At 32.5% G+C, this 72,089-nt stretch overlaps 2 protein-coding genes across 3 annotated transcripts; both read left to right on the top strand.

Annotated features, from left to right (window-relative positions):
- The first annotated feature begins 9,083 nt into the window (after nt 1-9,083).
- Nucleotides 9,084-10,743, top strand: LOC132253341 (uncharacterized). Its single transcript, XM_059735124.1, has 3 exons — nt 9,084-9,149; nt 9,692-10,265; nt 10,348-10,743. Exons 1-3 carry the CDS (start codon nt 9,084-9,086, stop codon nt 10,536-10,538), a joined length of 831 nt encoding a protein of 276 aa, XP_059591107.1. The 3' UTR covers nt 10,539-10,743.
- Nucleotides 10,744-32,936: 22,193 nt separating this feature from the next.
- Nucleotides 32,937-46,303, top strand: LOC104877647 (uncharacterized). 2 transcript variants are annotated; one of them, XM_019216952.2, is made up of 4 exons: nt 32,937-33,044; nt 44,834-44,881; nt 44,968-45,392; nt 45,482-46,303. In XM_019216952.2, exons 1-4 carry the CDS (start codon nt 32,978-32,980, stop codon nt 46,163-46,165), a joined length of 1,224 nt encoding a protein of 407 aa, XP_019072497.2. In that variant the 5' UTR covers nt 32,937-32,977; the 3' UTR covers nt 46,166-46,303. The 2 variants fall into 2 exon arrangements, with proteins under 2 accessions (XP_019072497.2, XP_059591337.1); XM_059735354.1 differs by lacking the exon at nt 32,937-33,044 and adding an exon at nt 43,254-43,736 and having other exon boundaries at nt 45,482-46,279.
- Nucleotides 46,304-72,089: the final 25,786 nt, after the last annotated feature.

Raw genomic sequence — 72,089 nt, 5'->3', positions numbered from 1 at the left:
ATCCATAATCCGTTGATCCAATCCAGGCAAATCAACCAGTTTCAGAGGAGGTGTTGTACTAGTTCGTAGCTTCAAATATATTTCATCTCGGTTCTTGCCTGAAGCACCCTTACTCAGCTTGTCCTGGAGAGAATGTCGAAGAGCACTTGTAGAAACTTGTTGAGATTTGTTGGCAATTTGTAAGATGATCGACTTGCTGCTTAGGAAACAATCCTTTTGTAAATCAATACATATTAGAGCCCGAGTAGCACCATTTTCTCCAATAGGCAAAACAAGATGTCCAATCAAATTGTTCAAAATTGCAGATTTACCAGCACCGACATTTCCAAGAGCAACAACGTTAAGAAAAGTTGAACCCCTATGAGAAGAACTGGAACTCGAATTCTCATCCACATCTTCATCCGCCAGCAGTGCCGCGGCCTAGCACATAGACCCTAACAGCTGCATGAGCTCATCGATCGCCTCCATGAGATGAACCAAACAATCCAACAATCAAACGATCAAACCTTGGGTGAATTCGGAACCGAGATCGAGGAGATCGAAGCAAAAACTAGAACATACAAAATCAAAACCCTAGGTTGAAAATTCTCACGAAGAAAAAAAAAATAAAAAATAGCAAAAATCGGAGATCTGCGTGGATCGAGGTGCGGGAGATTGGGAGACTTTGAGATTCAGAGAATCAAGAGGTTCTGGGAGAAAAAAAGAGTTGAAATGTGAATGAAGAAGTCCCCTTAACTAAAGGGAATTTCAAAGCATCCGACTCCCACAAACCTGAATCTTGAGAAGAATTTAAAGAAGATCCATTGGAGAGTCTTTTGGGCTCTTGGTGTTTTCCACTCCATAACCACCAAGAAATATGGGTTAATGACACAGACATACTCTTACTCAGATATTGATTTGAATAAGAACAGAATGAATTTTGGGGCTAAAAATTTATGAATAATTAAGATGTGGCTAAGACCAGATAATCGGAAACAAATGCGTTTTGATGAGTAGTTTTTGCCTTAAAGGTCAAAACCTAGAAGATTGCTTCTCAAAATCAAAAACCTAATTTCTCTTTCTACCACTCAACAGGAACCATCAATCTAGAGAGAGATTTTTCCCGAATGGAGCTGGATTGTTCTACATTTTTCAAAGCCCTTTTTTTTAGGTAAATAAAATAAAATAAAATAAGCATTTTAAAAAAGAAATGAAAATAAAATAAAAAATAAAAACATAAAGTAAATAAACAAATAATAATAATAATAATAATACTAATAATAATAATATCTTTATGAAAATCAATTCATGGAATATATTTATAACTTTTATAATGTCAATTTTCCATAATTAATTTTCTTCTTTCCTAATGTCTAAATTTGTATGAGTTAACTTAAAAAATAAAATTTTGAAACCTGATATTATGCCGAAGAATTGATAAATCAAAATTCCAAATATCTTAATTTTCAAGCTTACACAAATTTATTAATTATTTTTAAATCAAATACAAGTTACTTACTAATTTAAAAATAATGAAAAACAGTTTATGAAAAAAATATTATATTAATACAAACTCAAAAAAAAAAAAAAAAATCATTAACATCAATGAATAAAAAAAATACTTTATTAGTATTGATTTTATTTATATCCAATTATAAAAAAACCATAATGTAGCAAATTTTATTTCACTAAAATTAGTGCATAAAAAATTATGTACACAAATTTATTTCAGTGCTATTGATATAGACTAAAAAATGATTTAATCAATTTGATAAAAAAAATGAAAATTGATATTAACATTACTAAAAAAATTTATTAAATATTAACTTCCTTAATCAAAATTGATTGTTGTCACTTCAATTTATAATACTTAGTAAGTAAATTAGATATACACATATCAAACAAATTATTATCATTATTGCTTTTATTTAAGTACCTTGAATACATTGACTCATAAATTATTTGTCAAGATTCTACTATATAAGTCATGAAAGAATTCAACAAATTTTATATATGTCATTATTGGTTTAAACAAGTTGTATATGTCATAGTTGTTCATTAAAATAGGCAACATTGACACATTTCACCTTAAGTCAAGATAATAATATGTCAACAATGACCTTTTTTCTTGTAGTGGTTGAAGGTATGTATCAAGTATATTTTACCTACTATTTTTTAAAAAGGTGATTACCCTTTTTCTTAAGAGGTATATCAATTTATAGGATGTATAAGAGGATTTTTAGGTTATTACCTTTATAGTTAGGATCATCAGAAGATATTTGTTAACACAAATGTCAATTTTGTTTTATGAAAACTATATTATAAGGAATAAGGCAAAAAATGATAATGATTGGAAGATATATTAGAAGATAGTCCCACATTGCATATGATACTATGGATCTAGAGGGTTTAAGGCATACCATTCCTATGATTTTGAGTACAACAGTGCCTTATCATAATGGGAAGTTTATATGTCATAGATTATGATGAAGCATTGAGTAGTGTTTATGCTCACTTAAGGTAATGAGCTATGAAGAGGTAGTTAGAATCTTTGCATTTTAACATAGTTTGAGTTCCTATAGAAGCACTTAAAGGGATAAAACTCATAGGTGTAAGATGGTCTACAAGAGTAGATGGAAAGCTTGAGTTTTATGTGGCTAAGACTATAGCTAAAGGTTATAGTTTGAAACTTTGTTTCAACTGTGGAAAACCTTTTCAATAGTGATCATACTCAAATCTATCAGATTACTCTTATCTATTGCATTGTGTCTCATTTATGAGATATAGCAACCAAACATTTTCATAGCAATGGGCCTTGTGTGTACATGAAAGCATAGGGGAGCATGGTAATGCTCTAAGATCTTGTAGGTAGATGATAATCTACTCATTGGATATGATGTAAGGATATTTTCATCTGTCAAGATCTAGTTGTTTACTCAGTTCTAGATAAAAATCTAGATGAAGGCATAATATATTCATAGGGTTAAGGTCCTTTAGCATTGTAGGAATATGAAAAATTGTGCCATGTCATCTACATTAATGAGCATTTGGTCAAGTATATGATGTAAAACTCTAAGAAAGGTTTGTTACTCTTTGGATTTGGAGTTATCTTTCTTAAGATCAATGTCCTTGGACATATGTGGAGAGAGATCGCATTAAGATGGTATCTAATGCCTTTGCAATGGATAGCCTTAAGCATACAATGATATGTGCTAGACCAGATATTTGCTTTGTTATAGGAATAATGAGTAGATATTAGTTCATTTCTTCATTAGGCGAATGTCAAACATATACTCTAGTATCCATAGAGAATGAAGGATTATATGTTTGTGAGTCCTTGTATCGAGAAATTGGACTTTCATTCTGATGAGGACTCTTGCATGTCTACCTCTTGGATTGTGTACACTCTAAGTGGTTTTTGTTACTTCTATGGCAACAAAGGAAGCCTTTGGCTTATGGGTATTTCCATTGGTTGTATTGTTTAAGATACTATTATCTAGGATGGTGGCATAGTCCAAAGAACTAAAGTACCACTATAAGAGGGAACATATAAAAAGCAAGTGATACCTTGCTGTGGGATAGTATAGAAAGGTGACGTGACTGTAGAGTAGATTTTTTCTACAATACATAGTATACTTTTGGGGCTAGTAGGAGTTTGTTGGAATTGAACCCCTAAAAGCAAGATACGATGTAATAAAATTAAACTTAACTAAGTAAGACATGATGTAACAAAGTTAGATTTAACTATCCCCTTGTTATCCCTCTAGTGTATTGACACTGATTTGAACATTCAACCCATGTTTCTTACATTGTACATGATTTGGGTGCATTAGGAGTTGCACAGATGTATAAGTCATGGATTCCTTCTAAGTAGATAAGTTGTCCATAGTTGGATCATGGATTTGGGCAATTCAGTAGAGACTATAGTGCACTACCTCCTAATTGGAGGGATGACTGGTCTTGGTCGTTGGGATGAGTTTCCTATGATGAATATACTAATGTATGTGATACACACTAGATAGGACCTATGTGAATCATGACGCAAGACTATAAATTATCATGATTCACTAAGCTACTCTACTGCATAGACTCTCAACTTTAGAGGATATTGAATTTGTGCCAAAATTAATAGAAGACTTTAACCTATGAGTGAAACCCTAAAGCGGTCATATATCCCTATGAATTGGGTCACTGTTGATGGAGGTTGATGACAATAGGTATTCTCAATAGAGGCACCATGATATCTCATTAGATTGAGACAATATGTCCCATTGGGTGATCCAGAGGGCATGTGATCATGAAATCAGTGGTCATAGTAATTCCTTCAGTGGAATTTGACATATGCCCCTTAAAGGTAGAGTATGTCATTTGATCACATAATAAGTGTGATTTTTAACTAAAGGATTTGAGGGGTAATCTTGATAGGTGACAACACTACCTTATTAGATTACGGACACCGGTTCATAGGGAGTTTGCATGCAATAGATAGTAGATCATAAACCCAAGTACTTGGTGTCTTGTTGTAATATACATAGGATATTAAAGTGTAGTTGACTCTCTATAGTGGGATGTTGAATCAATTTCAGAATTTGATTCTAAGGGAGCCAATACTCCTATGGATCCCAATGGTCCTTACTTTGAGCTCATATTCCTTAATGACACGATTTATAAGGGTTAGATGGGTTAAAATTAAAAGATTAAAATATTTAAAAGTTGGTGAAGGTACAAAGAATGTGAGAATGGGATGAAAATTTTGTTTTTTCATTTCTTATACCCTCACATTTTATGCACCCTCTTCACATTCTTTATACCCTTCTCACATTTTTTGTACCCTTTAATTTTTTTGAAAATTTTAATTTTATGTTTTTTTTTTTTCACTTCACTTGACAATAATATTGTGTAAAAAGACTAAATACACTTGAAATTGAAACAAATAATGTTTAAAAAAAATTATATATTAAAATAGTACAAAATTGGTGGGGTATGAAAAATGTGAGGGTATGAGAATTTTGTTGAAATTGAAGCAAATAATATTTGAAAAAAAATTTAAATATTCAAAAATTGGTGAAAATACAAAGAATGTGAGGAGAGTACAAGAAATGTGAAGAGGGTATGAATTTTTTTTTTTTTTTTTCATTTCTTGTACCCTTATATTTCTCATACCCTCTTCACATTTCTCACACCCTCCTCACATTTGTTGTACCCTCTAAATTGTTTTAATTTTTTTAAATTGACTTGATAATAATATATTGTAAAAAGACTAATTACACTTGAAATTGAAGCAAATAATGTTCAAAAATTTTGAAAGATTAAAATATTAAAAAATTTGTAGGGGTACGAAGAAAGTGAGGAGGGTATGAGATTTTTTTTTTTTCTTTTTTTCATTTCTTGTACCCTCACATTTCTCATACCCTTTTTTACATTCCTCACACCCTCCTCTCTCATATTTTTTGTACCCTCTAAATTTTTTTAATTTTAAGTTTTTCTTCACATCACTTGATGATAATATTGGGTAAAAATCTTTATTACACTTGAAATTGAAGCAAATAATGTTCGAAAAAATTGAAAGATTAAAAAATTTAAAAATTACAATAGGTACGAAGAATTTGAGGAGGGTACAAGAAATGTGAGGCTCTTCACATTCTTCGTACCCTCTAAATTTTTTGAAATTTTTAATTTTGAATTTCTTTTTTACTTCATTTGAAAATAATATTGTGTAAAAACGCTAATTACACTTGCAATTGAAGTAAATAATGTTTGGAACAATTAAAAGATTAAAATATTCAAATGGTTTGGGGCATGAAGAATGTGAGGAGAGTACAAAAAATATGACAATCCTCACCTTCTTCGTATCCTTGTATTCTTTGTGATCTCTAATTTTTTTTTGAAATTTTTATTTTTTATATTTTTTTTCCCATTTTAAATAACAATAATATTGTGTAAAGATTATCATTGTTTTTGGAATGTGGAATTTATGGAAATAATCTCCAAAAAAAATCAAAGATTGAAATACTAAAAGGTTATCATGCAATTATGAACTAATAGCCTTGTATCCTTTTCTATATTTTACAAAAAAAATTATCATTTTTGTAAAATTTTATCATTTTACAAAAATATTTCAACAGATTTTATATAATTGGTTATTGCAAACGATCATAGCAATGTGTGGTGCACATGATTAATTCCCTCGGCAACCATGCTAAACCTGGAGAATTGGTTTTTTTAATTTCCTTGTCATGTTTCTTAATTTTATTGGCCTAAAAGGTGGGTATGATACCTTAGAGTAATTTTTGGTAACCAATGGCTCAATAATATTATGCCCAAGAGTGCGGATTTACATTTGGCTCCATGAATGTTTATCATTCTAAGTGAAATCTAAGTCTATGTTCAATTTGCCCAAAGAAAGAATATAAATCTTTTTTACTAAAAACTATTAGCCCAAAATTTTATTTATCAATTAAAATTTGAGATAAAAATAAAGTTTTAATTATCCATTGAAGCTTTATTTTTTAATCAAAATCTTAATTAATAATTATAATTTTATTTTTGAATTAAAAATTTAATTATTAATTATTAATTAAAATTTTATTTTTATCAGAGGATGATAGGACACTCTGGGGAAAAAGGACCTAAAAGATATATTTTTATGGGAGGCGCCTTGGTGACCCAAAATTCTTTTCACTTTCATGCTACAGGCACCCACATTAATCCTTAAGCAACCCCATAAAATCTGGTCCCTTTCAAGAAGGACACGTACAGATTGATAGATCAATCACCCTTCTCGCATTCAAGTTAATGGTACCTTCTCTTTTGCTGCGCTGCATTCACTCCAGAAAGGTTTGCCAACCTACATCGTCCTCTCCACTTTATTTTCATTTATTGTCATAATTTAATAAATATATAAATGTATTATATCAAATACTAAAAAATAATAACTTTTTTATATTACACAAATTTTAAAATATAATTTATTTTTTATATATAAAAAATAAAAAATATATCCAAACAAAGCTTAAAGTATAAATAATACATCACATGGTATATATTATACATATTATTGAAGAAAAAAAATGTTAATTGCATCACTTGTGAGAAATTTTTTATATTTGATACATGTTTACTATTGTTTATCATGTCTACTCCTTACCCAATACTCAACTAAATAAAGTTGACTTGGAAGACTATATCATTGCACCTCTTATGCTTCAATGGTTCCTGTATCTTTTGAAGACAGTGGGAAAAAGGGCTGCTGTTGTTTCTCTTTGGATGAGAGTATCTTCTCTGCCTTGATATAGTTAAATATAATCTTCCATCTGCGAGGTAAGTTAATTTTGACCTTTGTCAACTGCAGATTTTGTTTAGGTTTTCTGTTACACATTAGAATAACTTCGCTAAACATGGCAATACTATAGAACGATAAGGAATTTGTTGTAATGGCTTCTTCTTCTTCACTACGTCCTAGAAATGACAACAGCGCAAACAGTCCTAAAAACAGTAACATCGACATTGCTGAGCATGATGAGGAGTTTACTGCAGTGGCTTCCTCTTCATTACCATCTCGGTAATTGATGACAGCCCAAACAATCCTAACCGTAGTAGCATCAATATGGCGCAGAATGCTGATGAATATGCTCCAGTCTCTTCCCCTTCATCTTTGCAAAGGATTAGCAGCTCCGGTAAGATGCTAAAAACCATGTTCATGTCCATTTCCGCTTGAGGTCCTTCTGCAACTTTTATTTGGATCATTTGATATTTGGAAGTTATTTGGAAATTAAATTTTTAGGATTTTAGATTTTGTTCCGCTACTCTGAACAGGTATTTGGTAATTGGTAACATCCAATTACAATATGATTGTTTGGGTCAGATTATACTTTAAGCCTTCGGGTTTGAGGTGTGAAATGACCGTCACGCCCTTGGAGTGGGTCTTGGGGCGTGACATGGGACACTAGTCAACAATAAGAATACAACTATGAGACGCATGCATTTTTTGATGCCATTTCCATGTGGAAGTGATGCCAACCAATTCAAGAAGTGTTTTCGTGTGAGGTTGGGTAGGCTATGAATTTTTGTTAAGAATAGAATCATTAGTTTCGATCTCTTTCGTTTTTAGTTCAACCTCTTCTAGTTTTAGAAGTTGGGTGTTTGAATTTTTATGGCTAAAATGGACTTTGAAGACTACCTAGGTTGCTTTCATGCATGTAGGTCGTTTTCCATCATGGATCAGTTGATCAATTTCAAAGAAAACGAGTTTAAAAAGTTTCACCAATGTTAGGTTAGAAGATTAGGATGAGAATGTTGTTTCATTCTTCTTTGATGGATTATCCTTTGAAACAAACTATTTTTTTAATCTAAATTGTAGAGGCCGACTTTATAACATCGAATCATATGAGGCCCTTGATTCCCTTGGATACATGGTAGAAAATTAATATTTTCGGGAACCAAACATAGCTTTAATCTTTAAATGGAAGCTCACTAGGTTTGGCTCCGGCGACCGCTTCTGTATGTCCTGGACTTTAGCTCTTCCAATTTCTGATCCAACAGATCCTGCATGGATGCATGCACTCCCAGCAATGAGACGAGACTTTTTTGGTGCAAGGCTAGGGCTTTCCTACTACTTCTGTTTCCTGGCTTTTTGCTTGAGGGAATTCTTATTGGATGAAATTAAACGCACTGGCTAGCTAGTCTTTGTTTGCTGCGATTGTGGGCTGGTATTTGACTTGGATGGAATGTGGTTGACCTAGTTGAATTCTAATATATTCATTTTTTTTTTCTATCGGTTTGATCTTTTGGGTCAATGCAGTTGAAGATTCTGCATGCACTATTCATTCAACCAGGATTCATTCTCCTTTTTGTTACACACAATATTATTATTTTGGTATTCATATATCAAGTAAAGTTTTTTTTTTTTTTTAATTTTGTCTATGTCTTAAATTTGGAAATTTATCCGTCTATAATGAAAGAGTCGAATAAACCAAAGTTTCATGTTCGGAATTTGTTGTGATGACTTCTTCTTCTTCACTACGTCCTAAAAACAGTAACATCGACATTGCTGAGGATGATGAGGAGTGTACTGCAATGGCTTCCTCTTCATTACCATCTCGGTAATGATGACAGCCCAAACAATGCTTCAGTCTCTTCCCCTTCATCTTTGCAAAGAACTAGCAGCTCCGGTAAGATTCTAAAAACCATGTTCATGCCCAAGTCCTTATGCAACTTTTGGGCATAATTAGTTTACAAGTAGAACTGTTTTACAACCTGCTGTTAAAAAAACAAATGAAACTAAATTAAATTTTAATTCGTGTAGTTTATTGGAGGTTCAAACTATTATTGAAAGATATAAAGATGTTGATTAGAGGTAAACAAAGAAGTCCAAGAAAATAATTAGCAAAGGCAATATATCAAGCAAAATGATTTTCCCATATTTGGTTATATCGAAAAAAATATTTAAGAAAATCAAATATAATTAAAATTAGTTATAAATTTATGAAATTTTAAATTATTTAATTTTTATATTGAATAGTTAAAATAAGTGAAATGAGTAACATATAAAAATAATTAATTTATTGATTTTAGATATATTTTATTTCACTTTTTCTCACCTTCTAGCTATTTTTTTCAATTTACTTTCTTTTCCTTGTAATTTTTGTCAAATTTTCTAAGAACCAAACATAACTTAAATGATTTATTTTTAAAAAAGTAATTTTAGTATTAGGATGTTGTGAACGTTGAAGAAATATACATATCAGGGAAATCTAGGCTGACCTATACATCTTTTGGTTTTGTGACTGCAGAATTCTATGATGCAGATATAATCTATTACTCGGAACTGTACAAAGCTGTGGTCAATGGTGACTGGGAAAGTGCTTCAGAATTATTGGGGCGTGAGCCACAATTATTGGACGCCCCGATCGGAATAGATAATTCAACAATGCTTCACATAGCAGTTGAGTTAGGAGAGGCCAGAATGGGTTTCGTGGAGCAGTTGGTTGACTTTATGCCAATAGATAAACTGGCTCTGAAGGATTCTGATGGCGCCACTGCCCTTTTCAACGCTGTAAGGGCTGACAATATAAAAGCAGTCAAGTTGTTAGTGAACAAAAGCCCAAGCTTGCTCAATACCTGCAACCAAGGCAATTTAGTGCCTCTTCACAGCGCTCTTAGGTATGGTCATAAAGAGCTGACTTTATATTTATTAAGCGTCACCAGAGATGATGTAGATCCAAGTCCTTTCGCAGACAAGCCTGGAGTCATACTTCTGCACAGAGCACTAATGGTGGGGTTTCATGGTGAGCTATATTTACCATCCCCTATCTATTTTCTTGATATGAATTACCGTCGGGTTCCCATGTACAATTTTGTAATATGCAGATGTAGCACTGTATCTGGTTAAACGTTTTCCTGACCTTGCCACATGCAATTTCGGTGATGCTAAAGATTCTTATGATGATAAAGATTCTGATGATGTTAAAACCCCTTTGACGGTATTGGCTAAAAGGCCTTGGGCTTTCCGAAGTGGAAATCGCTTCGAGTTATGGGAACTCATAATATATCACTGTTAGTTTCTTTACTCGCTTGACTCTTTTAATTTTCTTTGTGTTTTTCGCTGCATCTCCCTTGCTTTTGTTTATAGAGAAAAGAATAATTAATTTTCATGGCTTTGGATGACATGAAAATGTAAGAAAAATATTACAGAAAAAGGCAGGAGGAATTCTAAAATTTTTTCTCCACTTTCCTCAGAAAAGTTGGAAACAATTTGGGAATAAAAATGCATTTCTTAGGTATATTTAATTTTATATCATTTAATTTTTTCATAGTAAAATAAACAGTAGGGAAAAAAATTATATTTTTGCATATATATATATATATATATATATATATATTTTATTTCTATTTCTTAATTTCTATCAAAATTCATCCCAACCAAATATAAGCTTAATGAATTCTACCAAAATATATGAATATCCCTAATTTTGTTGAATAAAAATTAAATATAAGGCACACAATTGCATGTTATTATTTATTTGATTTTATGTTATATAATAGGTCATTTTGTGTTATAAATGGATAGTAAGACTCTGATACACCACAAAGCCCATGGAATAAGAGCATAATTAAGAATAAGTTTGGCACATGAGAAATAAGAAAGGCAGATGGACATCAATTTTCAAGATTGGTCTTTAGTTGGGATGAAGATGAGATTGAAAATATTAACAAGGATTTCCACCATCTACCTGCAATGACAGTTTTATTTCTCAGCATACATATATGCATACATGCATACATACATACATACGTACATACATATATATATATATATATATTAGTGAATGATATTGATTAAAGGGTAATGCCCAATGGTCATGTGGTGTAGGTGTAGAACCTTTTGTCTAGGTTCGAAACCCCCCCTACATCAAACCATGTTCACTTTTGAAGTTTGATTGATTTTGACTGAGTAGGCAGTTTGACCGAGCCAGCCACATGTTGACTAGACTAAAAAAATTGGTAAAAAAACCCATAAATACCCCGAAAAATGATTAAAAAAAAATTGGTTGATTGAAATTTCTCCACTATGTGTTGCTTTAGTGCCAATCAAAATTCGATATTTTGTTAACATATTGTCGATTTATCATGATTTTTTTGTCGTTCGTAGAAAGAATGAGGGAACTAATAGATGAATGAGTGTCAATCCAAAAGGCTAATTTCTTGGATTTTAGAATACTTACTTGGCATAGAGGTTGTGGTCACTTTTATACAAGGCCTTTGAGGGAGTAGTTGGAGTTTCCGTATATCAAGGCATAGACTTTGTTAAGGTCACATGAGTATGGTCTAAGTTAGCATTTATTGTTCATTCATGCTTGTTGGCGAGTGATCAATCATTTAGCACTTGTGCAAGGGGTTCAGATATAAGCATAATCATACCTAGGGTTTTGGTTACCTATTCTCTTGCTAACACGTGGCCTTCTTCTACCAAGCACCCCTATATTTTTCCCTCATTTTTCTTTGACAACAGTTCGTAAGGGATGAGGAAGATTTAAAAATGCCATACATCATTATGATAATTTGTTATGCAAGGAGCATTTTGAGATTCTTAGAGTGTTACGCATTAATGGGTAGTTAAGTCTCGCCCTCTTCATGCCTCTTTGTGGTTCTTCACTAAATAGTACTTTGAGGCTTATTCTTACACCTATTTTCCTCTTCTTGGGTTTTTTGAGCAAGTATGGGTTTCAATTTTTATGGCAAAGAACAAGGACTTCTTAGTCAAGTGCTCCAAGGATTTTTAGACCTGATAGAGTTATGCTAAGGGGCCTATTCTTATGTTGAGTGGGTTGTTTTTCTTAGACTAACTTTATGAGTTCTCAAAAGGAGATGATGTCTTGATTGCCCACATCCAGGCTAACATTCATTTCTCTTTTCTTCCACTATTTGTTAGCTTTATGATTTTTCTAGGGTTTTTCTCATTAGAGTTAACCTTACCATCGTCACATTCTTGGTTTGTACTATTATCCTCAACATGTTAGAGGGACAATATGTCAATTTAGGAAAGGTACTCTTTCCTTGTTCAATAAAGTTGCACAAGGGTAAAAATGATGATTTTATGCCAAACTTTAATGATAGAGATTTAGTGTTGAAACTCCTTGACTCCAACAAGGCTTAGGAAAAAAGGGTTTACTAATGGTCTTTAGTGATTAGGAAGGTTTAGAGCACAAGGATATCCATTTTCGAGTCCCTTGTGGCTTTTAAGGCCTAAATTGCATGATTACTTTCTTTCTTTGATTCTTCTTTTTTTTTCTCCTTTCAATTTACCTACCCTCTTTTACTTTATTGTTAGGAGATCATTCCACCACACAATATCTCCTCAAATTTTACTCTAGAAGGAATTTTTAAACAAAACAATCTTCCTTTGATTATCTATAACTTTTTCGAGTTTCATAGCTACTTAGAGAAAGAAGAGTGTGTCTTAAAAATGTCTTCATCTAGCGTGTCAAAACTGTTAAGATAGAGCCTTTAAAAGCATGATATGATCTAACAAAATGAGGTTTCTTCAATATATTTATATTATGATTTCAATTTCTAATTTTCTATCCTTGATTGCATTATTACTTATAAGACCATTCAAACTTACATCATTTGCATTGTACATGACTTAGGTATGTTAAGAGTGCATAAAAGATTCATGTCATGGGTTCCTTATAGGTTAATGAGTTACTCAGAGTAAGTTTGGGGACTTAGGCAATCCATTTAAAGTTTTAGTGCACTATTTCCTAATTTGAGGGATGACTTATCTTGGTTATTGAGTTAGGTTTCCCTTGATGAGTTCACTAGTGTGTATACAAATTGGACAAGACTTACAATGAATCATGACATTGTCTACCAAGTAGTTATGACTTTAAGAAGTTACTATGTTACATAGACTTTCAATCATAAGAGAATATTAAGGTAGTGTTAAGGTCTTTAAAGGGTTCAACATGTGGATAAGACTCTAAGGTGGTCACAAATTCCCTATAGATTGGGTCACTATTAATTAAAGCAAGTGACACTAAACATTTTCAACAAAGGCATTATGATATCTCATGAGATTAATATGGTGTCTCCTATTAGGTGATCCTAATAACTTGTGATTATGAAATTTGTTGCCACAACAATTGCTTAAGTGGGATTGAAGATATGTTCTTTATGAACTAGTGTATGTCAATTAATCACAAAATAGGAGGATGTGAGACTCAAGGATTGTATAAGTAATCCTATAGAGGTAATTTTCTAAGGTTGATAGTTATTAACTCTTTAGATTATGGACATTAGCTCATAAGGAACCCATCTGCAGCGGACAGTAGGTCACAAGCTTAAGAAATTAATTAAATTAGATTTAATCAATTTTATCTCAATATAATATCATAGGACATTGGAATGTAGTTGATTTTCTTTAGTGGAATGCTGAGTCAACTTTAGAATTGGATTATCAGGGGGCTTATATTTTCCTATGGGTTCTAGTGATCCCTGCTCAAGTTCATAATTTTTATTGACATAAAGATTTGAGGAAATTGGGTTTAATTAATCATATGTGTGCATAAGGGCATTTTGGTAAAAATAAAAGTTGCACAAAAACTTATGACTATTTATCACTACAAGAAAATTGACTTTCAACGATAAAATATTTTGTCATTGAAAGTCTAAATTTTGCCTACAAAAACATTCCCCAATGAAAATTCTTTCGTGCCTTGTTCATCGCCCTAGATCCGTCACTAAAAGTTCCATGACAAAAATCTTATTTTGTCGCCTAAAGTTTTCCTTGAAATAAAATTTTGTTACTAGAAGTGTTTTCCAACGAAATATTTCATCGACAAAACTAAGAATTTTTGTCACGAAAAAAATCAAATTTGTCCCAAAAGTCGGTGATAGCCTACCGTCTTTGTTTAACTTGGCCACACCCCAGGCCTTCACCATTCACCCACAGTGCTAGCTCACCCATCAATCATGTGACCAGGCTCTGATACCACTTATTGATCGAGGTGCTCTATACTTCCTAGTGGGTCACCCATCCTAAGATTTCTTTTGCTGCAACATGCTTAACCACGGAGTATCTTATGACAAGACCCCCATTTGTTCTGAAAACTAATTGGTGATTAGAATGGAGATCTTATATTATTTAAGCTTACTCTCCATAGTCCATTAGGGTGGTTGTTAGCCCCCCCATAAGGCCAACACTATTTATTTATTAAATAAGGTATGCAAGTCGACATGAATTTGACTTGAACTCAATTATACTCAACCCTAAATCATGAAAGGGTGTTAAATTCAAGTCATATTGACAAGTCATATCAAATTTTGTCACCTCTAAACAAACCTAATGTTGAATGAGAACAAATTAGAGGACTATAGTTTATTAATAGCTAGAATAAATTCAATTCCAGACTTATGGATTAAAGTGATAAATTTGAAATATAAAATAAAAGTACAATTGGAAGACAATGTTAGGAGAATGCCAAAGTGTAATACTCATATTGACATTAATAAAATAATGATCAAAATGAAATTAGGATTCTACATCATTTTTTTTCTTTCCCTTTCTCATCTATTCCAAACAAAAATATCAAACATAATGAAACACTATAAATATAAATCATATAATAATTTATGATATATTTTAATTATTTTTATAACTATATTTGTTTTAAATATTTGATTAAAAATGCATACAAGTATAAAAACTCCTTTACAAGTTATTTGCGGTATAATTTAAGACTTTATTCTTAATAACTAATCAATTTTGATAAATTAGTAATTAATAATTTAAAAAAATAAATATAAAATTGATCAATAAAAAATAAAATAACCAATTATTAATAAAGATGTGATTGAAAACTTTTTAAAAAACTTTATATTTATATAGAATTTCACATGTGCTATATATATTGTACATTTTTTATTTTGTAAATATGAAAATAGAGCTAGGCATATAGTACTTGCAATATATTATATCATATAATATTTAACTTATACTTATTTATTTATTAATAATATATGATATCTTCATACACATAAATAATATTTGGAATTTTATGTAGGTAGAATGTTTTTATAGACACTAGACAATTTATTTGAGAAATTTAATTCTAACCAATTATTTAAAAACTAAGTAATAATTAAAAAAAATCTATTAATTTAAACTAGGTAACTAAATGTTAGTAGAAATTTACTTCTTGAGTGGATAAGGTATGATTTTGAATGAGAACAAATTAGAGGACTATAACTTATTCATAGCTAACATAAATTTAATACTACATTGGACTTGTATGGATAACTTTTACCTAATATAATAAAAATCATTTAGTAATATTTATGTATGTGTAGCACCATATAATAATATTGAAATTTAAATAAATTTATATCATAGGATGTAATCTTACATATCTTGGATTATCTATTGTTATTATTTATATATATATATATATATATATATATATAAATAACATGTTACACTATAAATATTAATTGCTTAAATAATTTACATTTTTTTATTTCATAACAATACTATTATTACATAATAGAACATTTAAATTTAAATAAATCTACATTCTAGTATTTAATTTTATGGATCCTTAATTTTTATTATTATTTATATAAATAAAATATTATAGTATAAATATTAAGTGTCAACAAATATATATTATATTATTTCATAGTATAAATCATCTACTTATTTATTAATATTCTTTATTAATATCACAATTTAATAACATGATTTGATGAAAAAATTACTCAATTTGTTAGGAAATAATATAATTATCGACGAAACCATTTTGTAAGCAAAAATAGATAAAAAGTTGTAACTTTTAGTGAGGAAATTATTTTCATCACCAAAAATTATAATTAGTGATAAATATTTTCGTAGGGAAATAGTTTATTTTCGTCACAAAAGTGTTTGCGCCAAAAACAAAACGCCAAATTTTCCTGTCACATCTTTCAATGACAAAAATTTCAAATTTGTTAGGAAAAGTTTGTAGAAAATTGGCATTATTGACAACATCTAAAATTTCATCGGTAAATGTTACTTTTAGCGACAAAAGTAGAATTCACCACTAAATTTTTGTCACGAAAAGTACATTTTCTTGTAGTGTATTTTAAGTTTTTTTTATTAAGCCACTTAATTAATTGAAGCTCATTAGAACTATTTAATTCATTAGTACCTAGTTGACTAGGTTAAGTGACCTTAGCCTATGGTGGGCCTAAGTCACATTAGCTTACAAAAGAAGTTATATAAACTCTCTTAGGGTTTAAGGTTAGATTGATGAGGGTTTGAGGTCAAGTTATCAATCTATCTATCCATCTATTCATTCATTGCTCTTCTAGAGAAAACATTAAGTACTCTCTTTCTCAAGGTGTGTAGTCACTTTACACTTGTTCCAAGGATTAAAGACAAAGTCATCGGTAGAAGCACCAAGTTTTTTTAGATCCCTGTAATAACTAGAGTATGATCTAGGAACATCTAGATGTAAAGGTATGCCTTTTAACACCTATATCTAAATATTTGAAATGTATATGCTTCTGTTGTTCTTAGATCTAGTTGCTCTAGGATCTTAGAGCACCCACTCTATGATTCCATCCTAACAAAACCTACTTACAGCCTTGTTTGATCATGCTTATGGGCTCATGCTTTCTCACCTCCTATGTTAGATATCTTTTTTCATTTCATAAAATTGTTCAAACAAAAGTATAGGTGAGTTGTAGGTAGCCAAACGTGCCTTTCTCATGTATCGGTCCCTCATGCTCTCTTATCAGGAATCTAGAAAATCGCTTTTATTTTTTAAGTCCTCCGATCTACTTAACTCTATTAAATCCATGGAGGTTTCAATTATAGATCTCATCTATTCCTTTTCATGTTCCCCTAATTGTTTTTTCTCCTATTTTGATATGTCCCCCATTCTTTAAAGGACCCTCTCCTACCTTCCTATTTCTAGCAAATTGATTATAGTGGAATCATAATAATAGGACAAAACTATTAGTTAGGCTCTTATCCACCATTTTGCATACAGGAATCTTCCTTTGAGAAGACAGAAGCTTAGGGGCTTTGTGGGTTAATTATCTTTCTTTAATGCTCCATAAGCTACTCTTTGGTTGGTTGGTATGTTGATCTATGAGATTTTTTCCATGCTTTCCCTCTTTCTTGACTCAAATGTTGTGAGTAGCTTTTCTTTTTCCCCCCTTTTGGCTACCCTTTATTTGGTCGTAGTGTGCGTCTTTGCCCTCTATTTGGTTGCTTGTTCAAGAGGTGAAACATGAACCATATTAAGTTGGTGCTAGCAAGTTTAAAGGAACTAAGTGGTAGGGAGCTAGGGGTGCAATTTGATTGAGTGAACATCCTGATGGTGGGTCTCTTCGTATTATGGGTTACATCACAAGCACTTAAGGACCACACTATGAGTGAGCAACATATATATAGGAAGGTCATAGAAGAGCTTTGATTGAAGCAAGAGGAAGTGTGGGTCCTAAAGGGAAAGCTAAAGGAGGTTAGTAGTGGGAGCACAACATTTGTCAATAGTAAAAAAATTTGTATTCAAATTTTATTGGAAAAGTTTATGGAGATGGAAAACCTAAAGGTCGAATGCATTATTTATTTCAAGGCCCATGTAGTTTAAGTGTTCAAGTGTTCACAAATTTTGCACATCAAGTTTGCTCCATCAGGGGAGGATATTGCTAGGCATGAAGTCCATCTTAAAGAGATAATCCAAATGTTAAAGGAAAATGCCTCAAAAGACACCAACCCAATTTTGGAGCCTTTAATCAAGCCATCTAGGCCAAGAATAGTGTCTAACCTGCTTTAAAAGGATCCTCGAAGATAACTCTAATTTTATTACAAGTTATGGGAGATTCTGAAGTCCTCTGCATTAGATCGGAGGAGTAATTAATACGTTGTTTATTTGGAGTTTGGCCTGCACACCCTTAAACACTTGTTTGCCATTGTGTCATGGTTTGTTTATGGCTTTTGTGCCTCTATTACATTAGATGGCCTTTATGACCTTTTTATGCTTTACATTTTGCTATTTTTATCTTTGATGTTGTTACTTTGTTATGCTAAAAGGAAGGGTGCCCATTAGGTTTAGGTGCCTATTTAGTTTAGATGCCTATTAAAAGGTAGAAACCCTACTAGAGACAAGGTTCTTATTAAAAGATAGGATGTCTACTAGGGAATAAGACAACTGTTAAGGGCAAAATTCCCATTGAGGATAAAATGACTATTAAAAGGCAAGATACCCATTAAGGAAGAGATTCTCGTTGAAAGGTAAGGCACCCATTAGAGTAATATGCTTGTTAAAAGGAAATATGCCCACTAGGGGTTAGATGATTTTTCTTCCAAAGGTTTCTCTTTATTTAAAGATAATAAATTTTGGTTTTTATTAGGTGGCACATGTTCCATGGTCATGGTATAAACTTTCCTTCAAGAACATCCCACTAATATGCATTGTGTCCCCATTCTTTTAATTAGGAATCGTCCTTTCCACAGGGAGGATAATTTTTCATCTTCTTAGCTTTCATGGAAAGTCCTTCTCAAAACTCAATCTTTTTCATGCAAGGGTCTTGTTTTTATTCCATTATGATTTTGGTTATCTTGCTCTAGTAGATAATCATCTTTATGGGTGTCACTTGCTTTCTTTCTTCAACTAGATCAAAATCTTGTTTTCTAGCAACAAGCACTTCTTTGCTACTCATTTAGGTACACAAGGTTGGCATTCTAATCATAGTTAAAATGATCACCTCTATCCTATATGTGAGAAAGTAAGGTGCTTCTCGGGTAGACGTTCTTTGAGTGGTTTTGTAAGATCAAAGTATAGTGAAAAGTTGCTTCACTCACATTCGCTTAGATTTTTCCAACTTTTTGCTTAAGTTCATGCACTATTACCTTATTATTGGCCTTTGCTGGTTGGATGCCTTAAGGGTACCACAAAATATGGTAACAATTCTCAATTCTCATTTCCTTATATAAATCTTAGAAGTTTTGGGTGGTTAATTGGAATCCATTGTTTGATACTATGACCCATGGTATCCCAAAGAAATGAATAATAGGTCATTGTAGATAATTTCATTATATCGAGCATCTTCCTCATCTATGCAACATAGGTAGGGTCCATCATAGGAGCTGGCACAATTCATGATAGTATACGACCTTACAACTTTTTTTTAGAGCCCCTGTGCTTCATTTTCCCCTTTATAATTGCTTCCTCTCGAGGAGGTACTAAAGGATAGGGATTTTTTAGAAGCATGTTATTGAAGATCCAATAATGAACCTCAACAATAAAGTGGGATGTTTCCACTATTGGTTATGTAACGTATACTTGAGGTTCCCGTAGGTGAGCTAGTACTTGTGTGGCTAGGGTATATACTTGTTGGTTAGCTTCTTTAGGGATAAGGCTAAGGTGGAACCTCTATAGGTCACATATAGTGGCTTAAATAATATTTTAGCAAGGTCATAATTGAGGTTTCCAAGCCTCATCATGTCTTGTGATCTTTTCGATAATAAGTTACAAATAGTTATATAATTGTATGCAGAAAACCCCCACCTCTTTTGCCAAAGGTAAGCTAGCTAGTAGGACCTTGTATTCCAATTCCTTATTAGTTGTCAAATACTCTAACTACATTGATAGGTTGATTTCAAACCCTATCGGGAGAGCATAGTAGTGTATCCCAATTGCTAAGCCCTTTACAATGGAGGCTCCATACACTCATAATGCCAAAGTCATTTGAATCGATCATTTCACTATCTATAACTCCCCTAAACCTTTTCATAATACTAGTAAACTTTATCATGAATTTAACAAGAGATTACAATTTGAATGCAACACATGGGCATAACATATATCGAATTTGCTAGGCTAGTTCTATTTTGTATTTCACCATTTTTTGAAATCAAAAAAATGATTTTATAAATAAGAGAGAGAGAGGAAGAAGAAAGAAAGAAAGGGAGAAAGAGTTTAAAAGGCAAAAAAAAAAAAAGTAACCCTAGGATTAGAGGTTTGTTAGGATTTTTACTCTCAAGTACAACTCACCACTAAGGCTCTGAACCTATGATATTGGCTTTAACATTAGGCTAAGGGTTTTTACCCAAAAAGATTGCTTCTTGAAATAAACAAGAACCACCTGAATAAGTTTCCTCTCTAATTGCCCTCTTTTGGATCCATGCAACTAGATGATTTAGATAGTTTTTATTTTTTTATTTTTTTATTTCATGTTAGTAGGCTTATGCTTAGTTAAAAGAATCATTTAAACAATGCTTAAGCATGCTCCCAAGGTTGCTTGACTTGTGATCGTCACAACCGATGCAACATAGACTTTTATCCCCATGGTTACTCCTTTTAGTCATTGTAACTACTAACAAAGATCAAATTCTTTGTAGCTATGCACAACTAAACCAATAGAGAGTTGAACTAAGATATCGAAGACCTCAACTCCTCTCACCTCTTAAAGTGTTAAAAGTTATCTAAGCATGTTAAAAATTAAGGAAATCAATAGAAATATAAATCTATAAGCTAAAACTAAAAAATTGAAAAGTAAGATCAATTGAAAAAACTAGAAAATTCATTAAATTGGAAATAAGGGAAATTTTATAAAGAAAAGAAAAGATTACAAATGAAAATTGAAAACTAAAACTGCATCAAGTTAGTCTTATTTGTATGAGGAAGAAAAAATATATAATTCTCTATTATCTATTTCTACTTATTTACAATCCTAGTTTTATGGGCAAAAAAATTTCCCCTTGTTCCAACTACTCCAACACCAAAATTTAGTCCTATGTCAATGTAGTCAATTGATCATGATTCTTAATGTATTAGCTTGGGGTTGGTAGCTACACCTCATTTTTTGTGTTGTCGACATTACGTAGGTTTTGGTACTACAATTGAAGACTTTGATGCATGCATGACTGTGCTACTTTTGTGAGTACACTAATAATTAGAAGAATGATTAAGTACACAACTCTTGTGGAGATATGAATGGTATGTAAGGTTAGAATACCCCTAAGAGTGCATTCTATTATTGAAAAAAGATTGCACATTTTAGATCTTGAGTAGTTGCACCTCTGGCCATCCTACCGACTCAAGTGAAAAGGTATGCAACTGCTAGGCTTAGAGCACTTAAGAGAGGTGCAAATTAAGGTGTTTGAGTGGGTGCACAACTTGGTCTTTAGGGTGTACATGGGAGGTGTACTATGGATTTACACTAAAAAAGAGGCATGTTATTAAGTCTTGTGCACCTAAGAGGTGAGGTATTTGTGTTTGCTCTATACTTACACATTTTTGTCCATGCAAGTTCCCAAAAAGGCTATGTTATACCAAAAATACCTTAAAGCCTACAAAATGCTCACAAAATTCATCAAATATAGTTGTTTAAGGTATTGTCAAACAATGCATTAGGTTAATTCTGAGTACCTCACACATTAAAGTGAGATATTTAGAGCCATTAAAGTGTTGAGTTTGAGTTAGAAAACGCAAAAAGTAAGAGAGCTCAAATGAAACAAAATAAATACATTAAAAGAAAATTTTCAAATCAGCCCTTACTTAGGTGTGACTAGATCTTCGCATACAAAAGGTTCCTTAAGTTTAGTAGTTTTTACTATTGTTTCTCCCTTCCTCTATCTTTTGATTTTTCAAACTAACACCCCTTAGTCTTAGGAATAGCAAGTTCCTAGGGCATAAGTTTGAGACAAATTGTTTTCCTTAATATACTTTCACTTCCCTTCCTCCACTCGCCCTTTTTGTTTTTTGAAAAATTAAAAGTTCATTCATCAAAGAATGTAGACTTTGTCACCTTCTTGTTGCTTATGTAATGGATTTCAATATATGACTCCCAGACCAGTTGGTATAAGGCACTAGGTGATAAAGCACCCTTGGGGAATTACCACCAAGCTTCAAGTAATAAATGGATTCCTTTAGTTGCTCTTCATTGCGTCCTCCTATAGGATGTTGGTGATAGCAAATCTTATCATAACACTTTATCTACAATGAGTTTGTTCTATTTCTCAAGTTGCCACCAGTTCTTCTCCTGAGAAGTATGAGTACCCTAACACTATAGTGCATGGTGTGTGAGACTAGATTAAAGAGAAACTTTTAGGAAAACTCATTTCTTTTTGGTTCCTCTAAGTTCACTATGGTACTTCATTACTTAGATGATGATTTTTAATAAGTCATTTAAGTAGATTAATTCCAGATGTGAGCTTGAATTAAAATATTTAAAACTAAGCTTATTTTACTTGATTTGATTGTTAAAAGAAAAAGGTAAAGAAAACAAAAATGATGCAAAAATTAGGTAAAGAAGTTATATTTATCAGGGGCTCTTGAAAAATTGTATAGTCTTGAGATTTTGAGTTCCTTGGGGGTATTTTTGTTTATCCTGTTCAACCTCTGACTATTACTTAATTGAATTCTTCACTAAGGGTGAGATTGACCGACAAAGTTCAATATCACCCATTGTTAGCTTCAAATGCTCATTATATGATGTTATTATCCTAAAGATTAAGCAATAATAATTGAAGACGTGGTCAACGCTATTAACCTTAACGTGATTCTTTTTTTGTTTGAATGTTCATTCTACTAAATGCTCTGTTGGGTTGTTCTAGTATTATGGCTACTATAGTGACTGGTTTAGTCACCTTTACTTCAATAAATTGGCTTGATTGTTCATTTTTAGCTCTCTTCATTGTCTCATTTAGGCTCAGTGTTTTGGTTTTTACCATTCTTCAGAGTTTTCATATTGCACTATTGTGTGTGTTCTTGTTTGAGCACATGCAAACAGTATTAAAATTACTTCCTTTATATAAAACTTAGAAAGCTGCTCGATTTCCTACCTACACCATAATTGATACATTGATGGTGGGATAGACAAAAGTCTCTAAGAAATTATAGGAAATTATGGTTTTGTTTAAGAAGATATTTTTCTTCCAAAAAGTTTGCATAAGAGAATAAAGATTTTTTACTAGGGACAACACGCTTGGATAATAATACAAAAGAATAAGTTGGCATCCCATGGGAAATGATTGCACTCTTATGATGTGTAATTTAAATTGTGCACACATAAGCTATGCAATATAAAAGGTTGCTCAAAGGTATGTAATTTTTAGTTGCGCTCTTTTGAGTGTACCATTTAAATTATTCTCTTAGGGTATGGAATTTAAGTCATGCTTTCAAGGTGTACAATTTGAGTTGTGCTTTATAGATGCACAATTTAAGTCATCATACAAGTTGGGCAATGCACCTCAAAGGTATGGAATTCCTATATTTCCAACACTTTTGTGCGCCTTCCTAGTGCTAACAATTTACACGTACTTTGAATCATGATGAAACCAATAGAGTGTGGAGAAATTTATACTTGAGTTCTTATGAGATGATATAGGTCACCCAAATGCATTGAGTGTACTGAGAATGTAATATTACAGGCTTCACAATGATGGTGCTACTACACACTCAAGTTGCAAGAGCAACATAAATAAAAATAATGAAGAAAAGAAAAGTGAAAGCTTTTTACAAATTGTTGGCTAGCTTCTAAAAATTGAAGCTCAATATTTTTAGTTTGCAACGAGAAGGAAAACTGAGGAAGAATAAAGCTAGTGTGAGAATGTAATACATTGTTTCATTCCTTCTTTGTTTCTTACTCTTTATAGTTTTCTTTTTCTATTTTTGAAATTTTTTTTTTAAAATGAAGCTTACAAACTTATTTGCAACCTATTGGAAATTCTCTTCTTCAACTAATTCTTATTCAACAAATTCATTTCAATCTACTATGTACATAGTTTCCTTTTCCTCAACTTCAGCGACTTCCTCCTCTTATAGCATCCAAAGATCATCTTCTTCAAAAATCTTGTTCCAAGAGAAAATGATAAATTGAGAGATGGGATGAGAGACTATATGTTGTTGGGGTTGGTTTTCAAGTTCCAGAAGATGTACTCGAGGGACTAAGGGGTTCCAAACCCTTGATTTTTCAGCAAGCAAATTTAAATGTTTAAGTGTTTCTTGTGGTTTCTCCTATATAAATTAACCATCACTCATGTTTTCAACAAATTGTTTCATTTAGGGAGATGGTCTCTTTTAAAAAGCAGAAGCAATCCTTAAGTTTTCAAAACTATGGTAAGGAAGTTGAGCAACAAAGCTTTAAACTGATCCCAACAATTATGCAAGGTCTCCTTCTTTACAAAACAAAAAATAAATAAAAAAATATTAAAAATATTTTGTAAAGTAGCCCAAGAACTTATACTATAGAGTCTTGGGTTATACCTCTAATGCTTAGCCTTTTTCTTTAATGAAAAAAAAAAAAAAACCTTGAGTTTCAAATGATCTAGATTTCATGAAGGTTCTACCAAAATAGACCATAGCTCTTCAAATTATTTTAAATAAGTATAAGGATTTTCATCATCCCTTCCATAAGATAAAGATACCAATTGGATCATTACAAGCTCAATGTTTATTTGAAAATATTCAAAAGGAAATATCAATTAAAAGAAAGCATTGACTTGGGTTGTAGGTAACCCTTATGGTCCTGGCTAGCTAGTTATTTGGGTTAAAATCCCCATTCATCATACTTCTATTAGTACTACCAATGCTTGAATTTGGAAAATAGATATAAGGTGGTTATGGTCTAATGTGTTGAGGAAAATGATAACTATGGTTTGGTTGATTACTTAGTGTCTTTTTTCTAAAATCATTTCCCTAATAAAGAACATGCTTGTAATGTTAGATTTAACAATTGAAAGTGAAAACTAAGCAAAAAAAATAAAGAAAAAAAAATCTAAATAAAACAAATTAAGTAAAAATAAATAAAAATCCAACTAAAAGATAGGTAGGGAATGGGTGAAATATACTTGCTAAGCTTTTAAAACAACAAACATATACCCAAAAATACCTCTAGAGTAGTCAATGTTGAAAAGTCCCTGGCAACAACACTAATTTTTTGTTTGTCATTCTCTAGTTCCTTTTTTTACCAAAATTTAAAAATATATTTAATAGTCAAGTTTTACAAAGAGGAATTAAACTAGATCATTAATTAAAACTCTCAACTCTTGAACCAAAAAAAAAAAAACTAATAGTTGTATAGCCGTTAGGTTGCCTCCACAAGGAATTATAAATTGGTAGCAACTGAGGTAATAGCTTTAGGGGTGTGAATGTTAGCTAAAAGATTAGAAAAATGATTTTATAAATAAAAGACACACACACAAAAAGTTTTAAAGATAGAAAATTAAAGAAAAGAAAACCCAAAAACAAGAGATTTATTAGGATCACCATTTTCAAATACAACTTACCAACGAGGTTGTGAACTTATGCTTTCAAGTTTAGGATTAATCCAAGGATCTATACCACAAAAGGTTCTTGCTTGAAATGAACAATAACCGTCTTAATAAGGTTCATCTCCCTCTAACTGCTCTTTTTTTTTTATCCTTGCAACCAAATGATTTAGATGAGGTTCTTTTCATGTCAATAAGCCTATACTTAGTTGAAAAAATTATTAAAACAATGCCAAAATATGCTCCCAAGGCTACTTAAATTACAACCCCCACAACCAGTGTAACATAGACTTTTCTGCCCATGGTTACTCCTTTTGGTCATCGTAACTACCGATAGATATCAAATTCTTTATAACTAATGCATAAATAAATGAGTAGAGAGCTAAACTTATTGATGGGAGACCTAAGCTCCTCTCACCTCTTAGAGTGTCAAAGGTTATATAAGTATGTTAAAAATTAAGGAAGTAACTGAAAATGTAAATTTGTAAGTTGAAAATGAAAAATTGAAATGTAAGATTAATAAAAAAGATTGTAAAATCCATTAAACTAGAAATTAGGGAAAGTTTATAAAGAAATAAAAATATCACAATGGAAAACTAAAAACTAAAACTACATTAAGTTACTCCTATTCCTACGAGAAGAAAAACTTATCTACTATTTCGCTTTCTATAATTTGCTTCTACTTATATATTTACAATCCTCCATTTATAGGTAAAAAATACTCTCTCCATTCCAACTACTCCAACACCAACCCATCTGGACTTGTCTCTTGCCTATATTGAGGGTCAGATCCTTGGTCAGTGTAGTCAACCCACCATCATTCTTGATATGTTAGCTTATGGTTGGGAGTTGCACTTTTTTCTCTATGCAATCAACATCGAGTAGGTTTTGGTAATAGAATTGAAGACTTTATAAATAACATGCTACTTTGGGAGGACATAGCTATTGTAGAGGTAAGAATGGTTTGTAATTTAGATGACATCAAGGGGGTGTACTACTACACATCCTGCTGACTTAAGCAAAGGGGTGCACAACATTTTGGCTTAGAGCACTTAAGAGGTTTATAGATTGAGTTGCTTGAGTAGGATGCAAAATTTGGTCCAATACATTAGAGAGCTCTTATGTGTTTGGTCTTCAATACATACATGGGAGGTGCATTATATGTTAGGATAAAGTCCTCAAAAGCATGACATGATGTAATAAACTCTAGGATTTTATTATTTGTTTAATAAAGTTCTAGTTCACTTTTATATATCCTATTTCCATGCATTATACCTTGTAAGCACTCTAACCTACATCTTTTGCATTATACATGACTTAGGTGCATTAGGAGTTACAAGGAAGATCTAAATTAATCACAGTTCCTTGCAAATAGATGACTTATTCATAGCCAATTCGTGAGTCTAGGCAACCCATTAAAGGTTGTAAGGCATCACCTCCTAATTAGATGGATGACTTGTTCTAACTATCGGGATGGGTTTCCCATGGTGTGTGCATTAGTGTGTGTGGTTACACATTAGACAAGACCTGCAATGAGTCATGACTTAAGGCTATCAAGTAGTCATGACTTCACTAAACTACTTCATTGTGTTGTCTCTCAACCTTGAGAGGATATTAAGTTTGTTCTAAAGTTAGTAGTAGATTTAACCTACCAGTGAGATCATAAGCTGATCATATATTTCCTATAGATTGGGTCACTATTGATGAAAGCTATTAGCAATATGAATTCTTGATAAAAGCACCATGATATCTCTTAGTATTGAGATAGAGTGTCCTTTTGGGTGATCCTAAGGAAGTGTGTTCATGGAAACTATAGCCATAGTAGTTCCTTAAGTGGAAGTTGACATAGACTCTTTAAGAGGTAATACATGTCAATTGAACACAAAATAAGAGGATCTATAACTCAAGGATAGTAGAGGTAGTTTTGAAAGGATGATAGTTTTCACCTTGTTGGACTATGGTCGCCAGTTCATGGGAAGACTAAACGCAATGGATAGTAGGTCACGGACATTAACACATGGTGTCTTGTTGTTATTTACATAGGATATTATAGTTTAGTTGATTTTTTTTTGTAGTAAGATGTTGAATCAACTTCAAAATTGGATTTTGAGGGAGCTAGTACTCTTATGGGTCCCAATGGTCCTTGCTCTAAGATCATATACCTTATTGGCATGGGTTATGAGGGTCGAATTAGCTATAGGTTCACTTTTGTGCATAAGGGAGTTTTGGTAATTACGCAAGATTGCATCGTGGTAAGTGAACAAGGTCTCTAGATTGGGTTAATTAATTAATTAGTAGGCCCTATTGGGTTGATGAATCAATTAGAACCTGTTTTGGGTTAAGATTAAGTGACCCAAGCCTATAGTGGGCTCAAATCACTTAAGCCTAGTGGGAAAACCTTATAAATAGCCCCTTAGGGCTTAGGGTTTCCATAACTTTTTCTAGAAAGGCTTCTTCCATCTCTAGAAAGAGAATCATAGCCTCTACCCTTCCTTCTATCCCTACCAAAAGTGTGTCAAGATTAAGGTTCAAGTTATAAGGCGAAAGGCTCGGGGTTTACAAGAGTTCTTGGGACTCCATTCTTCATCTTCTTTGCGTAGAATCGATTCAAGAACATTCAAATCTCAGGTACATTTTTCATTAGCATATTCTAAATCCGTATAAAGTTTAAAAATGCAAATTTTCTACTATGCATAGGATTTAGAAAAGCCTAGGATAGTTTTGTATGTTTCTAACCTAATCCGAGCTTAGGAAACAAAGAGATCTAGGATTTTCCCATCACTATGTGGCTCTACGCTAAAAACAAAGTGCATGATTGAGTCTTGCACACTTTTTAGGTGTGCAATATGTGTTTCCTTCCTACTTAGGCATTTTTGTCTCCATGAGTTCCCAACAAGGTTCTATTGCACCAAAAACACCTTAAAGCCTGTAGAATGCTCATAGAATGCATCAAACATAATATTCTAAGGTATTATCAACAAAACAAAACATTGGGTTAATTTTTTAGTGCCTCAAAACACCAAAGTAGGCTCTTTAGAGCCATTAAAGTGTTAAGTTTGAGTTTTCATCACTTGGTCCTTACCTTAATAACATGCACTTGGAAATAACATTGAAGTTTTAGTGTGGTGATCTAAAAGGTAAGCACCAACTTTTCAATATTTATATATACTCTCACGTTTCCACACCTAAGAGGGCTTTTTAGACATAGTACATTGGTTGCTCCTCTTTTCCTTCTTTTTGAGCAAATATTCCACTTATAGTTGCTAATGAGACCTTATAAGACCTTATAAGACCTTCTTATCCGAAGGTTTATCCAAAATGGGGGGTAGCATCATGTAATGCTTTAGTCATTCGCAAGCTTATTTGCACTTTTTGGTTCCTTTAGTCCATTTTCCATTCTTGCTGATGTCGAAGAAAGGATGACATTTATTCATTATCCAATATATGAATCTATTTCAAGCACCAATCTTGTTAGTGAGCTCTTGGACTTCTCTAACAATTTTAGTCATTGATATCTCCAAAGTTGCTTTTATTTGGTCTAGGTTAATTTCTATTCATTTGTATGTAACCAAGCACTTAAGGAACTTTCCACACCCTACATTAAAGGTGTACTTCATTGATTTAGTTTCATTTAGTACTTTCAAAGAGTTTGAAATGTTCTTAGGAAGTCAATCAAGTACTTGTTCCTTTTCTTATATGTTACTAACATGTTATTAATGTGGACTTTCATGTTGACTTCTATTTATAGTTAAAAGACCTAGATGATCGAACATTTGTAGGTAGCCTTAATTTTTTTGGGCCAAAGAGCATGGTTTGATAGCAATATGTTACTAATCCGATAATAAAGGCTATTTTTTCTTTGTTGCTTGCTTATTTGGTTCTACTTGGAATACACATCCATGAACATAATCAACTTATAATCAAAGGTGGCATCGACTAACTAATCTATTCAAGGTGAGGAATAGCTATCCTTAAGGAAATCCTTATTTAAATTGGTATAGTCTAGGCATACCTTCCACTTTCCCGTCTTCTTAGGTATGATGATTTTTATTCACTAACCAACTAGGACAAATTACCTCTCTTATAAATCTAGTATCTAAGAAACTGGATACCTTTTCTTTCACAATCTAGTGTCTTTAAGGAGCTAACCACCTAGGTTTATGTTGAGTTAGTGATATGCAACTTGGGGGTTGATACCCACCATGTCCTACTGTTTCCAAGCGAAGATGGGTTCTTTTCCAGTAACCATCTTAAGACATCATTTTTTGCATGAGCCAAGAGGAACTTCCTGGGTTTAGGGCCTTTAAAGTAATGACTCCCTAGGTTCTCTAACTGCCTTTTAGGGTCATCTGTTAATTGTTATTAGATTTATGATTTATGAACTTCTTATGGGTCCCGATTGATGCACTTCCTAACCGCTTTAAGGGCTATGGTGTATCACTCATGCTACCACCTAGTCCTAATATACTTCTCATATTCCTTATAGTGTTACGAATTTAATGATGTGATGGTAGGTGAAGAGTATGCCTTTTAGGTTGTATATCCAAGGTCATCCCATAATGGTATTATAGGGAAAATGATATCCATAACAAAGAATTGTGTCATTATATGGCAGCAACCAACTAAAACTATTAGAGTGACTTCCCTAGTTAACCCACGCAAGACTTTATCTAGTCCTACCAATTACCCTAGAGTCGACACTAGTTTTCCTTTATCCATATTCATTTGTTTGTATATGGGCTAATATATTTAGTAAGTTAGCTAAACTCCTTAGGTCAACTAAGAATAGATGCATGTCTTAGTCAATAATCCTTAAACTAATAACCAATAAATCTTGTGCAGGGCTTGGAGTCCTCTTAAGTCTTTGTTAAAGATGCATATGGCATATAGGCAAGTGGTAGTTACTTCATAGAAGGTTGTGTGGACTTTTACTTGAATCACCATTTGCTTCTATAATATCCTGATACCCTACCTAGTTACTCAAATCTAGTGAATGATCCCTCATGGATGGTAGCTATAACCACCTTGGGTTGGTCAAGGCTTTTCTTCTATCTTGTTAAGTTCATGTACTAGGAGGCAAACATCACCTTAAGGTTTCCATATCAGGAATAAACCATAACAGAAGTTGATAAAGCCAATAGAAAGTTAGTCCTTGGAGGCTGGAGAGGAAGATCTTGAATAAAAGTCTATCATTTCCCTTTTTTGGGATCATTATATGCTAGAAATGCATGAGTAGTCTAGGGGGTCTTAAGTTCCATTGAAAGAAATTGAATTTGGAAGGGAAAATCCTCATGTGGCAACCTTCTCCTGAAGGGCCCTAGGCTTAATCTCCTTATTCACCAAGGTTATACATCTAATGGTAGCTATGGTGGCAAGAAGCCCTAAGGCATTGAGGCCTTTGGTAAGTTAGTATGATTAAGGTCCCCTCCACCCTCCTTCCCTAATTTAATCTATATGTCGGTCTAATTGCTTTGATAACTATTATTCACTGACTTGAATCTTATTGGTGCAAACCAATGAGAGCTGTTGATTAAGATCACACTGGTACTCTTACACCCTTACCCTAAAGGCAACATTCTCTTGAGTGAGTTAGTTGCTTATTTTAGTAAGCTCCTCCATATGTTGAAAGGTTTGCTCTCACTCCTTTCTCCACCTCATATTTGTCATGATTACCTTTTCCTACCAAGAGTCCATTGCATGAGGTTCTTCTATTGCCCAACCGCCACTATGGGTTTAAACATGGCTTCAAGGCTTTTAATGCATTCCCATAGATGACACCATTTTTCCAACTCCTAGTTCACATTCTTACTTCAATGGATCATTAGGACCCTACAATCATAAGGAACCTAAAAGTGAGCACTCTAGGCTCCTTATGGTCATAAAGCCTTTGAAGGTCAAGTTAGTAAGAAGGATGAGGAAACTGCTAGATAAATAAGCATCAACTCAAAGGTTAACTTTCTTGATTTTTGGAATACTTACCTGGCATAGAGGATGTGGCCACTTTTAAACTTTGGAGCAATTAAGGTTTTCCCATATGGAGGCATGAGCCTTGGCACGAGTGCATGACTATGGTTTAATTCAACATTTATTTCTCATTAGTGCACTTAGGTGAGAGATTGATCATTCAACACTTGTGCAAGCTTTCTGGTTACTTTTTCTTTGACTAATGTGTGGTCTTCTCTTGTAGAGCAACCACACACTCACTTTTTTATTCTATCAAATAAACATAACTAGAGGATTTTATTTCTTACGATCTACTATACCTCAAACAAACATGTACCAAAGTAGTAATTTTAAGTCACTTATTTAATTTTTAACTAATTACTTTATTTACTCTTTTTATTTGACAATGGTTTTAGCATTCATAGACAAACAAATGATATAAAACACTAATTTATAACTTCAAAATTCTCTTAACTTCCATTATATATATTTTTTTAAGTACAACTATTACTTAAAAATATTAATCTAAAGAAATTCCTACAATGAAGGAAGTATATAGGGTAAAATCTTATAAAATAATGTTATTGGGACCAAGAAAAATTATTATCTTAGATTTATCGATAAATGAATATTCATTAATTTATAAAGAGTATTATGTTATTAGTATACAATATTGGTACATGTATGACTTATAAATTTAAAAATAATTCATATGGTAAAAAGATAATACATAGAAACCTAAGAGACTAAAAAAAAAGGATCGTTATTGATTGTAAAAGATAGAAAGACTCCTAAAAAAATAGGTATGACATCAAAACTTAATGTTGTAAAAGATAAAGATATTTTAAATATGTGATGATTCCAAAACAAGTGAATTTAGAAAAATAAAAGTTATAAAAAGTTACCTAATATTGTATTATGAATTTCTTTTTAATATATATATATAATTTAGTACACTAGCCTGAGTTAAGACCAGAAGGTTCTGTTATTCAAATAAGGTTATTAATTTATCAAGCACTCATTTATTGAGCTTTTACTATACAGACTATTATTTTGTGTTAGTAGAGCTTACAAAGTTTCATTGAAAGGGGCTTTATGAGTATTGGGAAGATCATGAAAAATTTTATTTTTATTATATTCATTATAATAACTATTATATTATTATGTTTTTTTCCATTTAAGTCCTATAGTCATATTAGATGAAGCATAATTTTCCTTCACTTTTCTTGATATTTTTGTCCTTAAGGTGCTCCTGTGAAATTAAACTATTTTCTTAGTCAACCTAATAGAGGAAGCATGGAGAATCAAGTTGGTAGATGTGACCTATCCACACAAATGTGCTATTGGACTCAATTTTTCAAAGGTAAGCACTTCATTTATTTAGTTTGTCAAATTCTACTAAATGTAACAATACAACTCATAATTACTCAAAAACTTAGTTATATAGGTACACAAAATAAATTATCTATCTATATATATATATATACACACACACACACACACATATATATAAAGAAAACCTAATTAAATTGCAAAGAGTGGAAACAACCAAGGTTGAAAATGAGAGATTTAGTATGTAAACTTATTAGGTTCAATTGAAAGATTTAGCATGCCAACTTATTCAAGAATTAATTTTATTAAATGCTTTCCCTAACATTGAAAACCGTTATCCCTATTTTGGTAAAAAGCTTTGAACTCCACAATCAAAGATTATTAACCAAGGAGAATACAACAAGAATTAAGATATCTAATAAGCATCTAGTAAATCTAAACCTAAATAGCAAGCTTTAAAAAATTATAATTGCTAAAGACTAAAGTAAAAATATTTAACAATTGCGACAATCTAAATTGAAAACATGGGAAAGGACTAGAATTGGAATTGCAAAACATGAACAACTCTTATAGATTCTCCCCAAATCTGAATGTGAACCTCCTCTCACAAGAGGAATCTTAACTGATAAGTATGCAACTTACTCTCAAGCTCTTAGTTGATAAAGTCCTACTGAGAGTATCTCATGAAATAGAAACTCCATTGTCTCCCACTCATGCATACTAGGCAAAACAATGTCATGCATCTCTCAACTATATCATTATCATCCATGTTCATATTGACTAATGGATTGTACAACTATGGAACACATTGATAAGAAAGGTGGAGTATTAAAATAAATTTCATCTCAACTTGTATAATTCATCCCAAAAGGTTTCTTGTTATACCTTAAACACATTTATTCACATTGAATTAAGCATCATTAATCCCTTTAGAAAAATATTTCAAAATACACCATACTTATAACTTATGAATGAAAATTGCAAGAGCATAAAAGTTATACTATATAATGACCTATATAAGATTAATACACATGACAAGGAAGGAGGAATCTATTCATTCATTCTTATTTGATTGCCAAGAAGATATAGTATGAAAATGCATGCTACCATGGAGATCTTCATTATGAGTGTACCTTAGTTCTTCTATATCATACAAATCTTAGTTCAGTTGCATCAAGCAAAGAACTTAAGTTTTGCATATGCTTGCTAAATCAAGCACTACATTAATGTCATTTGGCAATTAACTCCATTACAAGTAAAGTATGGACTATAGGACTATTTATACTTGGTCTCTTTCACTACTAACATATAAGTCATATTGGACACAACAAGGATCAATGACCTAGCACACTATCTAAGTGGTTCAGACTCATTATGTTTCAACTTTGCTCACTGTGCAAAGTAATGAAAGTGCATGCCAATAAAGTAAAGCAAATAACATGCCACCATCAAACAAGATTGAACAATGAATAAATCCTAGGTATAATGGTTAATTGAAATATACAATATGGAATCATAATCTACATGATCCAATGCTCTCAACTTAACTCCTATGTAATCATGATCTACATAATCCAATGTTCTCAACCTGACCCTAATAAACATATTTACGTATTAACTTAGTCAATGGAGGGATGGGGGGTTCAGTCTGTAACCATGAAACGTGTAGAAATATGTTCCTATGCAACCATGTCTTATAACAACTAATATTTAAGATTGATGTGTTTGGTTCAACTATGATAGTTGGGGCTCTTTGGCATAGGCTAAAGCTTCCTTGCTATCACAATAAATAGTAGTATGCTCAAAAGCACATGAAACATTATAAAACATATGTAAGAACATTGTAAACTAGTCACTTTCCTAAACGATAAGTAATGTACTCCTAACTCCATGATAGACAATGTCATAAATGATTGTTTTCTACTTCTCCAATATATGCTAACATCATGGAGCATATATAAAATTATAATTATATGTGGATTTGGGTTCATTTAGGATGCTACCCCAATTAGCATTGTTACAGCCAATCAAGTGCAAATTCAATCCTCAATAACAATTATACACCCTATGGTGCCTCTGAGGTAAGAAAGCATCCAATTCACTACTTTCTTGTAAGCAAGGTTTGGATCTAACCGGAACCTACTAACCTAATTATGTAATAAATATTAGTTCATGTTCATATCATTGGGTACTTTAAGCAACTAACAATGCTAGCATATATAGGAACCTTGAGTGATCTTTTTCTTTTCATCCAAAGTCTTAGACACATGTTAAAGCTTAAGGTTTTAACTCTCTCTATATGTGTGCTAATAGGTTTTCAATTTTACATCTAGAATTTTTTCAAGAATATTTGTTGTGTATGATTTGTAAGACAAACGAAAAATTCTACTTTATTGATTGCTTAGGATCATAACTTTGAGCACATAGTTTGCTTTAAACATGTTGTTCATTTTAAAATTTGATGACCACCACACTTTAGAGGCAATGACGATCTCATTGTCATCCCTAACTAACATGTCATTTGTATAGAAAAAAATAAAAATAAAGAATATACCTTTACTCCATTTAATAAACATGTAGTAGTGTTCTTAGACCATCATAAACCAATTAGTGTAATATACCATTGTTTAGAAGATTATTTTAGGCTATAAACAGACCTTCGTAGTTGTTAACTTTACCCTTCTATTTAGTTGCCATAAAACAAGTCAATTGATCTACATAGATCTTCTCATTCATTTCTCCATTAAGAAAAGTGATTTGAATGTTTATTTGGTATAATTCCAAATCCAAAGGCATGATAATGGTTTGAATGAGGAGAGTTGAGGCAAACCTTAGTACTCATAAGAAGTTTTTTATTATTCTGTTTATTATTTTACTTTACACTCTCATTTTGGTTGTATCATTTTTTCTATATTTACCTCTTGTATAATCACTTGTGTCACCTTCTGTATTTACCAAAATTCTCTTATGCACACATATGAATAAAGAACCCAACTATCCCTCAAATAATATGTCACCAAGGAATATGAGTTCAAGTGGGAACCATCGGGATGCATAAAAAAGTACTAGCTCCCTCAAAATCCAATTTTAAAGTTGACTCAACATCTAACTATAAAGAGTCAACTACACTTTAGTATCCTATGATATTAGATCGAGATAGAAGACTTGAGGCTATGACCTACTAACAATTGCATGCAAGCTTCCTATGAATTGGTATCCATAATTTAACGAGATGAATGTTATCAACCTTTCAAGACTACCTTTATAATCCTTTAATCTTAAATCCTCCTATTATTTTATTAACTGCCATACTATATCTGTCTAAGTGCATATGTCAAATTTCACTTAAGGAATTATTGTGGCCATAGTTTTCATGGTCACATGTCCTTAGGATCACCCAAGGGAACATAATGTCTCAAACCCTTAAGATATCATGATGCCTATTTTGAGAATACCTGTTCGTCCCAATTAATAGTAACCCAATCCATAGAGAATATGTGACCACTTTAGGGTCTCTCTCATAGGTCAAAGTCATTGAAGACCTTAGCACTAGATCAATATTCTCTCAAAGTTGAGAGCTCATGCAACAAAGTTGTTTGGTGAAGTCATGACTACCTAATAACTAATGTCTGACTTACCATAAGTCCTATCTAATGTGTAGCCTATTGGGATTAAGCCCTTGAAAGCATGACATGATGTAAGATATAGAGATTCTTTTATAAATTTATTTATTTTTGCTTCTTGGTTTCTTATTATTATCCCATTTGCATTAATTGGTTATTTGAACATACACACCCCACATCACTTACACTATACATGACTTGGGTGCATTAAGAGTTTCATAGAAGATCCAAAGTTATGGGTTCCTTACAAAGTGATAAGTTGTCCATGGTTGGTTCATGGATTTAGGAAATTCATTTAAGATTGTAGTGCACTACCTCCTAATAAGAGGGATGACTTCTCTTGATAGCCAGGATGGTTTTCCCATGGTGAGTGCACTAGTGCATATGATTTGCACTAGACTCGACCTATAGTGAGTCAAGACATAAGGCTATCAATTGTCATGATACACCATGCTACTATACGGTAAGGACTCTCAACCTTGAGAGGATATTAAGTTAGTGTCAAAGCCAACATGAGGTTTTGACTTATGAGTGAGACTCTAAAGTGGCCATATATCCTTATGGATTAGATCACTGTTGATGGAGGCTAGTGGCAAAAAATATTCTCAATGGAGGCACCATGATATCTTATAGATTGAGAAAATATGTCCTATTGGGTGATCCAAAGGACATGTGATCTAGAAGACTATGGCCATAATAATTCCTTTAATGGAAATTTGACATATACTCCTTCAAGCTAAAGTCAATTGATCACATAATAAGTGGGATCTATAACTTAAGTATTGAAGAGAAAATCTTGACAGGTGATAACACTACCTTATTAGATTATAGACATTAGTTCATGGGGACTCTACATGCAATGGATAGTAGGTCACGGATCTAAGCTTCATCTCATTATTATTCATATAGGGTAATGGAGTTCCATTAATTCTCTTTAGTGGAATGTTGAATCAACTCCAAAATTGGATTATGAAGGAGTTAGTCCTCCTATCTATCCAATTGGTCCTTACTCTAAGCTCATATACCATTATGGCATAGTTTTATGAGGGTTGGATTGACTCTAAGTTCACTCTTATGTATAAGGGTATTTTGGTAATTATGAAAGGTTACACAAGGGATAATAAACAAGGTCTTTGGATTGGGCTAATTGATTAATTAGATGACCTTATATGCTTAATTAATCAATTAAGACCAATTTTGAGCTTGATTAAGTGACCTAAGTCTTGGTGGGCTCAAGTCACTTAAGTCTAGTAGGAGAACCCTATAAATACCCCTTAAGGATTAGGGTTTTCATTGCTTTTTAAGATCAATCATCTTCTATCTTTAGAAAAAGAAAGTGAGCCTAGGATTCTACCCTTTTAAAGCCCACACCATGGAGTGGCAAGATTGTGGATTGAGTCATTGGGTGAAAGATCTTAGGTGTACGAGACCTCTGGAGTCTTTAAGCTTCATCTTCACTAAGCAAAATTGATTTGAGAACTGTCCAAATCAAAGATAAAGTTTTCTAATGACTTTTCTCTAGGTTCTAGAATATTAAAAAATTGATTTTTTCTCACGTTGAATAATATCTAGAGGCCTAGGGTATTTTGCATGCACCTATACAATCAAGGGTTATGGGAATGAAAAGATCTAGGTTTCCCAGCATAACTAAACACACTAGTTTCTCATCATGGAAAACCCATCCTAATGACCAAGGTAAGTCATCTCTCTAATTAGGAGATAATGCACTATAACCTCAGATGGATTACCTAGGTCCATGAACCAATGGTGAATGAGTTATTAACTTGCAAGGAACCTATGATTGGGATCTTCTATGCAACTCCTAATTCACCCATGTACTATGCAAGTGATGTAGGTTTAAATGCTCAATATACATAATTCATGAACAGGATAGGGAATAGAAAATCGAAGTCATAATATAAGTATTAATGAACTCCATTTATGGTTACATCATATCATACTTTTTAAAGCTCTATCCCAACATCATGATCTTATGAAGCAAACATGAAAGCTTCACCCTAATGCCCACAATGACAATGATGGGATAGTTCCAAGTTTTCTACACAAACATCTAAATCTAGTGAATAATATGTAATGGTAAAATCCCACTTGGTGGCATAAGTAGGTGGTAGGCTACTACTTAAAATTATAGTCTTGAAAATTGTCGAGTCACTCATATCCTTAGCAAGATCTTCAACATCTATAACAACTCACTCTAATCATGTAAATATTGTTTACTCTAAGCTTAAAGGGTCCTTATAGATTTAAAACACACTTGCATGGTTAAGAGGAGTCCATACATAATGCTAAGAACTTTTTCCCCTATTCAATGTGGGATATCACAATCACCCCCAGAGAGACATAACATACTTATTATGTCTCATAGGATTGCAAGACCAAACAAACAAATATCCGTTGTGAGGCTAAACAAACTCCCACATTGGGGTTGAGAATATACTCTAATATCATTTTTAACGACCCACTCCCAACTATGTAAATATATTCTATCTGCTTTGGGTTTAAAGAGCCCTCACAATGTTAAAATGTGTCTAAATAATTAAGAGGAGCTCATACATATATAATGTCAAGAACTTTTTCCTATATTCGATGTGGGATATCACAGTATTTTCCTTTGGTTTAATTGCCTTAAATAAATTAAGACTCTTGTTTAATGCTCCTCTACTCGAAATATCATCCTATAAGAAACTAACTTCATATGACTTAACTTCAATTATACTCTCGTGAGTTGTACATTAAGCATCACACAACCTTTGATTTATTAGAATATCTAATGAAAATTTACTTGTTTCCTTTATAGCACAATATATATGAGAATTTACATGAATTGAACCTACTAAGCCTTAGGATCACAAGTGAGTTAGGTTTAGTTTTTTACTTCTTTTTTTTCACAACTATATGGGTTTGAAGTAATTGATTTTGAGGGTACTCTATTCAAGTTTTAAGTTACAATCAAAACAGTAACCCTTCCTCCCCAAGGATATTAGAAAGTTGGCTTATGTCATTTTAAGTAAACCATATCCAAAAGTTTATGGTTACTTTTTTCAATTCAACCAATTTACTATCGAGTCCTTGAAGCTATTGATTGTCTTTGGATTTCCTTTTCATCATAGAGATTTTAAAAAATCTTTAATAGATACTCATGTCCATGATTTATCCTTAATGCTTTAATAGTTTTTTCTTTTCAGTTTTCTACAATATTCATATAACATCTAAACTAGAGTAATTCTTTGGACTTGTAGACATAATTGTCTATAAATGTGATGAAGTAGTAGGCACCATGCTTAGCTCTCATGTTCATTAGGCCTTGTACTTTAGAATGCCTTGGCTAAAAGGACGATATACCTTTGGGGCTTTCTTAAGAGGCTTCCTTATTAATTTTCCTTCCAAATAGTGTTCACAAAGAGTAGGCAAATTTTTAAGAGTTAGCTTAATATATTTTGATGTTTTTTCCCTTGAACTTATTCTAGAAAAAAAATTGATATTATTATATAGTAATACATTCTATAAATATTATAAAATATTAAATGGAGTTTAATTAGGCTTAGATTCTTGAAGCATTGGTTTGAACTAAGCCCAAAATTGAGGTCAACCCAAATTAATTTTTGGTTAAGAAAGTCAACCAAATCTTAACTTGAGTACTAAAAATGTTTTCTTAACTTCATCGAGATTCGAGTTAGGTTAAACTAATTTGCCAAATTGCACCCATTAGAGAAATGCCAATTTGTTGAATTCAACTTTTTATTTTGATTAATCCTCACAACTTTAGTTTGTCCTCACAAAATTCTCTTCATTTTTTTCCTTTAAGTTCAAGTAATTGATTTAATATCAGCTCTATGATCAAATTTCAATGGATATTACTTTACTACTCAAAGAATTATGCAGGATACACAATTTGCATTGTTTTGATAGATTTTGTGAATATTTTGTCACCTAATGCTCCTAGTTAATTAAAAAGAGGTCAAGTGATTGAGTTTGTACCAAATTTCATTAGGTTTCTTGATTATAGCCTTTAAATTCAAGTGTATGGTTTAAGGGAAATATATGAAACCTATTGAATCTTGTTAGAGTTTGGTAACTCGATTTCTTTTTTTGGTATAATCCTATTAGGGTTTGACAAGATGCCCTCATCGTGGACACCGGAGAAAAAACAACGTAATGATCAAAAGGCCCTATCTCAAATTCATCTTCATATGTCAAATCAAATTTTATAGGACATTCTGAAAGAAAAAATTTCTTGTGCATGATGAAAAGTCTAACTAGCAAGTTACATCTAAAATAGTGACTGTATTCTCATCGTATAACAGAAGGTATGTATTTAGAAGATCACTTAACCGTCTCTAAAGAAATTGTTTTTGATGTAGAGACCATGGAGGTTTAGTATGATGAAGAAGATTTAGGGTTGATTTTATTATGTTTGTTGCCCTCTTTATATACGACTTTTAGAGATACTATTTTGTATAATCGTGACACTCTTACTGGAGAAAGTTTTTTATGCTTTATATTCTAAGGAAAAGATGAAGTAGCTTGTGATTGGATCTAAGGCTCAGGTAGAGGACCTTGTTGTTTGAGAGAGGATATAGGAGAGGAATTTTGGTGGTGATGCGAGGGGCATATTGAAATGTAGTAATAAAGACAAAAAACCTATAGATACTATAAGAAAAAGGGGCACATCAAATCTGAATGCTATAAATTGCAGAATAAGAATAAGAAAGTTGCTGTAAATCAGAAGGGAAAACAACTAGAAAAATCTGGTGAAGCCAGTGTTGTAGAAGATGAGTATAGTGATGGAAAACTCCTAGTTTTTTTTTATAGCGACTCCAAACCTTACAAAGATTTGATTCTTGATTCCGATTGCACATTTCATGTGTCCCAATCGGGACTATTTTTCAACATATGAAACAATGTCCAAATGTGTTATGTAGATGAGAAATGATGCATCTTATAAGATAGCTAGTATTGGAATGATCAAAATTAAAAAGTTTGATATGCTTGTTAAGACACTTGGTGATGTGAGACACGTCCTAGATCTAAAGAGGAATCTTATCTCGTTGAGTACTCTTGATTCAAAAAGGTACAAGTAAATTGGTGAGGGTGGAGTCTTGAAGGTTAGCAAAAGTGTTCTTGTTATGATGAAAGGGTAGAAAAGGTCTTCCAAATTATATGTCTTGCAAGGTCTTATAGTTACAGGTGATGCAACTGTTGCAACTCTTTCATTGTCAGATGGTGATGTTATTAGACTTTGCCATATGCATCTTGGGCATATAAGTGAGAATAGGATGGTTGAACTGAGTATAAAAGGAATTTTTAATGGGCAAAGTATTAGTAAACTGAAGTTCTATGAGCATTGCTTTTTTGGGAAGCAGAGGAGAGTTAAATCCATAAAAAGCATTCACAAGACAAAAGGGACACTTGGTTATATATATTATGATCTTTAGGGACCATCTAGGGTGCCTTTTAAGGGAGGTTATAGTTATATGTTGACTATCATTAATGATTTTTCTAGAAAATTTTGGGTGTTTTTCTTGAAGCAAAAGAGTGATGTGCTAGCTACATTCAAGGACTGGAAGATTATGATTGAGAAGTAGATAGAGAAGTAGGTAAAACATCTCTGCACTAATAATGGCTTGGAGTTTTGTTATGATGAATTAAATGCTCTACGCAAGTTAGAAGGAATTGTGAGGCATCACACAGTTTGTCATACTCTACATCAAATAGTGTGGTAGAGCAAATGAATAGGACTTTGATGGAGAAAGTATGTTGTATTCTCTCCAATGTTGGTTTACCTAAATCTTTTTGGGTTGAAGCTACCACTATTGATTGTTTTCTCATTAATTGCTCTTCTTCAACTGCTATTGACAAAAAGACTCCATAAGAGGTATGGTCTAGTACTTCTGCTAATTACTCAAATTTGAAGATATTTGGATGTCCTACCTATGCTCATGTTGATAATGGAAAATTGGAACCTAGATTTATAAAATCTATCTTCCTTGGCTACAAGTCTAGTGTTAAAGGATATAAGTTATGGTGTCCAAAAACAAATAAAGTCATAATCAATAAAGATATTTTTTAGGAAACTGCTATGCTTTGTGACTTATCTTTTAGAGATTCTTATGAAAAAAAAAAAAGCAACAGAAATCAAGCACACAGGTGGAGTTTTAGATTGAATTAGGATCCATACTAGATTCTACATCTTAGTCTAGTTCAGGGATGAAGAGTGGTGTTGCTGCTCTCTCACCACCACAACCATCACCACAATAATCTATTGCTAAAGATAGGACTAGAAGAGATATTAAACCTCCACAGAGGTATATTGAGGCTAATTAGGTTGCTTATGCCTTAAATGTGGCCAAAGGTATTGATTCTAGTGCAAAACCTTCTACCTACTCAAAGGCAGTTAATTGTGATGTTTCTAATAGATGGATGATTGTCATGTAGGAGGAGATGGGGTCACTTCATAAAAATGGCACATGGGACTTAGTGAGACTAAATAAGGGTAAAAAGATTTTTAATTGCAAATGAGTGTTGAAGAGGAAAGGAGGAATACCAAGAGTTGAAGAAGCTAGGTATAAAGCGAGATTAGTTGTAAAGGGCTACGATTAGATTTCGAGTATAGACTTCACTAATGTGTTTTCTCCAAATGTAAAGCATAGTTTGATTCGAGCTTTGCTTGATATTATGACCATGTATGATTTTGGGCTTGAGCAGTTGGATGTGAAGACAACATTCTTACATGGGGAACTTAAGGAGGACATCTACATGCAGTAGCCTAAGGGTTTTATAGTTTCAGGAAAGAAAGACTAAGTGTGTTTGTTGAAAAAGTCTCTCTCTATGGCTTAAAAAAGTCACCTAGACAGCAGTATAAGAGTTTGTTCACATTCATATTTATCATATGCAGTTAGTGTAGTTAGTAGATACATGACAAATCCTGGTAAAGAACATTGGAAAGTAGTTCACTGGATGTTCAGATACTTGTGTGGCTTTACTGATGTTTGTTTGCATTTTGGGAGAGTTAGAGATGGAGCTGTTGGGTATGTCGATTCTGATTTTGCAAGTGACCTTGATAAAAGATCTCTTATAAGGTATGTTTTTACTATTGGTAGTTGTGCTATTAGTTGGAAAGCTACTTTGTAGATTACAGTTGCTTTGTTTACTAGAGGCTTAGTACATGGCTATTACAAAGGCTTGAAAGGAAACTATTTGGTGAACTTAGTGACAACTTACAGATTACCACAGTTTTTTGTCATAGTTAGAGTGCTATTTTCCTCACAAAAGATCGAATGTTTAATGATAGGACAAAGCACATTGATGTGAGGTATCATTTTGTGCGTGATATCATTGCTTTGTTATGGGCAAAGTTAGCAACCATGATAATCCTGTTGATATGATAACCAAGACACTCTCTATAGCAAAGTTTGAGCATTGCTTGGACTTGGTTAGTATTCGTTATTGAGTTGCCCTTTAGGGTTTGTGGAAGAGGTGAAGAGTTTTGGTTGAAGATTGGAGTTTGTTTTTTCATTCCTTACATTAGAATTTATGTCAAGGTGGAGATTGTTAGAGCTTGGTGACCCGATTTCCTTTTTTGGTCCAACCCAAAAAGTTTGCGGTGTAACATATATGGTGAAGAAAAATTATGGATTTTCCTGCTTTATTTATTTTTTTCTCTCCCATATATGTATATATTTTTAATGGTGTATAGGTTTTCAAGGATATATATAGTAGCCACTTGATACACTCCCCTTTTTGTACCAATTTTTGACATAATGGATTATCTTTCTCCTCTGCCCGTGGTTTTTCCCATCTAGGATTTTTCGCATAAATCTATGTGTTCTTATTTTTCTTGTTGCCTATTCTCATTTTTCCATAACAAACCCCAAATTCATGTACATGTGAAGATGAATATCAGATTGGCCATAAGTAATTCAAGGGTGTGAATCTTGAAACTTAATTTATTCAAGCAAACTGGCATCGTATATTTAATTAACTTAATGATAGCCAGAAAACACAAACTCTACACCAACCAATATGAGTTGGCAACTACTACTCACAATCACTTTAATTTAGATTAGTGTTTAATTGGTACTTTGTTCAGGATTGTTTCTTTCTTTTTTTTTCTTTTTTTTTTTTCTGTTATTCCTGCTTTTGCATCTGAACTGCTTCAATTTTATCCTGCACACAGCTTGCCAAAAGGCGAATGCAATATTCTGTGAACTGGTTGGACGGTTAGGTAAGGGACACAACAAAACTTCCACTAAAGCATGCAAAAGTCTTGAATGCAATGATATGTTGTCCTTAATATAAGTTTAATTGCAGTACCACCCATCAAGCAAATCCAAGAAACAAAAACAATGCATTCTCAGACTCTTCAATTGCTTAACCACCTATGTACTAAAGTTGAAGATTTGGAAGTACCAAGAGCAAAGGAAATATTCAGCCAATCATTCATTAATGGGGCAAAATATGGAATTCCCGAAATTCTGGAAAACATTCTAAAGTTATATCCTTCTGCACTTCAGTATCTGGATGAGGAAGTATTCAAATTGGCAATATTAAATCGTTATGAAAAGATTTTCAACCTCATCTGCGAAATCGGTATGCATAGACAATTTATAATACGAATCAGAGGTGATTCAAATAACAATATCTTGCATTTGGCTGGAAAATTGGCCCCTCCACACCGGCTCAGTCTCGTTTCTGGTGCAGCTCTACAAATGCAACGTGAGTTACATTGGTTTCAGGTAATAATTTTTGTTTTGAAGGGGAATTAATTTTCTTATACATGTCCACTCTTTTTCTGTGTCTTAGAAACATTTTGATTTTTACACAGGAAATCGAAAAATATGCACCGGAAGCCTTCAGGGAATTTGAGAACGATGAACAAGAGACACCAAAAATGGTATTTATAAAGGAACATAAAGAGTTGATAAAAGAAGGAGAGAAATGGATGAAAGGCACAGCAAAATCTTACACATTGGCAGCAGCGCTTATTGCTACTGTAGTGTTTGCAGCAGCAATTTCCATCCCGGGTGGCAACCATGATGATACTGGCATACCAAATTTCTCCGAAGAATATACCTTCAAATTTTTTGCAGTTTCGGATGCTCTTTCCCTCTTCCTATCCATTGCTTCGGTGCTGATATTCCTATCCATTCTCACGGCACGATATGCTGAAGATGATTTTCTTTTTGTCCTTCCCAGGAGGTTGATATTTGGCCTTGTTACTCTATTCCTCTCCGTAACATTCATGATGATAGCCTACAGTAGCGCAATCTATCTTCACTTTGGTGAAAAGAAGGCTTGGATTCTTATTACCTTGGCTGCATTAACCTGTTTGCCAGTGACCTTGTACGGAATTTGGCAGTTTCCCCTCCTTGTGAAATTGATTTATTCCACATACGGCCCAGGCATTTTTGGCAAACATAGTAATCGTCTGATCCGAGAGATCGACAATCATGGTGAGAGTATTCGACACAATTATGTACTTTGGGATTTGCATCAAATTCATGACTGAATGTATTGCCTTCACTCTCTCTCTCTGCTCCTGCGGACATTTTCTCCTAGATATTTCATTGTAATTCCAACTTCTGTCAACTATGATGAACAGGCTTAAAGCAAACTTTTTAAACTTGGCAAAATTGACTTTTTGGTACATGGCTAGATTGGTCAAGATGATAGTCATTCCTAGAAGGAAAAGAAAGGTACTAATTGCAAAATCTAAATATAGTCTACGGCTAAGGTGACTTATCAGGAAGGCCACCGGCCAAGGCCAAGAACACCCCTCTTGGTCAGACTTATACTCGCTTTTTATTACTGGGTAAGGGGAAATTCGGTTTTCAAATAATCAAACATTTCATCAAAATTGTATACATTACAAATACGCCAACAAAATACATGGTGGAATGAATAAATATATGCAAATATGAACATCTAAATTGATAATCAGGCAAGAAGTTATAGACGATGAATGAATAGATGATTAGGCAATCTAGGCAGATATATATAAAGAGAGATTTTTATAGATGGGTTTTAAAATGAAAGTCAAAATGTGGATTGATGAACAAAAATAATGTATTATCCCTTTCGTTTTAAAATAATTTTGCATATAAAATTGAGAAAATGAATTATTTCACCTATTTATAGAGTTATTTTGTTTGTCATTACCATCAAAATTATTCTAATAAATTAAATATCTAGTTTGTATAAAAAAAATACAAAATTATTATTATTCTTTATAAACAAATTTTTTCATGGGATTTATTTTCAATTTTTTTTAAAAAAATGGTCACCCAGCTCAAAGTGGTGATAAGCTCCCTTAAGGGTCACCAAGTCTCAAAGTCTTCTCAAATCCACAAGTTATAGTTTGATAATTTGATCATTCCATAATCCCAATTACATCATTTTGTCTTTTCCTTCTACTCCCATATAACTTTACTTTTCTACTTTTCTTTTCTACCTTTTGTGCTTTATTTACTATATGTTAAGACTAACTATATTATTTATTAAAAAAATTATAATTATACATTTATTATTATCATCATTGTTAACATATTATTAATATTATTATTTATGATATTAGTTTTATATTATTCATATTTTTATTATTATAATGTCATTGATTATAAACCAATCTTAGGATATAATCTTTTTTCCATCTAATTCCTAAAACTTATAGGCTTTATTATAAAAATCATACATAATAATGATTCATTAAATGTATAATGATAGTACACTGATATTATGTATTAATATAAAAGGCAACATATACATACGACAAAAATATATTGATCTTACAACATGAATACTTTAAATGTCTTATACATTACTGCATAACCTAACTTTATTTTAAAATTTTCCTTTTAAACAAGCATTGATGAATGGTTGTCATATATTTTATATATTTTTTTAACATTTCATCTACTGTAAATTAACCTTATAAGACATTTTTTTTATAAGGTGTATGAGTTTCATTATAAGAATTATTGCTAATAAGAATGCATCTAGTATATGATGCTAATTCATTGGGATGCCTTACTAATATAGAAATCAATATAGTAGGATACGACAATGCTTCTAACACTATTAAGTTCGTTGCAAAATGTATGTGTCATGGTTATGCATTGAAATTATAATATAAATACACTAAAATTACGATAACACATGCTTTAATTTTCTTTTTTTCATAATTATCAATAATAATTTTTTATTGTAATATTTTCTTAATAATCATATTGTAAAAAACATTTGAAAATTTATAAAAGTTTTTATAAGAAAACTTTGTCTTTAATACATGAATGAAACAGTATTCGTAAAATTATTTTATCATTATTATTGTATAAGTTATATATAATATTTAAAAAAAAATTGAAATAATAATAACAATAATAATAACTAATGAAACATAAATTTTAAATTAATTATTATATTATTTATATATGTGTTATTATTGCTATTATTATTATTATTATTTGATGGGTTATATTATGTTTATAAAATAATAATAATAATAATAATTATAATTATAATAACTAGAAGAGAAAAAAATAAAATAAAATAGAGAAAAGAACAAAATAAGTGTTGTAAATCGAGGATAAATGCAATGCAAATAAAAATGGAGAACAACTATATATTATTTTGATAATAATATATAATGGGGAGGAAGGAATCAAAAAAGAGAATTAACAGAGTTGAAAGAATGAAAGACATAGAGAATAAAAGAAAATTTCTATATTTCCTTGGGATGCATCTTACAGGAGATGGGAAGCCTTTTTATAGGCTTTCCAAATGGCTTCCATTAATGAATATTAATGGAAGTCATAAATAATATTAATGAACATTTAATATAATAAATGTGGTGGTATTCATTACTTCATTTATAATACTCTTCCTTGGATGTCCACCATAATACTCTGATAATTCTTTAAGTTGCTCTTGATATGTTACGACTGTCTCATTAAAAACCTTGCTAGTAAAACCCAATGGGACAAAACTTGGATGAAGGGAAAAAAAGTACAATACACTAATACCCTTTTACAAGCATACTCCCCCTCATGTCAATATCCTTGAGTTGACGCATTCCAATCTTGTGTATTAACTTCTTGAATGTTGAGGTTGGCAATGACTTTGTGAATAAATTTGCTAGATTATCACTTGAGTGTATTTGTTGCACATCAATTTCACCACTCTTCTAGTGTTCATATGTATAAAAGAATTTTGATGAAATGTGTTTAGTTCTATCTCCTTTAATATAACCCCTTGTTATTTGTTCAATGCATGCAACATTATCTTCAAATAATATTGTCGGGTCACTTTTGATAGAGGAGAGTCTACATGATTCTCGAATATATTGGATCATAGATCTTAGTCATATACATTCACGACTTGCTTAATGAATTGCAAGTATTTCTGAATGATTTGATAATGTGGTCATCATTGTTTGTTTGATAGATCTACATGAAATAATAGTTGATTCATGCCTAATTGGTGTCTCAGCTGATTCGTGTCCAGCTGGTGCTCCTTGGATGAGGGAGTAATCAACAAAATTTATAACCTATTACACCATATACTAGGGTAGCAAAGAAAAAGCTACTATAGTATAGCGGCTCTAGGATCGTTCACTGGGAAGGGTTTCCAAATTATCAATGATATCAATTCAAAGTGAATTGGTAGTGTTTCATTTCAAGGTTAGCTTAAGAACTAAAACACAAACTTTAATTGGTAAAGATTTAGATTTAAACTAACTAACAAAACAAGTAATGGGAATAACTTAGGAAGAAAAACATTCCTTGGAGGGTCAGGTTCACTGGGGTGGTTCCTCATGCAAAAGACATGGCTCCGGTCAGATGGTTCATTTCCTCGTTTTAGAGATTCAACATATAGTTAATTCTCTAACCGGTGTTGTACAGATACATCCTTCAATTAGATTTCAGCTTTAATTCTCTCACTGATGCAACTTGCAATGGTTCAAACCTCTCACTAAGCCTTAACCATTCAAGGTGATCTTTAACCTTGGACTTCCCTTCTCAAGCTCGCAAGAGATAACTAATGGATGTCTCCTTGGAGTCCAAAAGCTTACCAAGTGTTGGCAATTCCAGAAAATCCTACCTTAAAGTCACCTCCCAGAGGCTCACAAGGGGTAAACTAGTGCATCTCCATGGTTGGAAATCACTTGCCTTACCAAGTGTTGGCCCAGGTGACTCTAAGGTGTTTTAAGTTAACTAAAAACATAGAAATCACTAAAGGATTTCACTTCCTCTTCATTGATGGCTGAAACCACAAAGCTTTGCATTCTTGCACTTGGAACCTTCCCCGGCAACCTTAGCTCCAAGGAACTAGAGGTTTAGTTACTCATTCTCTGGGGAAAATTCCTCAAAGAGTGCATAACTTAGTAAGAAATAAATAATACAAAGTGAGAAGGTAAGGCAAAACAAAGGCCTGAACTTTACTTGCTTTTCAAAACTTTACAAAGGGTCCTCCTCTCTGAGAATAGGCTCCCGAGAGGTATTTATATGAACATAATATAAAACTAATTATTACATAGATATTTTCTCTTTTGACTAACTTAAAAGCTAAGGAATCTTGTAATTGGTGGCTTACAAGGAGTATTTTGGGATTTAGACAACAAAAATCTGATGTAAAATATCTCCCAATGTCGGTAGCAAATATCAGGATGCTCCAGGGACCATTTCGCAAGAGAAAATGGTGTCTGTGAGATTTCGCAGACACTCAAGAAGGGCTGCGAAATCACTTCGCAGCAAAAGGCTATTCTCGCAGGGCTGCGAAGTTGGCTTCCATCTTGAGGTTCCCAGCTTCTAGCTTGCGGCATATATTGGGCAACTTCAGGAGGAAATACACCATACTGTACAAAAAGGCTGCGAAATCACTTCGCAACAAAAGGGTGATTTCGCAACACTTTGCAAAATGCTTCTTTCAGCTTGGAGTGATCTGCTTGCAATGGCTGTAACTTCTTCGTTTCAACTCCGAATTGTGTACCGTTTGAAGCATTGGATTTTTAACTTCCTAAGCTTTGAAATGGTATATAGCATGCATCAATTGGACTTCAGAAAGTGCTCCAAAAGTGGCTACCACGACTGTCATCAAGAATATGCTTCATGGCAGATTCTCTTTACTTCTTCTCCTTGCATTCCGGATTTACTCTTGGCAAAGGACTTCCAAGCTTTGTCCTAGATTCCACATAACTCTCCTCAATATTGGATTGCTTTGGTGATCAAATTACTAACAACAACACCAAAACTTACACAAAGTGATTAAAATTGCTTTCAAGGGTCCTTAACATGCCAATTGAGTTAAAAGGCGAAAACTACTACTCAAAAGTGTTTAAAAGGATTAATTATAAGCTATCAAATAGCACTTTTTGAGTAGTAATCAGTAGTACCATTGCAATTAAACATCTACCCTATTTGTGACCTACCTTTATGTGGATCTGAAAAGTATCCTGCATTTATATATCCAAGCAAATTTTTTTTGATTCCCTTGAGTAAAATAGACTCACATCAGTAGTTCTGCAAAGATAACGCAATATATGTTTGATACCATTTCAATGTCTTCGAGTTGGAGTAGAAATGTATCTTGATAATAAATTGATAGAAAAAGCAATGTCTAGACATGTAAATTTGGTAAGATATATAAGTGCACCAATATCACTAAGATATGGTACTTCAAGACCAAGTAATTCTTCAAATTTTTTGCAAGGTTGAAATGGGTCTTTTTTCACATCAAGTGATCAGTCAACTTTTAGAGAACTTAAAGGATGCACTTTATTCATATAAAAATGCTTCAAATTTTTCTTAATGTATGTTGATTGATGTACTAAAACTCCATTTGGAACATGCTCGATTTGCAGACTAATAGAAAATTTTGTTTAGATTCTTCATCTCAAATTCCTTTTTTAAGTAATTTTTTGTTCTTATGAGCTCTTCAGGAGTTCCAACAAGATTTAAGGCATTAACATACAGTGAAATAATTGCAAATCCAGTTTCTAATTTCTTAATAAAGATGCATGGACATATGGTGCTATTCACATACCCTTATTTTAGCAAATATTTGCTAATGCAATTGTACCCCATGCATCCATATTTCTTTAATCCATATAAGGATCGTTGTAACTTGATTGAGTAAATATTACAAGTCTTTGTACTATTTGTTTCAGGCAATTTAAATCCTTCAAGGATTTTCATGTATATATCATTATCTATGGATCCATATAAATATGTTGTAATAACATCCATGAGATGCATATCTAATCCTTATGAGACTACCAAACTATTTATGAAATGAAATGTGATTGTGTTTATGATGGGAGAGTATGTTTCCTTATAGTCAATACCTGGTCTTTGAAAGAAAACTTGTGCTACTAATTACACTTTATATCTTATGATCTCATTATTCTCATTATAATTTCATACAAATACCCATTTTTACCTAACAGGCTTTACATCTTCAGGTGTTTGGAGTACAAGTCAAAAAACTTCTTGTTTTGTTAATAAGTTTGACTCTGTTTGCATAACTTCTTTCCATTTTGGCCAATCATTTCTATGTCGGCATTTCTTCCACATTTTGTGGTTCGGGATCTTCATCATTTCTTATGATATCAAGAGCCACTTGGAAAGCAAAAATATTATTAATAGCAATATTATTTAGATCCCATTTTTCTCCTATGTGTACATAACTTAATAAGATCTCTCAATTTTCAGGTACCTGTGCCTCTTTAAGGGCTTCTTGTTCAATATGTGCCTCTTCAAGGGCTTCTTGTTCAATATGTGCCTTTTTAGGGGTTCATTGTTCAATATGTGCCTCTTTAAGGGCTTCTTGTTCAATATGTACTTTTTTAGGGCCTTCTTGTTCAATATGTGCCTTTTCAAGGGTTTTTTGTATTATTTGTGCCTCTTTTAGGGCTATAGACTTATCAATTTTAAACTGATCAGTCATTTTAATGACCTCTTCTAAAGTGCAAAGTTTTTCTTGTGTTCTCCTCTTCCAAAAGTTACATCATTCGAGCCAACAAGTCTACCACGCTTCAAGCGTATCTTAGATTCATTTAGTAGCTATCCTTCAGGGATATCAATCCATGCTAAAGTATTTGTAGCTGGGACATGTGACTTTGTCACTTTCTTTGTATTAATGAATGCATCTAGTAATTGGTTTGCAAGATTTTGCAACTAAACGATCCTTTGAACTTCGAGTTCACATTGATTTGTATGAGGATCAAGATGGGATATAGTAGATGCATTCCAAGTAATTTGCCACTGTTCTTCAGGAATCGATTTTTCTCCCCCTAATGACAAGAAAACACTCTTATTAAAACGACAATCTGCAAAGTGGGCTGTTAAAACATCATTTGTCAAAGGTTCAAGATATTTGTGAAACCAAAGTTTGGTTAATCTCAGTTTTGATGATAATAAAACAAGGTTTGGAACTAATGATTATATTTCAAGTCTGATTAGGGAAGAATATTTCCAAAGTGGCAATCAAAAAGACAAAATCAAACCAAAGAGAAATCATTAAGAAAAAAAAGACCTCAAAGAGAAGTGTTTTTCAAGACCTAAACTTTATAGGATCTCTTTATAAGGTTGTTGGTGTACTAGGTCTTTTATGTATTACATTATTAATTTATGCAGCAAAATCATCCAAAAGTAATTTTTTATTAAATCCTTTAAAATTGCATGATTTCATGTTTTCAACTAAAATCTTGTGTCAAATTTTTGTAAACTTGTTTAAAAGGCTTTAAGTTGAAAATGATGGTTGTTGAGCCAAAAATGACACAACCGGTTGAACCAAATGAGGAACCGGTTGACCTGTTCAGCTTAATCAGTCGAAGGGTGCAAAAACCTTCTCTCTCTTCCATAATGCTTGTTCAAACAGTCAAGGTCCGGTCAAGGGGGTTCAAGGTCCAATGGTCCTCTACCAAGCATTAAATGCGGCTAACGGCTAGTCAATCGATCAACCCTCAGCTCGATCAGTCAAACTCCCAACGACTAGTTTAGTCGTTTTCCTCTATAAAAAGGCTTCAATCTTCATTGTTTCAAGAGCTTAACTTTCCAAAACCCTTCTTGAATATATTTGAGCCTTGGGAGGGTGTTTTTAAGTGCATCAACGTTTTAAAACTTTCATATCATTAGTGCACCTTTCAATCCTATCTTCATTTGTAAATCTTTGAGAAGAAAAGCCTAAGTGTGTGATATCATTTAAGGATTCTCAAGTGTGGGGTATCACTTGAGGGATTGTTCAAGAGTGGGGTATCTCTTAAGGATTGTAAAGGGTGCTTGGGGCCAAAAGTCCAAGAAAGTGGATTAGAACTATAATCCAATTGTATTGCTTGAAGTCTTGGTTTGGAAGCCTTGAAATAGTAGAATCTCAAGCTTGGGATTGAAGCTAGATGAGAGTGGATGTAGGTTGGGTTACGCTGAACCACTATAAAAAGCTTATGTTTGCTTTCTCTATTCCCCACTCTTTTACTTTATATGCAATTGTCTTTATATTGTTTTATTATATATTTGCATACAATAGTCTTTTGCATTCATATAATTTAAATTTTCAAAAAGAGACCATCACTCTATTCACTCCCTTCTCCCCCCATTTTAGGATGATTACCTTAGGTTGGATTAACCTAATTTTTCTAATAATATCTTATGATAGATGGAGAATTAAAACCTAAATAAATCCCGAGTCTTTATTGGGAACCCATTTTAGTGCATTGTGTGGGTGCAATTGGTACATATACTACATAACCAAAGATTCGTAAGTGAGAGATATCTGGTTTTTTTCCAAGTAGGAGTTGTAAAAGGGAGTATTCATGGTAAGTTTTAAGTCGAATATGATCTAAAGCTGCAGCATGCATAATAACATGTCCACAGGCAGAAGTAGGTAATTTGGTTTTCATTAGTAATGGTCGAGCTATTAATTGGAGACGTTTGATGAAGGATTTTGCTAAACCATTTTGGGTATGAGTATGAGCAACAAGATGCTCAATATGTATCCCTATTGATAGACAGTAGTCAATGAATGTTTGAGAAGTAAATTTGCCAACATTGTCAAGACATATTGTCTTAATTGGATAACCTTGGAATTGTGCCCATAATTTGATCATTTGTGAAAGGAGTCTAGCAAAGGCAACATTATGTGTAAAAAGAAGACAAACATGTGACCATCTAATCGAAGCATCTATTAAGATAATAAAATAACGAATTGGTCCACATGGTGGATGGATAGGCCCATATATGTTCCTATGTATTCTTTCTAAAAAGACTAGTGACTCGGATAGACTTTAGTAAAAGATGATCTGACTATCAATTGACCTTGTTAGCAAGTAACACATGAGTAGTCATTGGGCAAAAGAATCTTCTGGTTCTTTAGTGGATGCCCATGTGAGTGTTCGATTATTTGATGCTTCATTGAAAACCCTAGGTGACCTAGTCTGTCATGCCAAAGGACAAAAACTTTTAGGTAGTTTAACTTTTGGTTCACAAAAAAATGTGATTCAATAGGCTTTATAGTTGTATGATACAACCTGGAGGAGAAAGCCGAGAGTTTTTCTATTATAAGTTTTTGCCCAAATATAATGGAAGTAATGTAAAGATAATTACATTATCTTCATTCATAGTTTCAATATGATATACATTTTTACGGATATCTTTAAAATTGAGCAAATTTCTTTTGGATTTGCTATAATATAAATCATCATTTATATGAAATCTAGTTCCATTTGGTAGCATTATGTTTGCTCTTCTAGAGCCTTCTACTAAGTTTGTAGTACTAGATATGGTACTTACATTAGCTTTTATCAATGTTAATTCAAGGAAATATCTTTTATCTCGAAGAATTGTGTGTGTGGTTTCATAATCTTATGAGACATACATCATCCTCATTCATCTTGAGACCAAATAACACGTGGATTTTAGATACAACTAATATTAAAAAAACAACACATAATATAAATAACAATATAAAAGAAAATGTAATAATAAGATATAAATATAAGACATAATAATATATTATTTGATTTATAAAGTAACACCAATCAATGTTAGCATTCTCATCATTTATTAAATGGTTTGTTTTTTCACTAGGACCTCCAAACAAATCAATGTCATATCAATGTCATAGTAGGTTAGGTCCAATCCATCACCATTGGTAAAGTTCATCTCTACATTTTTTCTTTTTGCTTTTATTGATGCTTGGTAAAGGTCGACCAAATGTTTGAGTGTACGATAGGTATGGGACCAATGGCCCTTCATACCACATTTATAACAATCATTCTCATGGTTCTTGGGAGGTTTATCTTGTAAACACTTCCCATTTTCTTGTTTTGCCTCAGTATTATTCCACTTTCGGTGGTGCAATGAAGTTTTCCTTTTATGAGAATTTGAGGAATTATTACCACAATAACCATTATATTAGGGATGCCTTCCACAACCACGACCATGTCCTCATCCACGTCTACGAGTTTGAGACGATATTGCATTCACTTCAAGGAATGGTTCAAATCCAATTGGATGAGACTAGTGATTTCTCATCAAAAGCTCATTATTTTGTTCAGCAACAAGAAGATATGATATTAGTTCAAAGTATTTTATAAATCTACACCCTAGGTATTACTGCTATAAGAGCACATTTAAGGCATGAAATGTAGTAAAGTTTTATCTAACATGTCTTCTTCTGTGATTTTTTCTCCACACAGCTATAATTGAGAGCTGAATCTGAAAAGTGCAGAGTTATATTCACTAATTGTTTTAAAATCCTGCAACCATAAGTGCATCCAATCATATCGAGCTTTTGGGAAAATCACAATTTTCTAGTGGTCATATCTTTCCTTCAAATTACTCCATAGAGTAAAAACGTCCTTTACTATAAGATACCCATTTTAAAAACCTTCATAGAAATGATGGCGAAGAAAAATCAACACTTTTGTGTGATCCTATAAGGATGCTTGATTTCCTACTTTGATCGTAGTTCCAAGATTCATTGCATCAAGATGTATTTCAGCATCAAGGATCCAAGATAGATAGTTCTTTCCTGAAATGTCAAGTGCCACAAATTCGAGTTTTGTGAGATTTGACATTGTCAAATAACTTTAGATATATGTTAAAAAAATATTACTAGAATTAGTTATAAATTAATAGCATTGGTATAACTTTTGATTATAATCAAAATCAAATAATTTGCTTATAGCTTTTTATTCTATGTAAATAACTTCAAGTTTAAGATATGAGAATTACCTTAAGAACAATTCGTGCTGGTAACATGTTGTAAAAAGGGGATAAATGCAACCCAAATAAAAGTAGAGAACAACTACATATTATTTAAATAATAATATATAATGGAGAGGAAGGAATCATAAAAGAGAATTAAGAGAGTTGAAAGAATGAAAGATATGGAGAATAAGAAAAAGAGAGAATAAGAAAAGAGAATTTCTTTCTTTGCTTGGGAAGCATTTTACATAAGAAACATTTTTATAGGCTTTTAATGAACATTTAATATAATAAATGTGGTGGCATTCATTACTTCATTTATAACAATAAAAATATATTTAACTTAAAAGTGAAAAAAAAAATGACGACATGTGTAGACTTTTTATACTCTTTAACTTTTAATATTTATCCAAAGGATGAACCTTGAAGTGGCTTATCACCCATGGTTCACCCTTCTCGATGATTTTTCCCTTCATTTTGAATCCTTATTTATAGTTATATATACATCTTACATGCATTCTCCTTTGTTTTTATTCTTTCACCATTATTTAGACTTGCATACTGCATTCATACTTCACTTAGTTTAAGAGGGTTAAGTGTTAGAAGTGATCATAGCCATGACATATCTGCTCATATCCTTGTCATGCTTGTTTAGTGAACTACTAATCAAGATAAAATAAATAAATAAAAATAGAACACAAACACATGGAGGGCCAAAGAAAGCAAATATACTTGTTGGAAGACACATGGTTGCCGTGGGAACTGATGGCTGCATGAGTGTGCATGGAGAGATTCCATGGTGTTGTCAATTAAAATAAGTTTTTTTATTTATAATTTTAATTTTATTATATGAATGGACATGACAAAAATTCTGATTTAGAAAAGAAAGATAAATTTTATAATGAACAAAATTATTTCATAATAATTTGTTTTATTAATAGTAATCTTCATTTTATTAAAATGGAAAAAAAAATTAAATTATAAAAAATATAAATCATTATGTTTGATCTTAGTGATTAATTAAGTCCTTGTTGCTAAATGAATAAAGTGGTTTAAATAAATGATTTTAAATTTTAAGGGGTTTATAATTATGTTATTGAAAACACTTAAAAAATGGGACTCATAATTTTTTCCATTTTTTAATCATTATTATTATTATTTTTTTTATTATTATTATTATTTAATCAAATACCTCCTAAGATATTAGCCTATATGTGCAAATGAAGGCTTGTATTTTAGAGTTTTAATTTATCTTTAGTATTTTTCTTCTCTTTTGACATACTCTTTAATTTCCATTATCCTTGCTTAGTATGTAAATATTTTCGATTTCCTTAATTATCAGGTATAGATGATTGTATTATATTTATGAGGGAATTATGTAAACATGTACTATTTATAAAATATAAATAAAAGAAAACCCACAAAAGTCATTTTCATGTGGAGTACATTTTTGGGAAAATAATTCTTATTTAATGTATTAGAATAGTATTTACCTCACATTACCCGAAAATGTCCTTACATGTATTTTGATATTAAAGTAACATTGTTTTGATTATAATGTACCATTGTTTTGAGCTTAAAGTACCTTTGTTGGTTGAATGATGTACCATCCTCATGTAAGTTGGGCTAGTATGGATGATGACACATGTACACATATAACGTCATTTTTGGGTAATTTGAGGTAGGCACTTTTCCAATGTATCAAGTGAGAATTATTTTTTCCAAAATACACTTCCCATGAAAATAATTTTTTTATATTCTCTTTTCATATATATTTTATAAATAAAACAAGCCCACTATGTTTATAAGATCAAAGTTCATGGGAGTATGAGGGTCATAGATGCAAGTTATCTCTTCATATTAATAAATAATTCTTACCATTTCTGTATGTCTTCAAATGGAAGACACTACTGAATCAACTCTCCACGAACAATGAAGCTATAAATAATTTATATCAATCTCAAAGAGAATTTGATCCTCAGTCACAGTGAAGATGCACGCTTCTGTCTTCTTTTTCATATTTTGCACTAACACAACAGATGAATAATAATTTTTTTTCTTTGTGGTTTTTTTTTTAATTAGATATGTATGGAGGGAAACATCTTTCTACTCAATAGTTTCTTTGTAATACTCTGAACTTTTAGAAAACTAGAATAATAATCAAATTTAGATAAGACTTTTAATTCTTATAAAATTAAAATCAAAAGAAATTATACTTCAATCACAATCATCTACAAAAATATATCATAGCTAGATATGGAATTGGAGACGTTTATAAACACACAAAAGAAAATAAAAAAAAGTAGGCTCTAATTTTATGACAGGTACGAAAGTGGAAGCATTTATATATATATATGAGCTTCAATTTTATGACAAGTACTCTAATTACAAAATAATTAAGTCTTAAATTTAAAAATAAAATTTAAATGTAAAATTCAAATGATTATTTGAACTTTGAAATAAAATTTTGTATAAATGAATTATAGATGAAATGCTTGTCAAAACCACAATTAATCTCAAAGCAAGTTTAACTGCCTTATGTTATTTCCACTTAGCTATGAAGAAAATTTGAGAAAATGTGTTCATTGAGAGTCAAAGCATACCCCTTTCGATAAATACATACTTGGAATTAGAGTAAAAGAGAATTGATTTCGTATCATATAGAGCTTCAAAAGGAGAAAATCCACATTTAGAATTTTATGATATGAGGAAAAGATGAAAAATTGAGAGAACAAATTTTTCTTATTCAGATTATTTTTTTCATGTTTTTCTCCATTACACTTTCCTTATTTTATATAGGAAACTAAATAGAAATAGAAACTAAAGATTGAGGGATCTTAGGGATACTTTATTCCCCAATCAAATAGAAACCAAATAGAAATAGAAACTAAGTAGAAATAGAAACTAAAGATTAAGGGATTCTAGGGATCCTTTATTTGGGGCTGTAACATTCCCTCCCCCATCAAAAGAAGCCTTGTCCTCAAGGTTGAAACTACGGAAACTTTTATTGAATCTTGTAAGCATCTTTCCATGTTACATCTCTTGGAAATGAGTTGGACAGTTGCCATGTTGTTCCTTTTCAACTTTATTTTCCTTATTCCTTTGTATAGTGAAAATTTGAATGGTAGATGCTTGATACATATGCCTTAAATCCTTTTGAATTTGATTTGTTGAAACTAAATTTTTGGAACCTATAGTTGCACCTTTCAACATGAATTTCCTCCCATCAATAATAAATTCCATTTTTAAATTCTTGAAATCCCACAATATGAGTCCCAATTCAGCTAGCCATTGAATTCCCAATACCATATCGCACCCACTCAAAGGTATGAGCCTTAAATATGTCTAAAATTTCTTCTCTTACATGTTTCATGTCAACTGCCTAATGGGAAAACTCGAATCTCTCCATTTCCTAAGCTCGGATCAGGTTAGGAACATGCATAACTATCCTAGGCTTTTTCTAAATCCTATGTACAAAGGAAAAATAACATTTTTAAACTTTAAAGGGATTCAGAAAGTGTTAACAAAAGCCATACCTTAGATTCGGATGTTCCTAAATCAAATCCACATGGTGAAGATGAAGAACAAAATCTTAGAAGTCTCTTAAACCCAAAGTCTTCCGCTTGATGAGTCAAAACTTGATATTGACACACTTCCGGTGGGAATAGAAAGAAGACTAAAGGCTATGAATCTCTCTCTCTCTCTAAGGATGGAAGATGGATCTCTAGAAAAAGCAATATGAACCCTAACCCCTAAAGGGGTATTTGTAGGGTTTCCTACTAGGCTTAAGTGACTTGAGTCCACTAAGGGATTGGGTCACTTAATCTAGCCCAAAATGGGTCATAATTGATTAGTTAACCCAATAGGGCCTCCTAATTAATCAATTAACCCAATCCAAAAACCTTGTTCACTTACCTTTGTGCAATCTTGCATGATTACCAAAATGTCCTTATGTACAAAAGTGAACCTAAAGCCAATCTGACCCTCATAATCAGTGCCAACAAGGTATATAAGCTTAAAGCGAGGACACTAGGACCCATAAGAATATTGGTTCCCTCATAATCCAATTCCAAATTTGATTCAACATCCCACTACAGAGAACCAACTGAAATCCAATATCCTATGTAAATAGCAATGATACACCAAGTGCTTGGGTCCGTGACCTAGTATCCATTGTGTTCAGTCCTCCCATGAATTAGTGCCTATAGTCTAACAAGGTGAAAGCAATCAGTCTTTTAATACTACCTCTGCCATTCTTGAGTTACAAATCCTCTTATTGTGTGTTAAATTGACATATCTTAGCTCTCAAAGAGCTTATGCCAAGTTCCACCTAAGGAACTACTATGGCCACAGTTTCCATGAACACACCTTCTTAGGATCACCCAAAAGGACACACTATCTTATTCCTAAGAGATATCATGGTGCCTCTATTGAGAATACTTATTGCTACCAACATCCATCAATAGTGATCAAATCTATAAGGAATATATGATCATCTTACTATCTCACCCATAGGTCGAAGCCACTGCTAACTTCAACACAAACTTAATATTCTCTCAAGGTTGAGAAACAACATAATGAAGCAACTTGGTGAAATCATGACTACTTGATAGCCTTAAGTCATAACTCATCATAGGTCCTGTCCAATGTGCATTCATACATACTAGTGCACTCATCATATGAAACCCATCCCAATAGCCAAGACCAACCATCCCTCCAATTAGGAAGTGGTGCACTACAACCTCTAATGGGTTTCCTAGACCCATGAATTGGTTGTGAATAAGTCATCTATTTGCAAAGAACTCATGACTTAGATCTTCTATACAACTCCTAATGTACCTAAGTCACATACAATGCAAAAGATGTAGACAAAAATGCTTATAAAGTATAATACATGGAATAAGGATAGATAAAAGTGAAACTGGAACATCATTAAATAAATAATGAATTCCAAATTTATTACATTATGTCATGCTTTTAAGGGTTCTATCCTAACATTGCCTACAAATTGCATCACTAGCAATTCTAGTTCCATATGTTACTACCACCTTCATGGGGTTGGTAGTTTGTATTGAGCAGCTTGTTCTTTTGGCCACTACAAGATCAAGGAAGTTATGGGTGCTTTCTAAATTAATTAGTACGGTGACGACCTTCTTTTTTATGTTGTCATAGATTCTCATGGTTTGATGAGACGGTGAACTAAATATTGCATTGATTAAAACCATAATATCATCCTCTTGATATCATTTTTAGCTTTAGATGTTGCGTTCCCTTCACTTTTATGACCATTTAATAGAAAATTTGGACTCATTTTATATTTATAGCTAGAATCATACTTCTCATCACAATAATAACAATTTTTTTTTTCATCTCTTACACTTCTATGGCTAAAATCTTCTTAAGGGGTGGTAATTTGTTATTATGATTCATTATGATTCTTGTAAAGTTCACTGTACTCTCCCCACTTTTGTTAGAGTCCTTGAATTCCTTGAGAATTACCTCCATTATTCATTTCTGCAACAAGACTAACTCGATGGTTTGGGCTAGTGTGATTGGTTGAAACATGGTGACTTGATTTTTAATTTCCTTTTTCAAGCTACTAATGAAACACTAGACAAAAAAAAAAAATTCTTTGATAACCCACTAGTTTTGGTCATCAATACTTTAAACTAATTTTGGTATGCCTAAACTGTAGAAACCTATTTCAATTTGATTATTTGCCCCATAAGGCTATCATAAACACTAGGGCTAAACCTAGAAACAACATCTATATAAAATAGTGTCCAATTGATTTCCTTGTTACTAGCCTCGCACCCTTGAAACCTTTTTAAGGCCCTTTGTTTTAAATGTAAGGAAGCCAATCCAACCTTTTCCTAATTCCCAATTCTCACCTTCAAATTTTGGAAAATTGAGTTTGGAAAACCTGGTTTGAATGGAGTTTATGACATATGAGTGATAGTCTATCATGCTTTTATTGATTGAAGCATTATACCCATTACTTTACTTTTCTATCCTTGAATTCATGTGTTTGAATTTCAAGTTTATGGTTGCAACCATCTTTGATAGTTCTAATAAGGTAGTCACTTGTTTATCCAATGTTTCTTTCAACTGTTTAATAGTATCTTTAAGTCTATGTTGTTCTTACGCTCTAGTCCCTTTCGCCATGATTAGTGCCAAGACCGTGTTCTAATACCAATTCTTATGACTCAAGGAGAAGATGCAAAATTGAGAGAACAAATTTTTCTTACTGAGATTATTTTTCCATTTCTTTCCTCATTATGCTCTTCTTATTTTATATAGGAAACTAAATAGAAATTAAAGATTGACGGACCTTAGGGATCCTTTATTCCCTAATCTAAATAGAAACTAAAGATTAAGGGATCCTAATGATCCTTTATTCGGGTTGTAACATAGAATTGATCTACAGTTTCATTGAGAGGAAAAGAAATCATTATCAAAAACCATCTAAAATCGTATTATCATAGTTTGAGAAGAAGAATTGATTCAAATTTCAGTTGATTATGTAGTAGAAACGGATCATATTGGTAGATTTTGCAAGGGATGTGCATATCTTCATCTTCATCACCATCCATTGATGAAACCCTAGCCCTAACCTTAACCTTAAATCTAACCTCAATTCCTAACTTCTCCATCTCTTCCCTTATGACCCATCATCGCTAACCCATCATCTTTGGCTCTAAAACCCTAGCATGATCCCGCTTCTATCACTTCTATCAATCTCCATGTATAACTACATCTATAACATTGCCTTTCCATACATATTCCTAAAAAAAATTAGTTTTCCTTTTTGTAGAAAAGAGAGTTGGAGTTGGGGTGAAATCATAGTAATTCCATTCTTAATGGGTTAATCAATGAACAATAATAAAATGGCATTTTAGTAGATATTTAAAGAAAATAAGGTTGAAAAATAGTTAGAATAAAATTATATCCTTGCTTTTATTATATAATATAGACATATCCTTGGTTAAAGACTAAGAAACTGTGATAATAAATAAAATCTTATTAAGAACTTGTTTAGTAGTGTTTTTAAGAAGAGCGTCTAGCATTTTGAATAATTAAAAGAGGTTTTTGGGTGAAAAATAAATGTTTGGAAAAATTTTCAAAAACACTTTTAAAAACCTTTAAAAGAAAAAAAATCACTTGAAGTGATTTTTAGAAAAGCACTTGAGAGGTGATTATTTAAAAAATAATTTTCAAATTTTCAAATGTACCTAAAATAACCGTAAGTGTTACCCAATAACCCACTCTTTCCCTTTCAACAAGCATTCTCTTTCTCCTTCACTCTCCATAGTCCAAGCAGTCTTCTTCTACTCTTTTCATAATTCCAATTCTCACCCCTTTCTCATTAACAATGACTCTTTACATCCATAGTTAGAGATACTTTCCTTGCCACATTTCTATTTAGTTACTTAGAAAATGGAAGTAAAAAATTATATGAGTCTTTTGATTACCTTGTTTTCCTTTGATTATATTTTCCTAGGAAGTTCTTCTCAATTTGTTATTTTACTATTATAATGTTTTACCATGTATAAAATTAAATTTTTGTGAATGATTGAAATCAAATTTTTGTGCACTGAGATTTGTGCTTTCTCCTATCTAGACTCAAATGTCATGATTTTTTTTTTATTTTTTTTATGGGTTGTGTCAGAAAAGAGATGTGGAAATGGGAGGGAGATTAATGAAGGAAATTACAACTACTAGGGGTGATATATCAGTTTGGTTTGTAATAGGCTAAAATCTATGTTGTTTGTGTTAATAGTTGAGAGTGATTTATGCCCATGTGGATCAAGAAAAGGTGAGCAAGGCTTTTGATGAAATGCCAAATGGAGATGTTATTAGTTTGAACATAATATTCGATGGGTGTGTTAAAGTAGGATATATAAATACAACATTTGAGTTGTTTGACAAGATGGTAGACAAGAATGTTGTGTCTTGGTCCTTGATGGTCTTGGTTTATAGCAAGGCTAGAGATATGACTATGGAAAGAATGCTGTTTGAGAAATTATGTTTTGTAACCCTACTAAATTGAAGGTTTGAGAGGCCTAGAAATGATGGAATATCATTAAAATTCATAGCTTACCAAACAAACAAGATTTTAATCATAAGGTCATTAGTAAAGGATTTGATAATTTGGCAATGAAAATGATGAATTTTATTGTTTCTTTTAGAAAATTTATACAAGAATGCATTGTGAATTATACAAAGAAAGAAATAACAAGTATCCTAAAATTAAGGAAAATAAGTATTATTTCCTAAATTAAGATAATAAAATATTATTAATATTTGATTGTTCTTTATTTATTTAAAATAAATATTATATCCTAAATTAGGAAAATCAGATATTTTAATATTTGATTACTCTTGATTTATGGAAATATTAATTGAAGCGGATTTTTATCATCCTACGTGTTGCCATCCTATGTTCTTTTTGTCTTATTTTATTCTTTCCTTTAATATGCCCGCTAAAGTTGGAGTGGGAATGAATATGCACACCCGACTTATCTCAAAACATGGTGAAGACATCCTTTGACAAGGACTTGATAAAATCATAAAAATATTTAAAAAATAAAAAATAAAAATCGTAACACTAGGAAGTGTAAAGATTCTTCCCCTCAAATTAAAATTTCCGCCTTTTTAACCATTATGACCATAACTATGTTGTCCAAATAAAAACTTGTACATCCTTTAGGAAAATTTTCTTTAAAAACTTGTACATCCTCTAGGAAAATTTTCTTTCCATCTCTTTCGAGTGAGTGATTGCTTATGTCCTTAAAGAGATACTATGAATTGGCTAGAAAAGCATTGTAGATTAAAAAAAAATAAAAAATCATTCCATTATCCTAAACCACGAGTGAATCAACAAACTTTGTCTTGGTTTGAAATTAGCTTTTGATTGCGGCAAGATTATCATATATAATTTTGAAGTCTCTAAAATATTCTTGAAGAGATCATTTTTTGTTCAACTATAACAGTAAGTACTCTTAAAAAATGATTGACAACTTTGGAATGCCTTGATTCAAAAAGAGATTGGCCTTGGGTGGAACCTATGACACAAACCACTAATGCTAAAAACGAATGGTAGGATAATAAATTGAAGATACATTTTTATTTATTTACTAAGTTTATTTGGTTAATTTATATTTTGGTTGTGAAATATAATGAATTGGATACTTTTGTAGAAGAACCCCAAGGCAATAAATTTCAAGGCAAAATAAGAGAAGAAGAAAGAAGATAAGAGATGGAACCAAATCTTGTGTTTTTACTATGCAGTTAGAGCCCATTTTTAAAGTTACATCTAGAGTAGATAAGTTTGGTTGTAGCATGGTTAAAGTAATAAAAGTTATATGTGGCATGCTTGAAGTGGAGAATGACCTTAAGTTGTATATGAAAGTCATAGTTATTCAAGTTGTCAAGGAAAATAATGAGATGTTTCTTACATTAGAAAACTCAATTGATCAAATTGCACGACATAAGCAAAAACATGTTTGACTATTTGAGTTATTTCTTATTCTAATGTTGAAACATATTTTGCTACCTAATATTGTTTTAAATTGGATTTGTATGTTGGTATTGAGTGAAATTTTTGAGTGAGGAAGACATATATGCCTATCACATGGTATATTTAATTGTTTCTTTCTCTAAAAGTTGTGACCATTAGATGAGCTTTATAATGTATTTGATTTTGCAACACAACACTTTTGAATCTAAAATTTTGTTTCAGTCAAGTCGTTAATTAGATGAGCTTTATAATGTATTTGATTTCTCAACACAACACTTTCGAATTTAAAATTTTGTTTAATTAATCAAGCTATTAAGAATAGAAATGGATTGAAAATAGGGGTGTTATGGGAGGAGTCTTATCCTAGGGTGACCCACATGAGCTAGATTATTATTATTATTATTATTATTATGGAAAAATATAATTATATGATTACATGTATTTATGCTCTTATTTTTTAGTGCTATTATTTTGCTTACTACTACTACTACTCTTGAATTGGCCTGTTCAAATAAATTTTTAAATAAAAAATCCTTTTATTTTAGTAAACATGCATAAGTTTAAGCTATATTAACATAAAATGTACATTATTGGTTTTTTTTTAATGTATTTCTTATTTTTATTTTTTGTATATATGTTTTCTAATTATAATAATAGTTGCAATCATAATATTAAAGATGAAAGCAATGGTGAAATGTTTTTTATCAATTGGTGTTGGTTTGATGTGTTGTACCTGTAACACTTACTAACTACAAAAATAAAAAATAAAAACCTTGTAGAACTTTTTCGAAATTAGAGTTTTGAGCAATTTAGGATGGAAAAACATGTATGCATTAATGATTAGAAACACTTATTAAAAGGCATGGTCTAAGAGAAGGTTTGGATATGCCCTTAATAGAGGCTTTAGCAATGTTTCTCACTATAATAGGTCATAGACTTGGCAACATGACGACCTAAGAAAGATTTTAGCATTCCATGTAGACCCTCCATTTTGTCCTACTAGCACATGTTCTATTATGTGTCCATTTGATACTTTTCAATAATTCTCTGGTGACCCATTGGGCACCACCTTAGGCCCACTTTGGCACCTTAGGCCTATTTAAATGCATTTGGCCCATTAAATACACTCGTAGGCCACTTAACACGTTTCTAATCACCCTACATCACTTAGGCCCTTTTTTAAACCTTCTAGGTCACTTAGCGCATTTTTGATCACTTAGACACCTCCTTAGTTTAATTTCCACCTAATTCACCTTGGCACTTTCCACTTTGGTCACTTAGACACTTTTTCACCTAGGTCACTTAGATGCTTTTTTGGGGTTAATTCCCTAAGATTAATTTCTTGATTGCTAGATGTTTGAGATTAGGTAAGTATTGGGTTTGATCTTGATTTTGATTTTGATTTTGATTGCCTAAAAAGAATTTTCGATGTTTAATTGTGTCAATTTGATAATTTTTTTAAATTTAATTTTTTATTGTGTTTTAGTTTAATATTTAGATTATTAATTATATGCATTTGATATTTATTTATTTTTCTTATTTTATTTATATATTCACCTACTTATTTATTTTCAAAAAATTTGCATGTGATTATTGCTCTTATCTTATTATTATTATTATTATTATTATTATTAATTTGGTAAATTATTTTATTATTTTATTTTATTTTATTCAATTTATTTATTTATTTTGAAATGTTTCAATATAATTTTTTTTATGAATAGCTTTTTTTTTTGGTAAGTCATTATTATCATTATTATTATTATTATTTATTTACTTTATGTTTTTTATTATTATTTTATTTTATTCAATTTATTTTATTTTATTTACTTTAAAAAAAAAAAGACTTGGCAAAGTAAAAAATCGAGTGCATAAAAAAAAAAAAAAAGAGGTTGATATTTTTGAAAATGGAAGGGTGCAGAAAATGAGGTTTTAAAATAAATAAATAAATAAATAAAAATTCCAAGGGTCGTTGGCTAAAAGAAGAAAAACAAAGGTTTTGAAAAAAAAAAGGATTTAATTAATTGGAAAATGGGGAAGAGATAGATAAGTTGACCTGAGGAAGAGGATTTTTTTTTTTATGGGAAGGAGAGTTTGCAGAGGTGGAACAGAGTTTTTGAAAGAATTTGAGGATTTTGAGAAGGCATGGGAGGAGGTAGAAAGGAGATTCTGGTATAAAAAGAAAAAAAAAAAAAAGAGGAGAGAGGAGAAGAAAAGTTGAGGAGGTTTCAAAAAGAGGGGGTCTGGAGCAGAAAAATCTGGAGGAAAGGGGGAGGTTTTGAGAGAAAGAAAGAAAAACGGATTCTGAAGGGAGAACAGAGAAAAAAGTCAGAACAGAGAGCAAGGCAATGAGGATTCAGGACAATCCACATATTCTAGGAGGTAAGTTCTTTACATTAAAACATCTACTCTTTTCTAGATTTATTCCATTTGTTAGATGTTTTGGTGGTCGAAGGCCTATATGCTCGTCATTAATTTTAGGTATAGGTATCAGGCTGTATAGTGGCTGATCTTTGGATTGTTTGGGCTGAGTTATAGTGCTTTTATGTTCCATTTTCATTGTGCTTTACAGAGATTGGTTTGAACTCTGTTTTAAGCCTCTTGATAATTTCTGGAAATTCTTCTCACCCATCCTTAATACAAGTCTATTGACTCTCTGTTTATGGAATATGGATTGGTGATTATTTTGCATGTCCTTTGTTTTATCCTTGTTTTCATTTACCCTATTTTCGTTTCAACTTCTTGTCTGGTCTTCCCGATGTCCTATGTTTTTGGTTCTATACGCCATGTATACCGATTTCTCATGCTCGGTTAGAATCATATGGGTAAGCTTGCACACCAAGATCATCTAGGGGGGATGATTGAGGAAAATGTTTGGAGATGAAGTTGTTGTGGTTGAGGCTGCTGGTGCCCCTCCTAGGTAAGACCATAGACCTCAAGACAGCCCTGATACCCGTCTTAAGGTAATCATTGGCTCATGTTGGACCTATGCGAAGCTTCCACGAAAGTGCTAAGATGATTGAAAAACATGCTGCCCAATTGTGTGTATTGGAAGAGATTTGTAATCAGCTGGACTGTATTAAATTTATTTGTGCTGACCATAATGTCAGCCTTATATCGGCACTCAATGATAAAACTCTTGGTGAGTGGACTGGTCTATGCAAAGAAACTAATTCTGAAGGGAAGGCAAGGGAGGTGATCAATTATTCTTATGTAGTTGTGAAGAATTGATGGGGTTCTTTTGGAGTTAAGTTACAATTTGAAAGTGAGGAAGGGATGCTTCATGAGGGAGATATGGAATGCAATTAAAGAAAATTGAAAACCTTTCTGGGCCATTTTTCCTTACCCTCTCTTTTCCCATCGCCATGGTTTTGGGTTAATTTCAGATGTTTTAAGTTAAAAATGAGTTTAAACCTAAAATGGCATACAGGATAAAATGATGCAGCCCGCACATCACCTACAGCCCATACATGTACCCCACGCCCACCATACAGTCCACATGCAGCCCTTACCCCCCCTCACGGCCATCCCATAGCCCCCTCATGGCCCTCAAAGCCGACCTACAGCCCGCATGCAGCCTCCACAGTCACCACACCGCTTCACCAGCAACCATAGCTCCCTCACAGGCCACTCACGCCCACCATACAGTCCACACGCAGCCCTCATCCCCTCACGGCCGTCCCATAGCTCCCTCATAGCCCTAAAAGGCATCACACTCTCCATATACAGCCCACATGCACCCACATCCCACACAAAGCTCACTCACACTTTCCACATACAGCCCACATGCACCCACAGCTCACACCCAGTTCACGCATGCACCCATGACCTCCATGGATCACCCATGCAACCCATAACCTCCATGGCTCACCCATGCAACCTCACAACTCATCCATACCATCACCATGCAGCCCATGCAACCTACAGCTCGTTCATACCATCACAATGCAACCCATGTAACCTCATAGCTCATTCACACCACCATATCCATGTTTTCATCTTCCACACCCACCAAACCCACTTCTCTCTCTACCTCCTCCACTGTTCATTCTTCACGAAACTCATCTCCCACAGCCCACAACCCACCCATTGTGCAGCCCACACTACCACATACATCCTCACACCCCACCATGACATCCGTACAGTTCACACCTCATCCTTGATAATAAACTGTCTTCTCCATTAACACCAAACATGCATACAAGATAGATGTATATATATCAATTCATTCATAAAATCATGCCTTTTAAGGCTATGGAGGGCACCGCCTCTTTTTGGGTGTTGAAGAAGGTATGGATCTTCTAAGGCTATGGAGGGTACCACCTCTTTTTGGTATTCTCTCTGACGATGGGAGTAGGAGAGAACGAGTTTAGTTTAGTTTTTCAAAAGTTGTGATGTTCAAGAACTGACACTTATCCTTTTATACCCTCCTGCCTTAGGTACCATTCCGTTGCAAAGATTGGGTCATATGTGTCTTAAGCCCATCATTTGAGACATATACGGTATCGGGCTCTACACATGAGATGGCCCATACTTAGAACGAATAGAAAAAAAATACATTAAGGGTGAGTAGCTTAGTCATGAACTATTGTTAGATATGCGAGTCCATATCTTAACAATCCTCACATGCACCCATGGCCTCCATACCCTCACACCTATAGCCCACACACATAGCCTAAAGGTCACACATGCAGCCCCCATGCAGCTTAAAACCACCCTACTGCCCATATACAACTCAAGGTCTCCAAATGGCCACCAAGTGCAACCCACATATAGCTTAAAGCCATCCTATAGCTCACAGGAAGCTCAGGGTCTTCAAACAGCCATCAAATACATCTCCCCACAACTCCTCTCATACGTCTACACCTCCCATTTAGCCCATGCACTTCCCATGCACAGCCCACATGCAACTTAACATCTAAAATATTATTTCCAACATTTCCACTTGTCCAAATTCCCAACTTAACCTTTAAAATATCATTTCCAACATTTCTAATTTTCCAAATTCCCAACTTAACTTTTAAAATATCATTTCCAATATTCCCCAAAATTCCAACTTAACATTTTTTTAAAAATTCCCATACCCAAAGTTTCCAAAAATTCGTAAAATTCCATATTCATTTTTTAAAATTCTTGTACCCAAAGTTTCCAAAAATTCGTAAAGTTTCGGATTCATTTTTTAAAATTCCAGTACCCAACGTTTCTAAAAATTCGTAAAGTTCCGGATTAATTTTTAAAAAATTCTCGTACCCAAAGTTTCCAAAAAAATCTCCAAGTTCCGGGTTCATTTTTTAAAATTCTCATACCTAAAGTTTCCAAAAATTTGTAAAGTCCTGAATTCATTTTTTAAAATTCCACTACTCAACGTTTTCAAAAATTCGTAAAGTTCTGGATTCATTTTTTAAAAATTCTCATATCCAAAGTTTCCAAAAAAAATTGCCAAATTTTGGATTCATTTTTTAAAATTCTAGTACCCAAAGTTTCCAAAAATTTCATAAAGTTCCGGATTTATTTTTTAAAATTCCTGTACCCAATGTTTCCAAAAAATTTGCCAAGTTCCGGATTCATTTTTTAAAATTCCGGTACCCAAGTTTCCAAAAAATTCGTAAAGTTCCAAATTCATTTTCTAAAATTCCCATACCCAAATTTCCAAAAATTCGTAAAGTTCCAGATTCGTTTTTTAAAATTCCCGTAACCAAATTTCCAAAAAA

Source organism: Vitis vinifera, chromosome 19, assembly GCF_030704535.1.
Source record: "Vitis vinifera cultivar Pinot Noir 40024 chromosome 19, ASM3070453v1".
In the NCBI taxonomy this organism is placed as follows: Eukaryota; Viridiplantae; Streptophyta; class Magnoliopsida; order Vitales; family Vitaceae; genus Vitis; species Vitis vinifera.
The sequence above is the reverse complement of the archived record's forward strand: the minus strand, read 5'-3'. Positions and strand labels throughout refer to the sequence as shown.

Coding starts and splice junctions, on each gene's coding strand:
- LOC132253341 (XM_059735124.1), top strand. CDS start 9,084: ATGATGACAGCCCAAACAATGCTTCAGTCTCTTCCCCTTCATCTTTGC. Junction 9,150..9,691: donor GCAAAGAACTAGCAGCTCCG/GTAAGATTCTAA, acceptor TTTTAGTATTAG/GATGTTGTGAACGTTGAAGA. Junction 10,266..10,347: donor ACTAATGGTGGGGTTTCATG/GTGAGCTATATT, acceptor TGTAATATGCAG/ATGTAGCACTGTATCTGGTT.
- LOC104877647 (XM_019216952.2), top strand. CDS start 32,978: ATGGAGAATCAAGTTGGTAGATGTGACCTATCCACACAAATGTGCTAT. Junction 33,045..44,833: donor TTGGACTCAATTTTTCAAAG/GTAAGCACTTCA, acceptor TCCTGCACACAG/CTTGCCAAAAGGCGAATGCA. Junction 45,393..45,481: donor GTGAGTTACATTGGTTTCAG/GTAATAATTTTT, acceptor ATTTTTACACAG/GAAATCGAAAAATATGCACC.